Raw genomic sequence first — 70902 nt, 5'->3', positions numbered from 1 at the left:
CAGTAGTTGCAGAGGTCTGAGGTCTAGTTGCAGAGGTCTGGGGACTAGTTGCAGAAGTCAGAAAGACTAGTTGCAGAGGTCAGAGAGACTAGTTGCAGAAGTCAGAAAGACTAGTTGCAGAGGTAAGAGACACTAGTTGCAGAGGTCAGACAGACTAGTTGCAGAGGTCAGAGAGACTAGTTGCAGAAGTCAGAAAGACTAGTTGCAGAGGTAAGAGACACTAGTTGCAGAGGTCTCGGGACTAGTTGCATAGGTCAGAGAGTCGTTGCAGAGGTCTGGGGACTAGTTGCATAGGTCAGAGAGTCGTTGCAGAGGTCTGGGGACTAGTTGCAGAGGTCTGGGGATTAGTTGCATAGGTCTGGGGACTAGTTGCAGAGGTCAGAGAGACAAGTTGCAGAGGTCAGAGAGACTCGTTGCAGAGGTCTGGGGACTAGTTGCAGAGGTCTGGGGATTAGTTGCAGAGGTCTGGAAACTAGTTGCAGAGGTCAGAGACAGTAGTTGCAGAGGTCTGAGGTCTAGTTGCAGAGGTCTGGGGACTAGTTGCAGAAGTCAGAAAGACTAGTTGCAGAGGTCAGAGAGACTAGTTGCAGAAGTCAGAAAGACTAGTTGCAGAGGTAAGAGACACTAGTTGCAGAGGTCAGACAGACTAGTTGCAGAGGTCAGAGAGACTAGTTGCAGAAGTCAGAAAGACTAGTTGCAGAGGTAAGAGACACTAGTTGCAGAGGTCTCGGGACTAGTTGCATAGGTCAGAGAGTCGTTGCAGAGGTCTGGGGACTAGTTGCATAGGTCAGAGAGTCGTTGCAGAGGTCTGGGGACTAGTTGCAGAGGTCTGGGGATTAGTTGCATAGGTCTGGGGACTAGTTGCAGAGGTCAGAGAGACAAGTTGCAGAGGTCAGAGAGACTCGTTGCAGAGGTCTGGGGACTAGTTGCAGAGGTCTGGGGATTAGTTGCAGAGGTCTGGAAACTAGTTGCAGAGGTCAGAGACACAGTTGCATAGGTCTGAGGACTAGTTGCAGAGGTCTGGGGACTAGTTGCAGAGGTCAGAGAGACAAGTTGCATAGGTCAGAGAGACTCGTTGCAGAGGTCAGAGACACTAGTTGCAGAGGTCTGAGGTCTAGTTGCAGAGGTCAGAGAGACTCGTTGCAGAGGTCTGGGGACTAGTTGCAGAGGTCTGGGGATTAGTTGCAGAGGTCTGGAAACTAGTTGCAGAGGTCAGAGACACTAGTTGCATAGGTCTGAGGACTAGTTGCAGAGGTCTGGGGACTAGTTGCAGAGGTCTGGGGACTAGTTGCAGAGGTCAGAGAGACAAGTTGCATAGGTCAGAGAGACTCGTTGCATAGGTCAGAGAGACTCGTTGCAGAGGTCAGAGACACTAGTTGGAGAGGTCTGAGGTCTAGTTGCATAGGTCAGGGGACTAGTTGCAGAGGTCTGGGGACTAGTTGCAGAGGTCAGAGAGACAAGTTGCATAGGTCAGAGAGACTCGTTGCAGAGGTCAGAGACACTAGTTGCAGAGGTCTGAGGTCTAGTTGCATAGGTCAGGGACTAGTTGCAGAGGTCACGGACTTCTTGAGACTGGCTTCTGTAAATAACATCACAGAGTTCGGTCTAGACCTGCTCTTTTATGAAAAGCGCTGTGAGATAACTGTTGTTGTGATTTGGCGCTATATAAATAAAACTGAATTGAATTGAATTGAAAGGTCTGAGGTCTAGTTGCATAGGTCTGGGGATTAGTTGCAGAAGTCAGAAAGACTAGTTGCAGAGGTCTGGGGACTAGTTGCAGAGGTAAGAGAGACTAGTTGCAGAGGTCAGAGAGACTAGTTGCAGAGGTCAGAGAGACTAGTTGCAGAGGTCTGGGGACTAGTTGCATAGGTCAGAGACACTAGTTGCAGAGGTCTGAGGTCTAGTTGCACAGGTCAGGGGACTAGTTGCAGAAGTCAGAAAGACTAGTTGCAGAGGTCAGAGAGTCGTTGCAGAGGTCTGGGGACTAGTTGCAGAGGTAAGAGAGACTAGTTGCAGAGGTCTGGGGACTAGTTGCAGAGGTAAGAGAGACTAGTTGCAGAGGTCTGGGGACTAGTTGCAGAGGTAAGAGAGACTAGTTGCAGAGGTCAGAGAGACTAGTTGCAGAGGTCAGAGACACTAGTTGCAGAGGTCTGAGGTCTAGTTGCACAGGTCAGGGGACTAGTTGCAGAAGTCAGAAAGACTAGTTGCAGAGGTCAGAAAGACTAGTTGCAGAGGTCAGAGAGACTAGTTGCAGAAGTCAGACAGACTAGTTGCAGAAGTAAGAAAGACTAGTTGCAGAGGTAAGAAAGACTAGTTGCAGAGGTAAGAGACACTAGTTGCAGAGGTCTGGGGACTAGTTGCAGAGGTAAGAGAGACTAGTTGCAGAGGTCAGAGACACTAGTTGCAGAGGTCTGAGGTCTAGTTGCACAGGTCAGGGGACTAGTTGCAGAAGTCAGAGAGACTAGTTGCAGAAGTCAGACAGACTAGTTGCAGAGGTCAGAGAGACTAGTTGCAGAAGTCAGAAAGACTAGTTGCAGAGGTCAGAGACACTAGTTGCAGAGGTCTGAGGTCTAGTTGCAGAGGTCTGGGGACTAGTTGCAGAAGTCAGACAGACTAGTTGCAGAGGTCTGGGGACTAGTTGCAGAAGTCAGAAAGACTAGTTGCAGAGGTCAGAGAGACTAGTTGCAGAGGTCTGAGGTCTAGTTGCAGAGGTCAGGAGACTAGTTGCAGAGGTCTGAGGTCTAGTTGCATAGGTCTGGGGACTAGTTGCAGAAGTCAGAAAGACTAGTTGCAGAGGTCTGGGGACTAGTTGCAGAAGTCAGAAAGACTAGTTGCAGAGGTCAGAGAGACTAGTTGCAGAGGTCAGAGGTCTAGTTGCAGAGGTCAGGGGACTAGTTGCAGAGGTCTGAGGTCTAGTTGAAGAAGTCAGAAAGACTAGTTGCAGAGGTCAGAGAGACTAGTTGCAGAGGTCTGAGGTCTAGTTGCAGAGGTCAGAGAGACTAGTTGCAGAGGTCTGAGGTCTAGTTGTAGAGGTCTGGGGACTAGTTGCAGAAGTCAGAAAGACTAGTTGCAGAGGTCTGGGGACTAGTTGCAGAGGTCAGAGACACTAGTTGCAGAGGTCAGAGACAGTAGTTGCAGAGGTCTGAGGTCTAGTTGCAGAGGTCTGGGGACTAGTTGCAGAAGTCAGAAAGACTAGTTGCAGAGGTCGGAGAGACTAGTTGCAGAGGTCAGAGACACTAGTTGCATAGGTCAGAGAGACTCGTTGCATAGGTCTGGGGACTAGTTGCAGAAGTCAGAAAGACTAGTTGCAGAGGTCAGAGAGACTCGTTGCAGAGGTCTGGGGACTAGTTGCAGAAGTCAGAAAGACTAGTTGCAGAGGTCAGAGAGACTCGTTGCAGAGGTCTGGGGACTAGTTGCAGAGGTCTGGGGATTAGTTGCAGAGGTCTGGAGACTAGTTGCAGAGGTCAGAGACACTAGTTGCAGAGGTCTCGGGACTAGTTGCAGAGGTCAGAGACACTAGTTGCATAGGTCTCGGGACTAGTTGCAGAGGCCAGAGACACTAGTTGCAGAGGTCACAGACACTAGTTGCAGGGGTCTGAGGTCTAGTTGCAGAGGTCTGAGGTCTAGTTGCAGAAGTCAGAGACACTAGTTGCAGAGGTCTGGGGACTAGTTGCAGAGGTCAGAGACTAGTTGCAGAGGTCAGAGACACTAGTTGCAGAGGTCTGGGGACTAGTTGCAGAAGTCAGAAAGACTAGTTGCATAGGTCAGAGACACTAGTTGCAGAGGTCTGGGGACTAGTTGCAGAGGTCAGAGACACTAGTTGCATAGGTCTGGAGACTAGTTGCAGAGGTCAGAGACACTAGTTGCAGAGGTCTGAGGTCTAGTTGCAGAGGTCTGAGGTCTAGTTGCAGAGGTCAGGGGACTAGTTGCAGAGGTCAGAGAGACTAGTTGCAGAGGTCGGAGAGATTAGTTGCAGAGGTCTGGAGACTCGTTGCAGAGGTCTGGGGACTAGTTGCAGAGGTCAGAGAGACTAGTTGCAGAGGTCAGAGAGATCAGTTTCCGAGGTCTGGAGACTAGTTGCAGAGGTCAGAGAGACTAGTTGCAGAGGTCTGAGTACTCGTTGCAGAGGTCTGGAGACTAGTTGCAGAGGTAAGAGACACTAGTTGCATAGGTCTCGGGACTAGTTGCAGAGGTAAGAGACACTAGTTGCATAGGTCTCGGGACTAGTTGCATAGGTCAGAGAGTCGTTGCAGAGGTCTGGGGACTAGTTGCAGAGGTCTGGGGACTAGTTGCACAGGTCAGGGACTAGTTGCAGAAGTCAGAAAGACTAGTTGCAGAGGTCAGAGAGACTAGTTGCAGAAGTCAGACAGACTAGTTGCAGAGGTCTGGGGACTAGTTGCAGAGGTCACAGACAGTAGTTGCAGAGGTCAGAGACAGTAGTTGCATAGGTCTCGGGACTAGTTGCAGAGGTCTGGGGACTAGTTGCAGAGGTCTGGGGACTAGTTGCAGAGGTCTGGGGACTAGTTGCAGAGGTCTGAGGTCTAGTTACAGAGGTCTGGGGACTAGTTGCAGAGGTCTGGGGACTAGTTGCAGAGGTCTGGGGACTAGTTGCAGAGGTCAGAGACACTAGTTGCAGAGATCAGAGAGACTACTTACAGAGGTCAGAGACACTAGTTGCAGAGGTCTGGGGACTAGTTGCAGAGGTCAGAGACACTAGTTGCAGAGATCAGAGAGACTACTTGCAGAGGTCAGAGACACTAGTTGCATAGGTTTCGGGACTAGTTGCAGAGGTCAGAGACAGTAGTTGCATAGGTTTCGGGACTAGTTGCAGAGGTCAGAGACAGTAGTTGCATAGGTCTCGGGACTAGTTGCAGAGGTCAGAGACAGAAGTTGCATAGGTCTCGGGACTAGTTGCAGAGGTCTGGGGATTAGTTGCAGAGGTCTGGGGACTAGTTGCAGAGGTCTGGGGATTAGTTGCAGAGGTCTGGGGATTAGTTGCAGAGGTCTGGGGACTAGTTGCAGAGGTCTGGGGATTAGTTGCAGAGGTCTGGAGACTAGTTGCACAGGTCAGAGACACTAGTTGCATAGGTCTCGGGACTAGTTGCAGAGGTCACAGACACTACTTGCAGGGGTCTGAGGTCTAGTTGCAGAGGTCAGAGACAGTAGTTGCAGAGGTCAGAGAGACAAGTTGCATAGGTCAGAGAGACTCGTTGCAGAGGTCTGGGGACTAGTTGCAGAGGTAAGAGAGACTAGTTGCATAGGTCAGAGACACTAGTTGCAGAGGTCTGAGGTCTAGTTGCACAGGTCAGGGGACTAGTTGCAGAAGTCAGACAGACTAGTTGCAGAGGTCAGAGAGACTAGTTGCAGAAGTCAGAAAGACTAGTTGCAGAGGTAAGAGACACTAGTTGCAGAGGTCTGGGGACTAGTTGCAGAGGTAAGAGAGACTAGTTGCAGAGGTCAGAGACACTAGTTGCAGAGGTCTGAGGTCTAGTTGCAGAGGTCAGGGGACTAGTTGCAGAAGTCAGACAGACTAGTTGCAGAGGTCAGAGAGACTAGTTGCAGAAGTCAGAAAGACTAGTTGCAGAGGTCTGGGGACTAGTTGCAGAATTCAGAAAGACTAGTTGCAGAGGTCTGGGGACTAGTTGCAGAAGTCAGAAAGACTAGTTGCAGAGGTCAGAGAGACTAGTTGCAGAGGTCTGAGGTCTAGTTGCATAGGTCTGGGGACTAGTTGCAGAAGTCTGAGGTCTAGTTGCATAGGTCTGGGGACTAGTTGCAGAAGTCAGAAAGACTAGTTGCAAAGGTCTGGGACTAGTTGCAGAAGTCAGAAAGACTAGTTGCAGAGGTCAGAGAGACTAGTTGCAGAGGTCAGAGAGACTAGTTGCAGAGGTCTGAGGTCTAGTTGCAGAGGTCAGGGGACTAGTTGCAGAAGTCAGAAAGACTAGTTGCAGAGGTCGGAGAGACTAGTTGCAGAGGTCAGAGACACTCGTTGCATAGGTCAGAGAGACTCGTTGCATAGGTCAGAGAGACTAGTTGCAGAAGTCAGAAAGACTAGTTGCAGAGGTCAGAGAGACTCGTTGCAGAGGTCTGGGGACTAGTTGCAGAAGTCAGAAAGACTAGTTGCAGAGGTCAGAGAGACTCGTTGCAGAGGTCTGGGGACTAGTTGCAGAGGTCTGAGGTGTAGTTGCACAGGTCAGAGACACTAGTTGCAGAGGTCAGAGACACTAGTTGCAGAGGTCTGGGGACTAGTTGCAGAGGCCAGAGACACTAGTTGCAGAGGTCACAGACACTAGTTGCAGGGGTCTGAGGTCTAGTTGCAGAGGTCTGAGGTCTAGTTGCAGAGGTCTGAGGTCTAGTTGCAGAAGTCAGAGACAGTAGTTGCAGAGGTCAGAGACAGTAGTTGCAGAGGTCTGGGGACTAGTTGCAGAGGTCTGGGGACTAGTTGCAGAGGTCAGAGACAGTAGTTGCAGAGGTTTGGGGACTAGTTGCAGAGGTCTGGGGACTAGTTGCAGAGGTCTGGGGACTAGTTGCAGAGGTCTGAGGTCTAGTTGCAGAGGTCTGGGGACTAGTTGCAGAGGTCTGGGGACTAGTTGCAGAGGTCAGAGACAGTAGTTGCAGAGGTCAGAGACAGTAGTTGCAGAGGTCAGAGACAGTAGTTGCAGAGGTCTGGGGATTAGTTGCAGAGGTCAGAGACACTAGCTGCAGAGATCAGAGAGACTACTTGCAGAGGTCAGAGACACTAGTTGCATAGGTCTCGGGACTAGTTGCAGAGGTCAGAGACACTAGTTGCATAGGTCTCGGGACTAGTTGCAGAGGTCAGAGACAGTAGTTGCATAGGTCTCGGGACTAGTTGCAGAGGTCAAAGAGACTCGTTGCAGAGGTCTGGGGACTAGTTGCAGAGGTCAGAGAGACAAGTTGCAGAGGTCAGAGAGACTCGTTGCAGAGGTCTGGGGACTGGTTGCAGAGGTCTGGGGATTAGTTGCAGAGGTCTGGAGACTAGTTGCATAGGTCACAGACACTAGTTGCATAGGTCACAGACACTAGTTGCAGAGGTCACAGACACTAGTTGCATAGGTCAGAGACACTAGTTGCAGAGGTCAGAGACACTAGTTGCAGAGGTCACAGACACTAGTTGCAGGGGTCTGAGGTCTAGTTGCAGAGGTCTGAGGTCTAGTTGCAGAGGTCTGAGGTCTAGTTGCAGAGGTCTGGGGACTAGTTGCAGAGGTCAGAGACAGTAGTTGCAGAGGTCAGAGACAGTAGTTGCAGAGGTCAGAGACACTAGTTGCAGAGGTCAGAGACACTAGTTGCAGAGATCAGAGAGACTACTTGCAGAGGTCAGAGACACTAGTTGCATAGGTCTCGGGACTAGTTGCAGAGGTCAGAGACAGTAGTTGCATAGGTCTCGGGACTAGTTGCAGAGGTCAGAGAGACTCGTTGCAGAGGTCTGGGGACTAGTTGCAGAGGTCAGAGAGACTAGTTGCAGAGGTCAGAGAGATTAGTTGCAGAGGTCTGGAGACTAGTTGCAGAGGTCAGAGAGACTAGTTGCAGAGGTCAGAGACAGTAGTTGCAGAGGTCACAGACACTAGTTGCAGAGGTCACAGACACTAGTTGCAGAGGTCAGAGAGACTAGTTGCAGAGGTCACAGACACTAGTTGCAGAGGTCAGAGAGACTAGTTGCAGAGGTCACAGACACTAGTTGCAGAGGTCAGAGAGACTAGTTGCAGAGATCAGAGAGACTAGTTGCAGAGGTCACAGACACTAGTTGCAGAGGTCAGAGAGACTAGTTGCAGAGGTCACAGACACTAGTTGCAGAGGTCAGAGAGACTAGTTGCAGAGGTCAGAGAGACTAGTTGCAGAGGTCACGGGGACTAGTTGCAGAGGTCACGGGGACTAGTTGCAGAGGTCACGGGGACTAGTTGCAGAGGTCACAGACACTAGTTGCAGAGGTCAGAGACAGTAGTTGCATAGGTCTCGGGACTAGTTGCAGAGGTCAAAGAGACTCGTTGCAGAGGTCTGGGGACTAGTTGCAGAGGTCAGAGAGACAAGTTGCAGAGGTCAGAGAGACTCGTTGCAGAGGTCTGGGGACTGGTTGCAGAGGTCTGGGGATTAGTTGCAGAGGTCTGGAGACTAGTTGCAGAGGTCAGAGACACTAGTTGCATAGGTCACAGACACTAGTTGCAGAGGTCACAGACACTAGTTGCAGAGGTCAGAGACACTAGTTGCAGAGGTCTGGGGACTAGTTGCAGGGGTCTGAGGTCTAGTTGCAGAGGTCTGAGGTCTAGTTGCAGAGGTCTGAGGTCTAGTTGCAGAGGTCTGGGGACTAGTTGCAGAGGTCAGAGACAGTAGTTGCAGAGGTCAGAGACAGTAGTTGCAGAGGTCAGAGACACTAGTTGCAGAGGTCAGAGACACTAGTTGCATAGGTCTCGGGACTAGTTGCAGAGGTCAGAGACAGTAGTTGCATAGGTCTCGGGACTAGTTGCAGAGGTCAGAGAGACTCGTTGCAGAGGTCTGGGGACTAGTTGCAGAGGTCAGAGAGACTAGTTGCAGAAGTCAGAAAGACTAGTTGCAGAGGTCTGGGGACTAGTTGCAGAGGTCAGAGACACTAGTTGCAGAGGTCAGAGACAGTAGTTGCAGAGGTCTGAGGTCTAGTTGCAGAGGTCTGGGGACTAGTTGCAGAAGTCAGAAAGACTAGTTGCAGAGGTCGGAGAGACTAGTTGCAGAGGTCAGAGACACTAGTTGCATAGGTCAGAGAGACTCGTTGCATAGGTCTGGGGACTAGTTGCAGAAGTCAGAAAGACTAGTTGCAGAGGTCAGAGAGACTCGTTGCAGAGGTCTGGGGACTAGTTGCAGAAGTCAGAAAGACTAGTTGCAGAGGTCAGAGAGACTCGTTGCAGAGGTCTGGGGACTAGTTGCAGAGGTCTGGGGATTAGTTGCAGAGGTCTGGAGACTAGTTGCAGAGGTCAGAGACACTAGTTGCAGAGGTCTCGGGACTAGTTGCAGAGGTCAGAGACACTAGTTGCATAGGTCTCGGGACTAGTTGCAGAGGCCAGAGACACTAGTTGCAGAGGTCACAGACACTAGTTGCAGGGGTCTGAGGTCTAGTTGCAGAGGTCTGAGGTCTAGTTGCAGAAGTCAGAGACACTAGTTGCAGAGGTCTGGGGACTAGTTGCAGAGGTCAGAGACTAGTTGCAGAGGTCAGAGACACTAGTTGCAGAGGTCTGGGGACTAGTTGCAGAAGTCAGAAAGACTAGTTGCATAGGTCAGAGACACTAGTTGCAGAGGTCTGGGGACTAGTTGCAGAGGTCAGAGACACTAGTTGCATAGGTCTGGAGACTAGTTGCAGAGGTCAGAGACACTAGTTGCAGAGGTCTGAGGTCTAGTTGCAGAGGTCTGAGGTCTAGTTGCAGAGGTCAGGGGACTAGTTGCAGAGGTCAGAGAGACTAGTTGCAGAGGTCGGAGAGATTAGTTGCAGAGGTCTGGAGACTCGTTGCAGAGGTCTGGGACTAGTTGCAGAGGTCAGAGAGACTAGTTGCAGAGGTCAGAGAGATCAGTTTCCGAGGTCTGGAGACTAGTTGCAGAGGTCAGAGAGACTAGTTGCAGAGGTCTGAGTACTCGTTGCAGAGGTCTGGAGACTAGTTGCAGAGGTAAGAGACACTAGTTGCATAGGTCTCGGGACTAGTTGCAGAGGTAAGAGACACTAGTTGCATAGGTCTCGGGACTAGTTGCATAGGTCAGAGAGTCGTTGCAGAGGTCTGGGGACTAGTTGCAGAGGTCTGGGGACTAGTTGCACAGGTCAGGGGACTAGTTGCAGAAGTCAGAAAGACTAGTTGCAGAGGTCAGAGAGACTAGTTGCAGAAGTCAGACAGACTAGTTGCAGAGGTCTGGGGACTAGTTGCAGAGGTCACAGACAGTAGTTGCAGAGGTCAGAGACAGTAGTTGCATAGGTCTCGGGACTAGTTGCAGAGGTCTGGGGACTAGTTGCAGAGGTCTGGGGACTAGTTGCAGAGGTCTGGGGACTAGTTGCAGAGGTCTGAGGTCTAGTTACAGAGGTCTGGGGACTAGTTGCAGAGGTCTGGGGACTAGTTGCAGAGGTCTGGGGACTAGTTGCAGAGGTCAGAGACACTAGTTGCAGAGATCAGAGAGACTACTTACAGAGGTCAGAGACACTAGTTGCAGAGGTCTGGGGACTAGTTGCAGAGGTCAGAGACACTAGTTGCAGAGATCAGAGAGACTACTTGCAGAGGTCAGAGACACTAGTTGCATAGGTTTCGGGACTAGTTGCAGAGGTCAGAGACAGTAGTTGCATAGGTTTCGGGACTAGTTGCAGAGGTCAGAGACAGTAGTTGCATAGGTCTCGGGACTAGTTGCAGAGGTCAGAGACAGAAGTTGCATAGGTCTCGGGACTAGTTGCAGAGGTCTGGGGATTAGTTGCAGAGGTCTGGGGACTAGTTGCAGAGGTCTGGGGATTAGTTGCAGAGGTCTGGGGATTAGTTGCAGAGGTCTGGGGACTAGTTGCAGAGGTCTGGGGATTAGTTGCAGAGGTCTGGAGACTAGTTGCACAGGTCAGAGACACTAGTTGCATAGGTCTCGGGACTAGTTGCAGAGGTCACAGACACTAGTTGCATAGGTCTCGGGACTAGTTGCAGAGGTCACAGACACTACTTGCAGGGGTCTGAGGTCTAGTTGCAGAGGTCAGAGACAGTAGTTGCAGAGGTCAGAGAGACAAGTTGCATAGGTCAGAGAGACTCGTTGCAGAGGTCTGGGGACTAGTTGCAGAGGTAAGAGAGACTAGTTGCATAGGTCAGAGACACTAGTTGCAGAGGTCTGAGGTCTAGTTGCACAGGTCAGGGGACTAGTTGCAGAAGTCAGACAGACTAGTTGCAGAGGTCAGAGAGACTAGTTGCAGAAGTCAGAAAGACTAGTTGCAGAGGTAAGAGACACTAGTTGCAGAGGTCTGGGGACTAGTTGCAGAGGTAAGAGAGACTAGTTGCAGAGGTCAGAGACACTAGTTGCAGAGGTCTGAGGTCTAGTTGCAGAGGTCAGGGGACTAGTTGCAGAAGTCAGACAGACTAGTTGCAGAGGTCAGAGAGACTAGTTGCAGAAGTCAGAAAGACTAGTTGCAGAGGTCTGGGGACTAGTTGCAGAATTCAGAAAGACTAGTTGCAGAGGTCTGGGGACTAGTTGCAGAAGTCAGAAAGACTAGTTGCAGAGGTCAGAGAGACTAGTTGCAGAGGTCTGAGGTCTAGTTGCATAGGTCTGGGGACTAGTTGCAGAAGTCTGAGGTCTAGTTGCATAGGTCTGGGGACTAGTTGCAGAAGTCAGAAAGACTAGTTGCAAAGGTCTGGGGACTAGTTGCAGAAGTCAGAAAGACTAGTTGCAGAGGTCAGAGAGACTAGTTGCAGAGGTCAGAGAGACTAGTTGCAGAGGTCTGAGGTCTAGTTGCAGAGGTCAGGGGACTAGTTGCAGAAGTCAGAAAGACTAGTTGCAGAGGTCGGAGAGACTAGTTGCAGAGGTCAGAGACACTCGTTGCATAGGTCAGAGAGACTCGTTGCATAGGTCAGAGAGACTAGTTGCAGAAGTCAGAAAGACTAGTTGCAGAGGTCAGAGAGACTCGTTGCAGAGGTCTGGGGACTAGTTGCAGAAGTCAGAAAGACTAGTTGCAGAGGTCAGAGAGACTCGTTGCAGAGGTCTGGGGACTAGTTGCAGAGGTCTGAGGTGTAGTTGCACAGGTCAGAGACACTAGTTGCAGAGGTCAGAGACACTAGTTGCAGAGGTCTGGGGACTAGTTGCAGAGGCCAGAGACACTAGTTGCAGAGGTCACAGACACTAGTTGCAGGGGTCTGAGGTCTAGTTGCAGAGGTCTGAGGTCTAGTTGCAGAGGTCTGAGGTCTAGTTGCAGAAGTCAGAGACAGTAGTTGCAGAGGTCAGAGACAGTAGTTGCAGAGGTCTGGGGACTAGTTGCAGAGGTCTGGGGACTAGTTGCAGAGGTCAGAGACAGTAGTTGCAGAGGTTTGGGGACTAGTTGCAGAGGTCTGGGGACTAGTTGCAGAGGTCTGGGGACTAGTTGCAGAGGTCTGAGGTCTAGTTGCAGAGGTCTGGGGACTAGTTGCAGAGGTCTGGGGACTAGTTGCAGAGGTCAGAGACAGTAGTTGCAGAGGTCAGAGACAGTAGTTGCAGAGGTCAGAGACAGTAGTTGCAGAGGTCTGGGGATTAGTTGCAGAGGTCAGAGACACTAGCTGCAGAGATCAGAGAGACTACTTGCAGAGGTCAGAGACACTAGTTGCATAGGTCTCGGGACTAGTTGCAGAGGTCAGAGACACTAGTTGCATAGGTCTCGGGACTAGTTGCAGAGGTCAGAGACAGTAGTTGCATAGGTCTCGGGACTAGTTGCAGAGGTCAAAGAGACTCGTTGCAGAGGTCTGGGGACTAGTTGCAGAGGTCAGAGAGACAAGTTGCAGAGGTCAGAGAGACTCGTTGCAGAGGTCTGGGGACTGGTTGCAGAGGTCTGGGGATTAGTTGCAGAGGTCTGGAGACTAGTTGCATAGGTCACAGACACTAGTTGCATAGGTCACAGACACTAGTTGCAGAGGTCACAGACACTAGTTGCATAGGTCAGAGACACTAGTTGCAGAGGTCAGAGACACTAGTTGCAGAGGTCACAGACACTAGTTGCAGGGGTCTGAGGTCTAGTTGCAGAGGTCTGAGGTCTAGTTGCAGAGGTCTGAGGTCTAGTTGCAGAGGTCTGGGGACTAGTTGCAGAGGTCAGAGACAGTAGTTGCAGAGGTCAGAGACAGTAGTTGCAGAGGTCAGAGACACTAGTTGCAGAGGTCAGAGACACTAGTTGCAGAGATCAGAGAGACTACTTGCAGAGGTCAGAGACACTAGTTGCATAGGTCTCGGGACTAGTTGCAGAGGTCAGAGACAGTAGTTGCATAGGTCTCGGGACTAGTTGCAGAGGTCAGAGAGACTCGTTGCAGAGGTCTGGGGACTAGTTGCAGAGGTCAGAGAGACTAGTTGCAGAGGTCAGAGAGATTAGTTGCAGAGGTCTGGAGACTAGTTGCAGAGGTCAGAGAGACTAGTTGCAGAGGTCAGAGACAGTAGTTGCAGAGGTCACAGACACTAGTTGCAGAGGTCACAGACACTAGTTGCAGAGGTCAGAGAGACTAGTTGCAGAGGTCACAGACACTAGTTGCAGAGGTCAGAGAGACTAGTTGCAGAGGTCACAGACACTAGTTGCAGAGGTCAGAGAGACTAGTTGCAGAGATCAGAGAGACTAGTTGCAGAGGTCACAGACACTAGTTGCAGAGGTCAGAGAGACTAGTTGCAGAGGTCACAGACACTAGTTGCAGAGGTCAGAGAGACTAGTTGCAGAGGTCAGAGAGACTAGTTGCAGAGGTCACGGGGACTAGTTGCAGAGGTCACGGGGACTAGTTGCAGAGGTCACGGGGACTAGTTGCAGAGGTCACAGACACTAGTTGCAGAGGTCAGAGACAGTAGTTGCATAGGTCTCGGGACTAGTTGCAGAGGTCAAAGAGACTCGTTGCAGAGGTCTGGGGACTAGTTGCAGAGGTCAGAGAGACAAGTTGCAGAGGTCAGAGAGACTCGTTGCAGAGGTCTGGGGACTGGTTGCAGAGGTCTGGGGATTAGTTGCAGAGGTCTGGAGACTAGTTGCAGAGGTCAGAGACACTAGTTGCATAGGTCACAGACACTAGTTGCAGAGGTCACAGACACTAGTTGCAGAGGTCAGAGACACTAGTTGCAGAGGTCTGGGGACTAGTTGCAGGGGTCTGAGGTCTAGTTGCAGAGGTCTGAGGTCTAGTTGCAGAGGTCTGAGGTCTAGTTGCAGAGGTCTGGGGACTAGTTGCAGAGGTCAGAGACAGTAGTTGCAGAGGTCAGAGACAGTAGTTGCAGAGGTCAGAGACACTAGTTGCAGAGGTCAGAGACACTAGTTGCATAGGTCTCGGGACTAGTTGCAGAGGTCAGAGACAGTAGTTGCATAGGTCTCGGGACTAGTTGCAGAGGTCAGAGAGACTCGTTGCAGAGGTCTGGGGACTAGTTGCAGAGGTCAGAGAGACTAGTTGCAGAGGTCAGAGAGATTAGTTGCAGAGGTCTGGAGACTAGTTGCAGAGGTCACAGACACTAGTTGCCGAGGTCTGGAGACTAGTTGCCGAGGTCTGGGGACTAGTTGCCGAGGTCTGGGGACTAGTTGCCGAGGTCAGAGAGACTAGTTGCAGAGGTCAGAGAGATTAGTTGCCGAGGTCTGGAGACTAGTTGCAGAGGTCTGGGGACTAGTTGCCGAGGTCAGAGAGACTAGTTGCAGAGGTCAGAGAGATTAGTTGCCGAGGTCTGGAGACTAGTTGCAGAGGTCACAGACACTAGTTGCAGAGGTCACAGACACTAGTTGCAGAGGTCACAGACACTAGTTGCCGAGGTCTGGAGACTAGTTGCAGAGGTCAGAGAGATTAGTTGCAGAGGTCACAGACACTAGTTGCCGAGGTCACAGACACTAGTTGCCGAGGTCTGGAGACTAGTTGCAGAGGTCACAGACACTAGTTGCAGAGGTCAGAGAGACTAGTTGCAGAGGTCACAGACACTAGTTGCAGAGGTCAGAGAGACTAGTTGCAGAGGTCAGAGAGACTAGTTGCAGAGGTCACGGGGACTAGTTGCAGAGGTCACGGGGACTAGTTGCAGAGGTCACGGGGACTAGTTGCAGAGGTCACAGACACTAGTTGCAGAGGTCAGAGAGACTAGTTGCAGAAGTCACAGACACTAGTTGCAGAGGTCAGAGAGACTAGTTGCAGAGGTCACAGACACTAGTTGCAGAGGTCACAGACACTAGTTGCAGAGGTCACAGACACTAGTTGCAGAGGTCAGAGAGACTAGTTGCAGAGGTCACAGACACTAGTTGCAGAGGTCACAGACACTAGTTGCAGAGGTCTGGGGACTAGTTGCAGAGGTCACAGACACTAGTTGCAGAGGTCTGGGGACTAGTTGCAGTTGGTCAGAATATTTGTTTGTTTGTTGACCTTATTTGTCCAAACGCCCACAGACAGACAGATGACTCATCTTCATCGGGACGAGGAGTGGAGCAGTCAGATTTAAACAGTAAATTCCTAAACACACTACTAACGGACACAAACTCATATGAGACACAGGTACAGATATGTGGACGACACCTGGGTCAAAATTAAAAGCTTTCCCAGAACACATCAACTCTGTGGACAGTAACATCAAGTTCACACGAGAAGACGTCCACAACAACAGTTTGGCCTTCCTGGACTGCGCTGTACACATTGAAGAGGACAGGAGCCTGCAAACTGGGGTTTACAGGAAACCCACACACACAGACCAATACCTACTGTTCGATTCCCACCACCCACTGGAGCACAAGCTAGGGGTCATGAGAACACTGCACCACAGAGCGGACCACATACCAACAAGCGCCCAAGCCAGAGAGAAGGACCAGAACCACCTGAAGGGGGCACTTACAGCCTGTGGAGACCCTAAATGGACCTTTGTGAAAACAGCCACAAGATCCAAGAAGAACAAAACTACAGGGGAGGAAAAGAAGGTCAAACGCAACAACATTGTGATTCCATACGTGTCTGGAGTATCAGAGAAACTCAGGAGGATAAAGCTGCCCTGGACTTTAACCTTCTTTGCAGAATGCTCCTTTAATCCGTAACAGAGGGCAGAGATCGCCACATGAAAGTGTAACAACCTCAAAAGAAACCAGCAGAATGAGACCTCTGACATGTATAGCAATTGTAAGTCGCTTTGGATAAAAGCATCAACTAAATGAGTAAATGAAATGCAGAAAACAAACTGACACCCAGCAGATTCAGGTCTCCGATCTGAACCTGATCTCACTGATCAGGGTCATCACTAACAGCTTCATCGGCATGTGGACGTTAAAACACTGGTCGTTCAGTCTCGGCCACAGGTAGTCTTAACGACTGTAACGACTGTCGTCACAGCAACAAGGAACACTAACGAACCAGCGGTATCGATGACCCGGGCCAACGACCCCACTGAGGTTAAATAGCTGAGTTTCCCTGCCAGTCAGTCAGAACTGAAGAAGTCCTTTGGATGAGGGACGAAACGTCTTCCAGTATCTTCAACCGAGTCCAGTTGCCCTTGACTTTAACCTTCGTTGGAAGGCTAGATCCTCTTAGTCTGGATTTCTTTTGGTGTGAAAAACCTTTTGTATGTTTGTATAGCCTGGTGTATGAACTGCGCTGGACCCGGAGTGCGGGCCTGAGGAAGTGTTGGTGTTTACGCCGCGAGCACAGGAGCTTTAGGCTGCCGGGAGGAGGTTTTCAGGCTCCGACATCCCGAGCAGTCTATTTTTGACGGAAGCTGCGTCGAGAAGCACAGAGCAGATGAGCTGGGCAGGAAGTCAGACACAGAACGACAGAGAGAATTCGGTTGATTTTCAAAATAAAACCCGATTGTACATCAACAATAAACACACTTCAAACAGACAAAAAAAGAAGCAGTTTAACTACGTAACCGACTTAACCATGTTAGAAGCACAAAAATCAAGGACAACTGAACAAACCAACAAAATCTGAACAAATCAGCAAAATCAGGCGGGCAAAACAGAACAGAACTGGCTCTAAGAGAGCTCTTATTCGTAGCTGAAGCACACAACATGACAAATTAACAACATGTCAACAACGTGGGGCAGCTGAACGCTCCGCTGCTGAAACACTTCAGAGTGAGTTGACGCTGGACAAAAAGTCATCATCTCATGTTTTCCGCTCTGATTCTGACCTCCGCAAACTAAACATATTCTGACTTCGACAAAGATGTGAAACGGCTGATATCAGCAGGTTGTCATGGAAACAGAAGAGAGGAAGTGTATTAAGATATTATTTATTAAATATTCAAACAGTTAAAGTGCAGAAAGAAATAAAGCAGAAGAAGGTTGAGGGTTCTACTCCCATCCAGAAGACACGTTTACCTACATTAACACATGCTAACAAAGGCTAACTGGTGCAGAATTGGATACTTAAGTACAGAGGAGACATGTTAGCATCGTTAGCTCGTTAGAACGATGTCTCAAAGTGCTTATTAAGCTAACGCCTGCTGCAGCCGCTTCAGTCGACACCAACATGAACATTTAAAAGTGAAACTCTGATTGGCTGCTCGCTGCATGGTCCAACAGCAGACTGATGATGTCACTGGGATTGAGACAGGCGAGGACTTTGATCTGTTTTCAGCCTGGAAACACTGACCACGCCCCCTCAGTGATGTCACATCAGGTTCTGACCACACACCTTATCAGTGATGTCACAGCAGATGAAAACCTCCTGGGACTTCACTGATGGCGGCTTTGTCTCCAAAATGTCCCCAATGAAATAAAGTTAGTGGTTACTATGGTGACACAGATCACTGCCTCCTGATTGGCTGCTGTGTGAGGAGAGGGCAGAATCAGTCAGTCGCTCAGCAGCAGGTGAGGGGGCGGAGCTCCAGGAGCCACAGCAGAGGTCAGAGGTCAGAGGGCGTCCTTGAGTGGAAAGCGTCGCTGTTTCCTGAGAGGAACGCTATTGGTCAGAGTCTGAAGAGACACAGACAGAATCATGCGCTGTGATTGGCTGATGGGAAGCAGCATGACACAATAAAAATATGACAGTCGGTATCTGTTAACAGCTCATCATCAATACATGCTCAAAGTGAATCTGTCATGAATGACGCATTAAACAAGCTGTGAAATATTAATATCTATACAATAATAACTTGTCTGCACAGTTTAGAGGGGAAATGGACCAAATCCTATTAAAGCTACCTGTAGGTTCACACTTTTCTATTGTTCTGTTGGTTTCATGCTGTCTCGCCCTGAGTGGATTAAAGATGGACATTTTATAGAAAGTACTTAAGGAACGCTGCTCATTTCAGGAAACGAGGGATATAAAGGTTACGAAGCAAAGATTCCCCTGCCCTCTCTAATCCTGGCCAACGTCCAACAGCTGAGGAGGAACATGTTCCAATGCAGATTAATCTCATCTCTGCTTGTCTCAGGGACCTAGACTCAGGGAATCTCTGAGGCTCCCTTGGACAGAAATGGCTGCTTCCCTTCAGGAGAGTTTGTTCAGGTCTGTGATGAGGACCAAGAGATCCCTGCTGCCATTTCCATGTGCACCAGCAGAGAGTATTTAAAGCAACATGACATGGTTTATCCTGAAGTAGATCATCAGGAACGGACACTGACTTGTAATAGTGAGACTCGTGTCTCTGTGGTTGGAGTCACTACCACAGTGTCGTACTGTGAACTCTGGAACCCTGAGCGTAGCACTGTAAGGCAATCAAACTGTGGAAGAACTCGAGGCTGAGAAGAGGGAATCAGCAGCTTTATACATTTGATAGATACAGAACACGCTGGGGGACGGCGCCCGCTCAGCTCGCTCTCATTGGCTGCTGCAGGTTTCTGATCGGCCCCCCGATTTCATAAATATTACGAATCCAGCCGGCGACCTTCAGATTATGTCTGTAAACCCTCACACTACAGAATCGTTTAGGCCAATAATCTGTTCCAACCCGCCTCGGATCGGGACTGTTGGGATTGTGACAGCCCAGGTGACTTCCTGTTTGGGCCGTCCTTTCTGAGGCCTCACTGATTATTACCTGCTGCTCCCTCGCTGTATGAGCTGCTGGAGTTAGTCAGTTTCTCGCTCTCTCCCTGGGCACATGCTTTGTTCATTAAGCTGATGGTACACAGTGCAACTTTTAAAGCAATCGTGCAGGGCAACGTTGCCGTCAACCGTAATCCCCTTCCCCCACCTCTCCGCCACAAAAAGTTGCCCCGTGTATCATCAACTTTACACTTCACTGTACACACACAGACACTCAACACACTACTGATTTGCATCCGTTATATCTTTATGTGTTCTGTTATATTTTGTTAAATAAATCTTTAGTTACAGGTTACGTGGTTTCCTCTCCTCTTTGTCCTCCGTTTGAGCCGGGTTGAATCAGACCCAAAATCTGCCTGTGTGTCCTCCAGTGTGCGGCAGCATCAGGGCGATGAACACACTTTGAACTTAAATTCAAAACATGATCTTTGATTTTGTACATTTCTCCCTTAATCCGTGCAGAAAACTCCTTGATAATCCCTTCATATATGTGTCCATTGTTTCCATTAATTTGTCCAGATAATGGATTTTCAAATTAAACTCTACTTCCTGTGTTCATTAAGGGCTTTTTAAATTAAGGGCTGTTGAAGGGGAAAAGGACAGAGGAAGGATCTCTGCATCCAGATATTTTGAGGGGAAATTAAGAGTTAAAGGGATTTTAAGGGATTGTGGTAGATTAAGTGTTTATGCTGATGATGATGTCACTAACCAGGCGGAGGCGGTGTGCGTACAGAGGCTCTGGTTCGTCTGGTTTCTGGGTCGGCACAGTGACGTGCCAGCGCTGCAGCTCCGCCATCATTTCTGCCGGGCTGAAGAGGACTGCCGGGTCGGCACTGCAACGGTTAATCAGCGCCACCAAACGCTCCTTATAATGCAACCTGTCGGAACAGACGGGTGGAGACTGTACATCTGATATTGATACAAACACACCTGTACAGGTGAATCGGACTAGATACAGGAGTCAGACTGGAAGCTGGTACTATGGTTAGACTGGTAGCTGGGACTGGGGTCAGACTGGTAGCTGGTATTATGGTCAGACTGGTGGTTGGTACAGGGGTCAGACTGGTAGCTGGTACTGGGGTCAGACTGGAAGCTGGTACTATGGTTAGACTTGTAGCTGGTACAGGGGTCAGACTGGTAGCTGGTACTATGGTCAGACTGGTGGTTGGTACAGGGGTCAGACTGGTGGTTGGTACAGGAGTAAGACTGGTAGCTGGTACTATGGTCAGACCGGTGGTTGGTACAGGAGTAAGACTGGTGGTTGGTACAGGAGTAAGACTGGTAGCTGGTACTGGGGTCAGACTCGTAGCTGGTACTACGGTTGGACTGGTAGCTGTTACTACGTTTGGACTGGTAGCTGGTACTACAGTTGGACTGGTAGCTGGTACTATGGTAGGACTGGTAGCTGGTACAGTGGTCAGACTGGTAGCTGGGACAGGGGTCAGACTGGTAGCTGAGACAGGGGTCAGACTGGTAGCTGGGACAGGGGTCAGACTGGTAGCTGGTACTATGGTTAGACTGGTAGCTGGTACTATGGTCAGACTGGTGGTTGGTAAAGGGGTCAGACTGGTAGCTGGTACTATGGTTAGACTGGTAGCTGGTACTATGGTCAGACTGGTGGTTGGTACAGGGGTAAGACTGGTGGTTGGTAAAGGGGTCAGACTGGTAGCTGGTACTATGGTTAGACTGGTAGCTGGTACTATGGTCAGACTGGTAGCTGGTACTATGGTCAGACTGGTGGTTGGTAAAGGGGTCAGACTGGTAGCTGGTACAGTGGTCAGACTGGTAGCTGGGACAGGGGTAAGACTGGTTGTTGGTAAAGGGGTCAGACTGGTAGCTGGTACTGGGGTCAGACTGGTAGCTGGTACTATGGTCAGACTGGTGGTTGGTACAGGAGTCAGACTGGTAGCTGGTACTGGGGTCAGACTGGAAGCTGGTACTATGGTTAGACTGGTGGTTGGTACAGGAGTCAGACTGGTGATTGGTACAGGAGTCACACTGGTAGCTGGTACTGGGGTGTACTGGGGTCAGACTGGAAGCTGGTACTATGGTTAGACTGGTGGTTGGTACAGGAGTCAGACTGGTAGCTGGTACATTGGTCAGACTGGTAGCTGGTACATTGGTCAGACTGGTGGCTGGTACAGGGGTCAGACTGGTAGCTGGTACTGGGGTCAGACTGGTGGTTGGTACAGGAGTCAGACTGGAAGCTGGTACTATGGTTAGACTTGTAGCTGGGACAGGGGTCAGACTGGTAGCTGGTAAAGGGGTCAAACTGGTAGCTGGTACAGGAGTCAGACGGGTAGCTGGTACTATGGTCAGACCGGTGGTTGGTACAGGAGTAAGACTGGTGGTTGGTACAGGAGTAAGACTGGTAGCTGGTACTGGGGTCAGACTCGTAGCTGGTACTACGGTTGGACTGGTAGCTGGTACTACGGTTGGACTGGTAGCTGGTACTACGGTTGGACTGGTAGCTGGTACTACGGTAGGACTGGTAGCTGGTACAGGAGTCAGACTGGTAGCTGGTACTGGGGTCAGCCTGGTAGCTGGTACAGGAGTCAGACTGGAAGCTGGTACAGGGGTCAGACTGGTGGTTGGTAAAGGGGTCAGACTGGTAGCTGGTACTGGGATCAGACTGATGGTTGGTAAAGGGGTCAGACTGGTGGTTGGTACAGGAGTCAGACTGGTAGCTGGTACATTGGTCAGACTGGTAGCTGGGACAGGGGTCAGACTGGTAGCTGGGACAGGGGTCAGACTGGTGGTTGGTAAAGGGGTCAGACTGGTGGTTGGTAAAGGGGTCAGACTGGTAGCTGGTACTATGGTTAGACTGGTAGCTGGTACTATGGTCAGACTGGTGGTTGGTAAAGGGGTCAGACTGGTAGCTGGTACTATGGTTAGACTGGTAGCTGGTACTATGGTCAGACTGGTGGCTGGTACAGGGGTCAGACTGGTAGCTGGTACAGGGGTCAAACTGGTAGCTGGTACAGGAGTCAGACTGGTAGCTGGTACTATGGTCAGACCGGTGGTTGGTACTATGGTTAGACTTGTAGCTGGTACAGGGGTCAGACTGGTAGCTGGTACTATGGTCAGACTGGTGGTTGGTACAGGGGTCAGACTGGTGGTTGGTACAGGAGTAAGACTGGTAGCTGGTACTATGGTCAGACCGGTGGTTGGTACAGGAGTAAGACTGGTGGTTGGTACAGGAGTAAGACTGGTAGCTGGTACTGGGGTCAGACTCGTAGCTGGTACTACGGTTGGACTGGTAGCTGTTACTACGTTTGGACTGGTAGCTGGTACTACAGTTGGACTGGTAGCTGGTACTATGGTAGGACTGGTAGCTGGTACAGTGGTCAGACTGGTAGCTGGGACAGGGGTCAGACTGGTAGCTGAGACAGGGGTCAGACTGGTAGCTGGGACAGGGGTCAGACTGGTAGCTGGTACTATGGTTAGACTGGTAGCTGGTACTATGGTCAGACTGGTGGTTGGTAAAGGGGTCAGACTGGTAGCTGGTACTATGGTTAGACTGGTAGCTGGTACTATGGTCAGACTGGTGGTTGGTACAGGGGTAAGACTGGTGGTTGGTAAAGGGGTCAGACTGGTAGCTGGTACTATGGTTAGACTGGTAGCTGGTACTATGGTCAGACTGGTAGCTGGTACTATGGTCAGACTGGTGGTTGGTAAAGGGGTCAGACTGGTAGCTGGTACAGTGGTCAGACTGGTAGCTGGGACAGGGGTAAGACTGGTTGTTGGTAAAGGGGTCAGACTGGTAGCTGGTACTGGGGTCAGACTGGTAGCTGGTACTATGGTCAGACTGGTGGTTGGTACAGGAGTCAGACTGGTAGCTGGTACTGGGGTCAGACTGGAAGCTGGTACTATGGTTAGACTGGTGGTTGGTACAGGAGTCAGACTGGTGATTGGTACAGGAGTCACACTGGTAGCTGGTACTGGGGTGTACTGGGGTCAGACTGGAAGCTGGTACTATGGTTAGACTGGTGGTTGGTACATTGGTCAGACTGGTGGCTGGTACAGGGGTCAGACTGGTAGCTGGTACTGGGGTCAGACTGGTGGTTGGTACAGGAGTCAGACTGGAAGCTGGTACTATGGTTAGACTTGTAGCTGGGACAGGGGTCAGACTGGTAGCTGGTAAAGGGGTCAAACTGGTAGCTGGTACAGGAGTCAGACGGGTAGCTGGTACTATGGTCAGACCGGTGGTTGGTACAGGAGTAAGACTGGTGGTTGGTACAGGAGTAAGACTGGTAGCTGGTACTGGGGTCAGACTCGTAGCTGGTACTACGGTTGGACTGGTAGCTGGTACTACGGTTGGACTGGTAGCTGGTACTACGGTTGGACTGGTAGCTGGTACTACGGTAGGACTGGTAGCTGGTACAGGAGTCAGACTGGTAGCTGGTACTGGGGTCAGCCTGGTAGCTGGTACAGGAGTCAGACTGGAAGCTGGTACAGGGGTCAGACTGGTGGTTGGTAAAGGGGTCAGACTGGTAGCTGGTACTGGGATCAGACTGATGGTTGGTAAAGGGGTCAGACTGGTGGTTGGTACAGGAGTCAGACTGGTAGCTGGTACATTGGTCAGACTGGTAGCTGGGACAGGGGTCAGACTGGTAGCTGGGACAGGGGTCAGACTGGTGGTTGGTAAAGGGGTCAGACTGGTGGTTGGTAAAGGGGTCAGACTGGTAGCTGGTACTATGGTTAGACTGGTAGCTGGTACTATGGTCAGACTGGTGGTTGGTAAAGGGGTCAGACTGGTAGCTGGTACTATGGTTAGACTGGTAGCTGGTACTATGGTCAGACTGGTGGCTGGTACAGGGGTCAGACTGGTAGCTGGTACAGGGGTCAAACTGGTAGCTGGTACAGGAGTCAGACTGGTAGCTGGTACTATGGTCAGACCGGTGGTTGGTACAGGAGTAAGACTGGTGGTTGGTACAGGAGTAAGACTGGTAGCTGGTACTGGGGTCAGACTGGTAGCTGGTACTACGGTTGGACTGGTAGCTGGTACAGGAGTCAGACTGGTGGTTGGTACAGGGGTAAGACTGGTGGTTGGTACTGGGGTGTACTGGGGTCAGACTGGTAGCTGGTACTATGGTTAGACTGGTGGTTGGTACAGGAGTCAGACTGGTAGCTGGTACATTGGTCAGTTCAAGTTCAAGTTCATTTTTATTTATATAGCACATTTTATAGCAGCCAATGACTGACCAAAGTGCTTTACAGAACAACAAAATTAAAAGACACTAACACCATGCATAGCAGCACATCATAGAACAGTACAGCAAAGATAAGAACAGCTTAGAACGGAAGAAGCACAAGCAATCATAGAGTTATCAAAAATAAACAACAGAAAGGACATATAAACATACACACACACACATATACATATAGGTATATGTATATACAAAGATACTCATACATAAACAACCTTAATTATAGGCCAAAGAAAACAAGTGCGTTTTTAAAAGTGACTTAAAAGAGATCACAGAAGGGGCTATCCTAACGTCTAAGGGCAAATTGTTCCACAGCCGAGGCCCAACCACAGAAAAAGCTCGATCCCCTCTGCGTTTAAGTCTGCAGTGAGGGACTTGTAACAGATTTTGTTCGCCTGATCTGAGACTTCTCGATGGAGTATACGGTTGCAGCAGTTCAGTTAGGTAGCTAGGTGCTTGGTTGCATAAAGCTTTGTACACAAATAACAGGATTTTAAACTCAGTTCTGAAATTAACGGGCAACCAATGAAGAGACCGCAGAATTGGGGTGATATGATCACTTTTACGACTATTTGTGAGGAATCTTGCGGCGGCATTTTGCACCAATTGCAGACGAGCAGTTTGGGATTTCGAGATACCACAGTAAAGTGAATTGCAGTAATCTACACGTGTGGTGATAAAAGCATGACTGGTAGCTGGTACATTGGTCAGACTGGTGGCTGGTACAGGAGTCAGACTGGTGGCTGGGATGGAGGTCAGACTGGTAGCTGGTACTATGGTCGGACTGGTAGCTGGTACTATGGTCAGACCGGTGGTTGGTACAGGAGTAAGACTGGTGGTTGGTACAGGAGTAAGACTGGTAGCTGGTACTGGGGTCAGACTGGTAGCTGGTACTATGGTTAGACTGGTGGTTGGTACAGGAGTCAGACTGGTGGTTGGTACAGGGGTAAGACTGGTGGTTGGTACTGGGGTGTACTGGGGTCAGACTGGTAGCTGGTACAGGAGTCAGACTGGTAGCTGGTACAGTGGTCAGACTGGTAGCTGGGACAGGGGTCAGACTGGTAGCTGGTACTGGGGTCAGACTGGTAGCTGGGACAGGGGTCAGACTGGTAGCTGGGACAGGGGTCAGACTGGTAGCTGGGACAGGGGTCAGACTGGTAGCTGGGACAGGGGTCAGACTGGTAGCTGGGACAGGGGTCAGACTGGTAGCTGGGACAGGGGTCAGACTGGTAGCTGGTACTATGGTTAGACTGGTAGCTGGTACTATGGTCAGACTGGTGGTTGGTAAAGGGGTCAGACTGGTAGCTGGTACTATGGTTAGACTGGTAGCTGGTACTATGGTCAGACTGGTGGTTGGTAAAGGGGTCAGACTGGTAGCTGGTACTATGGTTAGACTGGTAGCTGGTACTATGGTCAGACTGGTAGCTGGTACTATGGTCAGACTGGTGGTTGGTAAAAGGGTCAGACTGGTAGCTGGTACAGTGGTCAGACTGGTAGCTGGGACAGGGGTAAGACTGGTTGTTGGTAAAGGGGTCAGACTGGTAGCTGGTACTGGGGTCAGACTGGTAGCTGGTACTATGGTCAGACTGGTGGTTGGTACAGGAGTCAGACTGGTAGCTGGTACTGGGGTCAGACTGGAAGCTGGTACTATGGTTAGACTGGTGGTTGGTACAGGAGTCAGACTGGTGATTGGTACAGGAGTCACACTGGTAGCTGGTACTGGGGTGTACTGGGGTCAGACTGGAAGCTGGTACTATGGTTAGACTGGTGGTTGGTACAGGAGTCAGACTGGTAGCTGGTACATTGGTCAGACTGGTAGCTGGTACATTGGTCAGACTGGTGGCTGGTACAGGGGTCAGACTGGTAGCTGGTACTGGGGTCAGACTGGTGGTTGGTACAGGAGTCAGACTGGAAGCTGGTACTATGGTTAGACTTGTAGCTGGGACAGGGGTCAGACTGGTAGCTGGTAAAGGGGTCAAACTGGTAGCTGGTACAGGAGTCAGACGGGTAGCTGGTACTATGGTCAGACCGGTGGTTGGTACAGGAGTAAGACTGGTGGTTGGTACAGGAGTAAGACTGGTAGCTGGTACTGGGGTCAGACTCGTAGCTGGTACTACGGTTGGACTGGTAGCTGGTACTACGGTTGGACTGGTAGCTGGTACTACGGTTGGACTGGTAGCTGGTACTACGGTAGGACTGGTAGCTGGTACAGGAGTCAGACTGGTAGCTGGTACTGGGGTCAGCCTGGTAGCTGGTACAGGAGTCAGACTGGAAGCTGGTACAGGGGTCAGACTGGTGGTTGGTAAAGGGGTCAGACTGGTAGCTGGTACTGGGATCAGACTGATGGTTGGTAAAGGGGTCAGACTGGTGGTTGGTACAGGAGTCAGACTGGTAGCTGGTACATTGGTCAGACTGGTAGCTGGTACAGGGGTCAGACTGGTAGCTGGGACAGGGGTCAGACTGGTGGTTGGTAAAGGGGTCAGACTGGTGGTTGGTAAAGGGGTCAGACTGGTGGTTGGTAAAGGGGTCAGACTGGTAGCTGGTACTATGGTTAGACTGGTAGCTGGTACTATGGTCAGACTGGTGGTTGGTAAAGGGGTCAGACTGGTAGCTGGTACTATGGTTAGACTGGTAGCTGGTACTATGGTCAGACTGGTGGCTGGTACAGGGGTCAGACTGGTAGCTGGTACAGGGGTCAAACTGGTAGCTGGTACAGGAGTCAGACTGGTAGCTGGTACTATGGTCAGACCGGTGGTTGGTACAGGAGTAAGACTGGTGGTTGGTACAGGAGTAAGACTGGTAGCTGGTACTGGGGTCAGACTGGTAGCTGGTACTACGGTTGGACTGGTAGCTGGTACAGGAGTCAGACTGGTGGTTGGTACAGGGGTAAGACTGGTGGTTGGTACTGGGGTGTACTGGGGTCAGACTGGTAGCTGGTACTATGGTTAGACTGGTGGTTGGTACAGGAGTCAGACTGGTAGCTGGTACATTGGTCAGACTGGTAGCTGGTACATTGGTCAGACTGGTAGCTGGTACAGGAGTCAGACTGGTGGCTGGGATGGAGGTCAGACTGGTAGCTGGTACTATGGTCGGACTGGTAGCTGGTACTATGGTCAGACCGGTGGTTGGTACAGGAGTAAGACTGGTAGCTGGTACAGGAGTAAGACTGGTAGCTGGTACTGGGGTCAGACTGGTAGCTGGTACTATGGTTAGACTGGTGGTTGGTACAGGAGTCAGACTGGTGGTTGGTACAGGGGTAAGACTGGTGGTTGGTACTGGGGTGTACTGGGGTCAGACTGGTAGCTGGTACAGGAGTCAGACTGGTAGTTGGTACAGTGGTCAGACTGGTAGCTGGGACAGGGGTCAGACTGGTAGCTGGTACTGGGGTCAGACTAGTAGCTGGGACAGGGGTCAGACTGGTAGCTGGGACAGGGGTCAGACTGGTAGCTGGGACAGGGGTCAGATTGGTGGTTGTTACAGGGGTCAGATTGGTGGTTGTTACAGGGGTCAGCCTGGTAGCTGGTACTGGGGTCAGCCTGGTAGCTGGTACTGGGGTCAGACTGGTAGCTGGGACAGGGGTCAGACTGGTAGCTGGGACAGGGGTCAGACTGGTAGCTGGTACAGGGGTCAGACTGGTAGCTGGTACAGGGGTCAGACTGGTACAGTGGGGGAAATAAGTATTTGACCCCTTGCTGATTTTGCAGGTTTGCCCACTTACAAAGAATGCAACAATCTACAATTTTAATCATATGTACATTCTAACAGTGAAAGACAGAATCCCAAAGAAAATTCCAGAAAATCACATCATATGAATTTATAAAAATTGATAACCATCTGATGAGGAAAAACAAGTATATGACCCCCTACCAAACAGCAAGTATTCTGGCTCCTACAAGCCAGTTAGTCTTTCTTTAAGACACAGCCCCAATCCCAACCAATTATCTACATCAAATACACCTGCCTCACCTCGTTACCTGTATAAAAGACACCTGTCAACACCCAAACAACCAGCATCCAACATCACCACCATGGGCAAGACCAAAGAGCTTTCTACGGACATCAGGGACAAGATTGTTGATCTGCACAAGGCTGGGATGGGCTACAAGAGAATCGGAAAGCAACTTGGAGAGAAAAGATCAACTGTCGGTGCAGTTATCAGGAAATGGAAGAAGCACCACACCACCGCCAACCTCCCTCGGTCTGGGCCTCCACACAAGATCTCGCCTCGTGGGGTGTCCCTGATCATGCGAACGGTGAGGAATCATCCCAAAACCACAAGGGGGGAACTGATGAATCAACTGAAGGCAGCTGGGACCACAGTTACAAAAGAAATGGTTGGTAACACACTACGCCGTCATGGATTGAAATCCTGCAGCGCACGCAAGGTCCCCCTGCTCAAGAAGAAACATGTACAGGCCCGCATGAAGTTCGCCATTCACCACCTGGACGACTCAGAAGAGGCCTGGAAGAAGGTGATGTGGTCAGATGAGACCAAAATAGAACTTTTTGGCCTCAACTCAACTCGTCGTGTTTGGAGGGCAAAGAACACCGAGTACAACCCAAAGAACACCATCCCCACCGTCAAGCATGGTGGTGGCAACATCATGCTTTGGGGGTGCTTTTCAGCCAAGGGGACGGGACAACTCCATCGTATTGAGGGGAGGATGGACGGGGCCATGTATCGTGGAATTCTGGACCAACATCTCCTTCCCTCAGTGAGAGAGCTGAAGATGGGTCGAGGATGGGTGTTTCAGCACGACAACGACCCTAAGCACACCGCCAAAGCAACAAAAGAGTGGCTGAAGAAGAAGCACATCAAGGTTCTGGAGTGGCCTAGCCAGTCTCCAGACCTGAATCCAATTGAAAATCTTTGGAGGGAGCTTAAAATTCGAGTTGCCAGGCGACAACCTCGGAACCTGAATGATTTGGAGGCTGTCTGCAGGGAGGAGTGGGCCAACATCCCTGCCGAAATGTGCACAAACCTTGTCACCAACTATAAAAACCGTTTGACATCTGTGCTGGCCAATAATGGCTTTTCTACAAAATATTAACATGCTGTTTGTCCAGGGGGTCAAATACTTGTTTTTCCTCATCAGATGGTTATCAATTTTTATAAATTCATGTTCTGTGATTTTCTGGAATTTTCTTTGGGATTCTGTCTTTCACTGTTAGAATGTACATATGATTAAAATTATAGATCGTTGCATTCTTTGTAAGTGGGCAAACCTGCAAAATCAGCAAGGGGTCAAATACTTATTTCCCCCACTGTAGCTGGTACAGGAGTCAGACTGGTAGCTGGTACTATGGTCAGACTGGTGGTTGGTACAGGAGTCAGACTGGTAGCTGGTACTATGGTCAGACTGGTGGTTGGTACAGGAGTCAGACTGGTAGCTGGTACTATGGTCAGACTGGTGGTTGGTACAGGAGTCAGACTGGTAGCTGGTACAGGGGTCAGACTGGTAGCTGGGACTGGGGTCAGACTGGTAGCTGGGACTGGGATCAGCCTGGTAGCTGGTACTATGGTTAGACTCATAGTTGGTTCAGGGAGTGATGGTCTTACTGGCAGTATCCTCTGTACTCGGGTAGAGCAGGTCGTCCACAGGGCTCCTCCCGTCTGCTGCTTTCGTCTCTCAGCTCCAAAACCAGACACACTCCTGAAAATGCACAAAAACACACATGTCAATCGAACTGGTAGAAAGATTCCATCTGATGAGCAGAAAGAGACCTCACCTGTCTGACAGGTACCAGGTGAGCTGCCATTTGTTGGTTCCAGCCAGGTAGGAGACACTCTGTAATACTGAGAAACCAGAAACTGTTAGGAGTCTGGTTTTTGTGTTCACGTCTTTCCTGTTTAAGTCTGTTTTAGGTTCTGTGTTTCTCTGTGTATTCTTGTTCAGTTAGTTCCTAGTCCTGTACATTAGTTAATATCTTTTGTGTTTGTTTACTCCTGGTCTTGTGTTCCCGGTTTTGTCTTCTGTATTCCCTTGGTCATTTACTGGTTCTGTTTAGCCCGTACTTGTGCATTCTTGGTTATTCACCCATGTCTGCTTGTCTAAGTGTTCTCTCTGTTACCCCCTGCATCTGTTTTCCTGCTTTCTCTCTGCCTCGTTAGCCCTGATCCCGCTCACCTGTGTTGCTCCCGCCCCGCTCGTTAGTCCCTGTGTACATGTATGCCTGCTTGTCTCTCCAGTCTTTGACACGTCCTTGCGTCTAAAGTTGAGTGTTCCTGCCTGTTCCTTGTCTTCCTAGTTCTGGATTATTCCCTGTGTTTTGGGTTGCCTTGTGTTCTGGACTACCTTTGTTGGACTTTGCCTCGAGCTCCTTGTAAGCCTGTTTAAGTTAGTTTTTTGAGTTAATAAACATTTTTGGACTGCAACCTCCTCGCCTTGCCATTGTCTGCATTTGGGTCCTCGCCCCAGTCTGAACTCAGCGCCCCAACTCATGACAGAAACACAGTCCAGCTCATCACCTGCACATAAGTCATCAGTACTGTCCACACATCACCTGCGTACACCTGAGCTCTCAAAGCAACAGTCTCTCAGGTGCTTCTTACCTGCAGTAGCAGGTGTAGCCTGGCCACGCTCCAGTCTCTCAGGTGGTAAAGGCAGTTTCTGGGGTGGTGGGCGTGAAGACCTTTGGTTCTACAGTCAGCAGAAAAACCGCAGGCCTAAAGACATTAAAGTTCAAATGGAACCAGGTTGTAAAGTCTTCCGTCTCAGGAGAGGTTCACATTTAAAGGTCTGGGTCTTCACTCAAACAAATGGCAATTCCCACTATCTGGAAATCTTTCACCATGATTCCAGTTCCTAGGATCAGCAAACGGAGGCAACAAAATGATTTGAGGCCCGTTGCGTTAACATCACTAATTATGAAGATATCATCTGTAGATGGAGACTTGATCCCCTGCAATTTGCCAGTTGAGCGGGGAGGAGAGTAGAGGATGCCAAGCTTTTCATACTGATTAGCCACTATAAGCAGTTAGATAAACCAAAATCCCTTGCTGGGCTTCTGTTTGCAGATACTTCTTCTGCATTTCATACAATGGAACCACATCCTTATAAGGTCCAGTGTGTAATATTTCTGAGGATCTGCTGAGATAAACAATCTAAGATCCATAACTATGTTTTCAGTGGTGTGTAAAGACCTTACATAAGGAACCACTTCTATCTACAGACACCGTGGCTCCTCTTACGTGGACCATGTTTACCATGTTGCGCCGCCATGTTTCTACATTAGCCCAAACGTACAAACAGCATGACAGAGCGTGTTTTGTCCATAGACTGTACATACAAAGGTTTCGTCACTACGTTCTTCTTCTTCTTCTGGAATTCAGGCAGTGTAGACACTCATCACTATGTTGAATACGTACGTTCGAAGAAGAATAAGAAGTAATTAAAGCTGCAAGCAGCGTTGGGCGGGCCCTCGCATGTGTAGCGCGTCGGGGTGTGAGCCAACCGCGTTGCATATTCTACGCACTTCGGCCGCTGCATGAAGGTGTTATACGTCACTTCCTGTGTCCCCTTTTTGGCGTTACATGGCACCTCGCGCTGTGAATATATATTAATATTGGCGTGTAGATGTCTCCGTGGTGGGACAGTTATCAAGCACGTAAAGTTTTGTGCAGATGTGAGCATGTATACTGAAGTTACAACAACTTCCTGTGTCATGGCGAAGAGTTGATCTTTGACGCCACGCCACGGACACGCCCATCGACGAAAACTCACAACTTTTCATCTTCAATGCCTTTAGAAGGCACAGCAGAAATTTGAAGTCGATCGGACTAAATCCCTAGGAGGAGTTCGTTAAAGTACGAAGTGTGTAAATCATCCAATAAGTGCCGTAGAATTCAAAATGGCCGACTTCCTGTTGGGTTTAGGGCATCGCTCCAAGAGGCTTTTTGGTACGTCTGGACAAGATACATGTGCCACAGAAATTTCATACATGTAGGTAAAACGTGCGGCAGGGGCTGCTTCTTTAAATGTCACTTGCTGTTGCCAGCAGGCGGTGCTATGACTGTGGGTGAATATCGGCATGTACATTCAATTCAATTTCACTTCAATTTTATTTATATAGCGCCAAATCACAACAACAGTTATCTCACAGCGCTTTTCATAAAAGAGCAGGTCTAGACCGTACTCTATGATGCTATTTACAGACGTCAAACAGTTCCCACCAAGAGCAGCACTAGGAGACAGAGGCAGAAACCTCGAGCAGAACCATGGCTCAGGGTGGGCGGCCATCTGCCTCGACCGGTTGGGGTGAAGGAGAGAGAGGGAGAGAGAGAGAGAAAGAGAGAGGGATGGAAGGAGAGAGAGAGAGGGGAGGGAGGCTGCCTACACCATATACACACAGAGGTACAGACAGTAAAGGTGATGTTGCTATAGACTAAATGAAAAATGAGACAGACATTTATAGTAGTGTTAATGATAACAATCATAGTGTTAATTATTATAATAACAATAATAACAATAGGACTAGTAACAATAGTCGTTGCAGCAGAGGGTGCCGAGCAGGAACACGGGGGCAGCAGGTGACCCGCAACCACAGATCCAGACTCCACAGCTCCAGAGCCAGAAAACCTGCAGGAAGTGACAGGAGGAGAGAGGAGAGGGACGAGAAAGCACAAGACTACCAGAAAGGGGAGAAGTTGTGTTAGTAACATGCAATAATGGGATGAGGTTGCATACAGAGGGAGAGAAAGTAGAGGAGAGAGGAGCTCAGTGCATCATGGGAAATCCCCCGGCAGTCTAGGCCTATAGCAGCATAACTAAGGGATGGTTCAGGACTCACCTGAGCCAGCCCTAACTATAAGCTTTATCAAAGAGGAAAGTCTTAAGCCTACTCTTAAATGTGGAGATGGTGTCTGCCTCCTGAACCCAAACTGGAACCTGGTTCCACAGGAGAGGAGCTTGATAGCTGAACGCTCTGGCTCCTAGTCTACTTTTGGAGACTCTAGGACCCACAGGTGCATTCTGGGAGTGCAGTGCTCTGGTGGGGTAGTGTTACTGAGGCAACTAGGTAGGGCTAGTTCATCAAGATTTTCAGCTAGTGAACAGGATGGTGTATCGGTCAGGACACAGGAATGAAGACGAGGAGATGTAATTTCTTCCTTCAACTGTATTGAGCTCCAGCAGTACTCATCAGAACATTCCAATATCCATCTTTGTCATTATAGTCTGTATGAAACCAAATAAATCACCATTAGGTACTTGAATTAATATGCAACGTGAATAATAAATCCACATACATAATGTAATTAAATCATCCAACATAAACATCTCAAAACATTGCTATTCCCCTTTAAACATAAGTTTACAATTACAGAAATGTGGATATTACTCCTTCGAAAGACATAAGGAGCTTCACGTATCTCACTGACCAGTTTACATCATAGATTGCATTGAAAGGGGGTTCACATAAGGAGCAATGGCGACACCCTCTGGCTAGCCGAGGCTACTACACAATAGCGTCTGCACGTGGTCTAATGAACACGATACGAACACTCCTTAATTCAGTGTTATAGGTGTCACTGAGTAACTTAGACATCAGAAGGCTCACACCAGTTAACTTATAATTTCCTGCAGTGTTTTACAGCATGAACATTGTGCTAACATTAGAAATCTCACTCATCACACTGGCCACATGTGAATGCATGTTAACTCTACAATACAGAAACAAACACAACAAAGTTACAGTCACTTACTTCTCGTCATTAACTCAACACACGGAATATTGGAAGCTGGATCATTCAGGAGGAAATAACCATGCCAATCGTCACAGGTACGTGGGCTAAACTATGCTCGTTGAACTTGAAAAAGTTTCCGTTCCCACTATAGCCAACACACTAGCTACACACTTCCCCTACTGTAACCACAGAAGAAGAGTCTTAAAGCGGCAGGCACCCAGAAATGTCAGAGCCTTTTATACAGGTAGTAAGGTACTATGAGCTCTTTAAGATAAGATGGTGCCTGACCATTAAGAGCTTTGTAGGTAAGAAGAATGATTTTAAATTCTATTCTGGATTTTACTGGAAGCCAATGCAAAGAAGCTAAAACAGGAGAAATATGATCTCTTTTCCTTCCTATCCTTAGATAATGCGTCACGGTGGTGCTTAGGCCCCAGAACAATAACTTCAGTTTTATCTGAGTTTAACATTAGAAAATTACAGGTCATCCAGGTTTTAACATCCTGAAGGCACATTTGAAGTTTAGCTAACTGATGAGTTTCATCTGGCTTGATCGATAGATATAACTGAGTATCATCTGCATAACAATGAAAGTTTATGGAATATTTCCTGATAATATTGCCTAAAGGAAGCATATATAAAATGAAGAGGATTGGTCCAAGGACAGATCCTTGAGGAACTCCATGACTAACTTTGGCATGCATGGAGGACTCATCGTTAACTTGTACAAACTGAAATCGATCTGATAAATAGGACTTAAACCAGCTTAGAGCGGTTCCTTTAATGCCAATGAAATGTTCCAGTCTCTGCAATAGGATCTGATAGTCAGTGGTATCAAATGCAGCACTAAGATCTAATAAAACCAGTACAGAGACAAGTCCTTTGTCTGATGCAATAAGGAGGTCATTAGTAATTTTCACCAGTGCTGTCTCTGTGCTATGATGAGCTCTAAATCCTGACTGAAAATCCTCAAATAAACTATTGCTCTGTAGAAAGTCACACAGCTGTTTTGCAACTGCTTTCTCCAGGACCTTAGAGAGAAATGGAAGGTTAGATATAGGTCTATAGTTGGCTAAAACATCCGGATCAAGTTTGGGCTTTTTCAGAAGAGGTTTAATTACAGCTACTTTAAAGTACTGTGGTACATAGCCTGTTGATAAAGATAGATTGATCACATCTAGTATAGAAGTGCTGACTGAGGGTAAACCATCTTTAAGCAGCTTAGTCGGGATGGGGTCTAAGAGGCAGGTTGATGGTTTAGACGAAGAAATTATTGAAGTTAGTTGGTAAAGATTGAGGGAAGCAAAACAGTCTAAACATGTATCTGGTTCTACAGCTGTTTCTAAGGTTCCTGAGTTAAGAGATAAGTCGGTGCCAGTTGAGGGCAGGTCTTGGTGAATTTTGTCTCTAATAGTTAGAATTTTATCATTAAAGAAGCTCATGAAGTCGTAACTACTGAGAGCTATGGGAATACTTGGCTCAATAGAGCTGTGACTCTTGGGGAAAAGAAACCTGGGGTTGTTCCTATTTTCCTCTATTAATGACGAGTAGTACGCTGCTCTGGCATTACGGAGGGCCTTCCTATAAGTTTTAAGACTATCTTGCCAGATTAAACGAGAATTTTCCACTTTGGTGGAACGCCAATTCCTCTCAAGTTTCCGTGATATTTGCTTTAATTTGCGAGTTTCAGTATTATACCATGGAGCTAACCGTCTTTGTTTTAGTATTTTCTTTTTTAGAGGGGCTACAGAGTCGAGTGTCATTCGCAGCGAGCCTGCAGCACTATCAACAAGATGATCGATTTGGGAGGGACTGAAATTAGCACAGGAGTCCTCCGTTACTTTGTGACTAGATAATGAATTTAGAGCTGATGGAATCGCATCCTTAAATTTAGCTACAGCACTATCAGACAGACATCTTGTATAGAAATTTTTGCCCAATGGCGTGTAGTTCAGCAATACAAACTCAAAAGTTATCAAACAGTGGTCGGACAAAGAGGGATTCTGTGGGAACACCACTAAATGTTCAATTTCAATACCATACACCAGAACAAGGTCGAGGGTGTGGTTAAAACAGTGAGTCGGTTCATGAACACTCTGAGAGAAGCCGATGGAATCTAACAGAGAGATAAACGCAGTACTAAAGCTGTCATTCTCAACGTCCACATGAATATTAAAATCCCCTACAATAATAACTTTGTCCGTTTTAAGGACTAAAGTTGACAAAAACTCTGCAAATTCAGATAAGAATTCAGAGTACGGGCCAGGTGCTCGGTACACTATAACGAAGAGAATTGGTTGCAGTGATTTCCAACTTGGGTGCGAAAGACTAAGAACAAGACTTTCAAATGAGTTATAGTTTAGTTTAGGTTTAGAGCTGATTAGTAGGCTAGAGTCGAAGATAGCTGCAACTCCACCTCCTCGGCCTGTGCCTCGAGGAATGTGAGTATTAATATGACTGGGAGGTGTGGATTCATTTAGGCTAACATATTCTCCATCACCCAGCCAGGTTTCAGTAAGACAAAATAAATCAATATCATAATCTGATATTAGTTCATTTACTAGTACACCTTTAGAAGAGAGAGATCTGATGTTTAAGAGTCCACATTTAATTTTCCTATTAGTTTGCACTATTGCTCTTGTGGTTTTAATTTTTATGAGGTTTTTATGTACAGCTCCTCTTCTGTTTACCTTTTTAAATAATTTCGATGGTCGGGGGGCAGACACCGTCACTATAGGGTTTTCACTAAGTAACTCCTGAAATGGAGGAGCAGAGAAGTGTGTTAGACTGCGACTCTGCGTAGGGTTTTGGGTGGGTAACTGCTGAATTAGAAGGGCAGAGAAGTGTGTTAGACTGAAGAAAAGATTAACTCTTCGCCATGACACATGAAGTTGTTGTAACTTTAGTGTACATGCTCACATCTGAACAAAACATTACGTGCTTGATAACTCTCCCACCCCGAAAACATCTACACACCAATATTCATTTATATTCATAGCGCCAAGTACTATGTAGCACCACAAAGGGGACACAGGAAGTGAGGTTTAACACCTTCATGCAGCGTCCAAACCGCATAGCAAATTCCAGAATATGCAACGCGGCCGCTTCACACCCCAACACGCTACACGTGCAAGGGCCCACCCAACGCTGCTTGTAGCTTTCATTTTTTTTCTTTTTTCTGCAAAGTAACCATAATTTTGAGGGCCTAAACATACTTGAAAACTCACCAAACTTTGTACATAATTCAGATGCAGCGAAAAATTTCTTATTTTATGTGTTTCATGCATGGGTGTAGAAAAATGGCTCGCTAGCCTCTTGGAGCCATTGCCTAAACCCAACAGGAAGTCGGCCATTTTGGATTTAATGGTCATTTTTGGCGATTTACACACTTTGTACTTTAACACACTGCTCCTAGGGAATTAGTCCGATCACTTCAAATTTTTGCTGTGCAGTTTAAACCCACTGACAAATAAAAGTTGTGCAAACGGTTATTACAAGTTGACCAGTTTTCCCGTGGTGATCTGTCAAAAATCGACGATTCACCATGAAACAGGAAGTTGTTATAACTGAACTGAAGAAGTTCTTTGGATGAGGGACGAAACGTCTTCCAGTATCTTCAACCAAGTCCAGTTGCCCTTGATTTTAACCTTCGTTGGATAAGTTGTTATAACTTCAGTTTACATGCTCACATATGCACCAAATTTGGAATACATTATAAGAGTCCCGCCCTGAACACATCCATATGCCAATATTCACTCAAAGTCATAGCGCCACCTGCTGGCAACAGGAAATGACACGTTTTACGCTGTAAAGTACTACTCCAAGCAGGTGGGACATATCAACTTCAAAACTGTCCCAGGAAACCCTTAACTGATTAGGCCATGCTGTAAAACTTGTGAATTTTCAGTTAACGGCTTGGCAGGGGTGTGGCCGACGAAGTGCCATGCTTCACCATGACACAGGAAGTTGTTGTAACTGTACATGCTCAGATTTGTATACACATTTAATAAAAGTCCCGCCCTGAACACATGTACATGCCAACATTCACCCATGGTCATAGCGCCACCTAGTGGCAACAGGAAATGACCTTCAACGAAGCAGCCCCCATGGCACGTTTCACCTACATGTATGAAATTTCTGTGGCACATGTATCATGTCCAGACTTACCAAAAAGCCTCTTGGAGCAATGCCCTAAACCCAAAAGGAAGTCACCATTTCTAATTTTCTGGTAATTTTTGGATGATTTACACACTCCGTACTTTAACGAACTCCTCCTAGGGATTAAGTCAGACCGACTTCGGATTTGTGCTGTGCGGTCTAAAGCCATTGATGATTAAAAGTTGTACAAACTGAGTTTTCGTGGAACGGCGTGTCCATGGCATGGCGTCCAAAATTGATGATTCGTCAGAAAACAGGAATTTGTTGTAACCTCAGTCTACATGCTCACATCTGTACCAAATGTGGGATGTAGTATAAAAGTCACAGCGCCACCTGCTGGCAACAGGAAATTACATGTTTTGTGCTGTAATGTACTACTCCTAGCAGGTTGGACATATCAACTTCAAAACTGTCCCAGAAAACCCATACCGCATTATGAAGCCATGTTGTAAAACTCATGACATTGCAGTTAACGGTGTGGCGGTGGCGTGGCGGCAAAGTTAAACTCTTCGCCATGATGCAGGAAGTTGTTGTAACTTGACTGTACATTCTAACATCTGTCCCAGAGTTTACATGTTTGATAACAGTCCTGCCCTTAACACATGTACAAGACAACATTCACCCATAGTCATAGCGCCACCTACTGGCAATAGGAAATGACCGATGCAGCCCCTGCGGCACGTTTTAAGTACAAAAATTTCTGTGGCACTCGTATCTTGTCCAGATGTAAAACAAAAAAGCGATGCCCTAAACACAACAGGAAGTCAACCATTTTGAATTTTATGGTTATTTTTGGATTTTTTACACACTCAATACTTTAACAAACTCCTCCTAGAGAATTAGTACGACCAACTTCAGATTTTCCCTGTCTACTCTAAAGCCATTGACGATTAAAAGTTGTACGAACGGTGGGCTTTCATGAAACGACGTGCCCGTGGCGTTGTTTAAACTTGAGTGTACATGCTCACATTCTCATCAAACTTTACGTGCTTGATAACAGTCCTGCCCCGAACACATCTACATGTTCAGTTATAGTCGTAGTGCAAAGTGCTATGTAGCGCCACAAAAGGGACACAGGAAGTGATGATTAACATTTTTGTGCAACGTACAAAGAACGTGGCAAATTCACAGCCACACTGGCAGAGCTCCTGAATCTGCAATGCGGCCGCCTCACACCTCGACGCGAAACACGTGCGAGGGCCCGCCCAATGCTGCTTGCAGCTTTAATTACTTACTGTTACCTTACTGCTGCCATGACAAAATGTATGATAAAAAGTAGTCAACATGAGTAGAAACTCACAGAGCCGGGAGTGAAGGGTTGACTGCAGCCTCCACAGAACTGATGCTGACACTGACTGCAGGTGAAGTGAAGACAACCTCCTCTACACAGACTGAAGACACACTGACAGTTTGGACACTCTGAGGAGAAGCACAGCAGAATCTAATTAGAACACATTAAAGACGACTGGCCTCTCCCCTACTGTCTCTCTCTCCATCGAGTTCTGTCTCACTTCACACAGGATTTGGGTAATCAGAACTACAGATCAACAGGATCCCGAAATAACTACGCTACATCCTGACGCTGAATTAACAACCACTTTGATGCTGAAATAATGACATGCTGACCCTGAAATAACTACATCATAACTACATCATGAAGCTGAAAAATCTATATCACGATGCTGAAATAACTACATCCTGATGCTGAAATAACTACATCCTGAGGCCGAAATAACTACATCATAACTACATCATGAAGCTGAAAAACCTACATCACGATGCTGAAGTAACTACATCCTGACCCTGAAATAACTACATCATAACTGAAAGTTGAAAAACCTACATCATGATGCTGAAATAACTACATCCTGATGCTGATATAAATATATCATATCTACATCATGAAGCTGAAAAACCTACATCACAATGCTGAAATAACTACATCATAACTGAAAGTTGAAAAACCTACATCTCGATGCTGAAATAACTACATCATGAAGCTGAAAAACCTACATCACGATGCTGAAATAACTACATCCTGACCCAGAAATAACTACATCATAACTACATCATGAAGCTAAAATACCTACATCACGATGCTGAAATAACTACATCCTGACGCAGAAATAACTACATCATAACTACATCATGAAGCTGAAAAACCTACATCACAATGCTGAAATAACTACATCCTGACACAGAAATAACTACATCATAACTACATCATAACTATAATAATAATAATAATTCTTATTTGTAGAGCACTTTTCAAAAACAAGTTACAAAGTGCTTTAACAAGTGTAAAGAATAATACAAAAAAAAACAAGATAAGAGCATGAAAAATTAATATAAAATTAGTAAAATACAATAAAATAAAAGGGATAAAATAAAGTCAAATAAGATCGGGAAAGGCTCTCCTATAAAAGTATGTTTTAAGAAGGGACTTAAAAGAGTTCACTGACTCAGCCGACCTGATTTCCTCGGGCAGGCTGTTCCAGAGCCTCGGGGCCCTGACAGCAAACGCTCTGTCCCCTTTAGTTTTCAGTCGAGACTCTGGAACAGACAACAGACCTCTGCCCGAGGATCTCAAGGTACGTGCTGGTGCGTAACTACATCATGAAGCTGAAATACCTACATCACAATGCTGAAATAACTACATCCTGACCCAGAAATAACTACATCATGAAGCTGAAAAACCTACATCACGATGCTGAAATAACTACATCCTGACCCAGAAATAACTACATCATGAAGCTGAAAAACCTACATCACGATGCTGAAATAACTACATCCTGACCCTGAAATAACTACATCATGAAGCTGAAATACCTACATCATAATGCTGAAATAACTACATCCTGACCCAGAAATAACTACATCATGAAGCTGAAATACCTACATCACAATGCTGAAATAACTACATCCTGACCCAGAAATAACTACATCATGAAGCTGAAATACCTACATCACAATGCTGAAATAACTACATCCTAACGCAGAAATAACTGCATCATAGCTACATCATGAAGCTGAAAAACCTACATCACGATGCTGAAATAACTAAATCCCGACACTGAAATAACTACATCCTGATGATGACATAACTACATCCTGATGCTGAAATAACTACATCACGATGCTGAAATAACTACATCCTGACGCAGAAATAACTACATCATAACTACATCATGAAGCTGAAAAACCTACATCACGATGCTGAAATAACTACATCCTGACCCTGAAATAACTACATCATAAAGCTGAAATACCTACATCATGATGCTGAAATAACTACATCCTGACACAGAAATAACTACATCATGAAGCTGAAATACCTACATCCTGACGCAGAAATAACTACATCCTGACGCAGAAATAACTACATCATAACTACATCATGAAGCTGAAATACCTACATCACGATGCTGAAATAACTACATCCTGACGCAGAAATAACTACATCATAACTACATCATGAAGCTGAAAAACCTACATCACAATGCTGAAATAACTACATCCTGACACAGAAATAACTACATCATAACTACATCATAACTATAATAATAATAATAATTCTTATTTGTAGAGCACTTTTCAAAAACAAGTTACAAAGTGCTTTAACAAGTGTAAAGAATAATACAAAAAAAAACAACATAAGAGCATGAAAAATTAATATAAAATTAGTAAAATACAATAAAATAAAAGGGATAAAATAAAGTCAAATAAGATCGGGAAAGGCTCTCCTATAAAAGTATGTTTTAAGAAGGGACTTAAAAGAGTTCACTGACTCAGCCGACCTGATTTCCTCGGGCAGGCTGTTCCAGAGCCTCGGGGCCCTGACAGCAAACGCTCTGTCCCCTTTAGTTTTCAGTCGAGACTCTGGAACAGACAACAGACCTCTGCCCGAGGATCTCAAGGTACGTGCTGGTGCGTAACTACATCATGAAGCTGAAATACCTACATCACAATGCTGAAATAACTACATCCTGACCCAGAAATAACTACATCATGAAGCTGAAAAACCTACATCACGATGCTGAAATAACTACATCCTGACCCAGAAATAACTACATCATGAAGCTGAAATACCTACATCACAATGCTGAAATAACTACATCCTAACGCAGAAATAACTGCATCATAGCTACATCATGAAGCTGAAAAACCTACATCACGATGCTGAAATAACTAAATCCCGACACTGAAATAACTACATCCTGATGATGACATAACTACATCCTGATGCTGAAATAACTACATCACGATGCTGAAATAACTACATCCTGACGCAGAAATAACTACATCATAACTACATCATGAAGCTGAAAAACCTACATCACGATGCTGAAATAACTACATCCTGACCCTGAAATAACTACATCATGAAGCTGAAATACCTACATCATGATGCTGAAATAACTACATCCTGACACAGAAATAACTACATCATGAAGCTGAAATACCTACATCCTGACGCAGAAATAACTACATCCTGACGCAGAAATAACTACATCATAACTACATCATGAAGCTGAAATACCTACATCACGATGCTGAAGTAACTACATCCTGACCCTGAAATAACTACATCATAACTGAAAGTTGAAAAACCTACATCCTGATGCTGAAATAACTACATCCTGACGCTGAAATAACTACATCCTGACGCCGATATAAATATATCATAACTACATCATGAAGCTGAAAAACCTATATCACAATGCTGAAATAACTACATCATAACTGAAAGTTGAAAAACCTACATCACGATGCTGAAATAACTACATCATGAAGCTGAAATACCTACATCACGATGCTGAAATAACTACATCCTGACGCAGAAATAACTACATCATAACTACATCATGAAGCTAAAATACCTACATCACAATGCTGAAATAACTACATCCTGACGCAGAAATAACTACATCATAACTACATCATGAAGCTGAAAAACGTACATCACGATGCTGAAATAACTACATCCTGACGCAGAAATAACTACATCATGAAGCTGAAAAACCTACATCACGATGCTGAAATAACTACATTACGGAACTGAAATAATTACATCACGACGCTGAAATAACCCCCCTTCTCCCCCATCTACTGTTAGTATTGTGTAAATTCATAGTAATCTTTCAGTTTTTTCAGACAAAGTTTAGTTTGCTTTGGGTTACTCTGAAGTGTTCCTCACATACTGCACAGGAAGTAGCTCAGCAACCTGTAGTAAAATGACTGCACAGTGGCCAGCAGAGGGCGGTGCCTCCCTGCTAATGGATGAACAGGGTGAACAAGAGTATCTTTATGCTATTAATTTTATGATCCCATGCAGTGGCTCACTACTTCAGTGAGTCCAGCACACATACAGCCCTCACTAAACACACACCAGCTAACAGTGACTACAGGCAGCAGAGGCCCTTTCCCACCCTGTTCCAGGTCCTGGTGTTAGGAGGACCCCCTTTCAGGTCCTGGTGGTGTGTTCGTACCGATGCTGTTGTAGCTGAGCAGGGAGGTGTTGTGGTGGTCTGGCTGGTTCTGCTGCTGCCAGACTCTGAACTGGTCACAGGAGAGTCCCTGATGTTGGGGAGACCACTGCAGGAACAAACAGGCGGTTCTCAGGTTCATGTTACTGACAGTGTGACTGTGCGTAGAACCCGGTTCAGTCGGGTCCAGGAGACTCATGTAGTGTGTGTGTGTCTTACAGGTGATCTGCACTGACAGCAGGTACTCTTCTTACAGCTGGGGCAGTCCATCCTCAACCTGTCGGCTTCATGAAGCATGCCGAACGAACACTGAAACACAGGTGGAGACAAGTGGAGACAGGTTAGGGTCAGACAGGTGTGCTGAGCAGCAGAATCACTGCGGGGGGCCCGGTTCACACCTGGTATCAACATGCGATCTGTATCCAGTCAGTGGGTCTCTGCACTCACACCTGGTGTGAAAACTGAGCAGGTCTCAGGTGAAGCAGACCAACAGATGTGATGCTCTTCTTGAGGTGACGCTGTACAGGTGTCATTTACAACTGCTGAGATCTGATCACGTTACCAAGACCACCTCCAAATGGGGACTGACTGAACCCATTCTGGTCCCAATGTCTTCTGCTGCATTTACGCCTCCATTAACATGTTGTCCCTGATCCAGATCACATGTTAATACCAGGCTTCTGAGGTCCTGATCCAGTCTCTTACATGAGCACACCAGCTGAAGTTGGGCATCTCCTGCAGAGCCCGGTCTCTGAGTTTCCTCTGGAAGAGTTCGTGGATCTGAGGAGGCAGGAAGTGACGGATCTGCACGCAAACAACAGATTCTCTGAGCCAAAGATACAGAACCAGGACACAAAGACATGACGGTATTTCTTCAGCCATGGTCGCCAGCTAGCAGTCGCTGCAGCAGCCCCCCGTTAAACAGGCTGCAGTGACTGACTCGTCCTCACGCAGAGATTAGTAATAGCCACTAGCTGTTAACATGCTAACTGCAGGAGGAGCTAGAGCTCCTTAGCTAAATGACAGCTAACGTTAGCATGCTAATATCTGAAGAGTGAAGGTGGTCACACGGAGCGCGCTCCACACTCTGCCCTGAAACTTGAAGCTGTTTAATAAATTATAATTATTTTATTTTGGTGGAATAAAATTTAACAGCTCAAACTACAAAACAAGAAAATGAAACTGTCAGTTTATCAAATATTTACCCGCTCACATGAACACAGACCTATAAGTGAACGCAGATAAAACAGTGAACTTTAATAAACAGTGAAGCTCTTATTGTGAAAGTTACATTACAGCTCGTGACTTCCTGTTAGTCACTTGCTCTTCATTGGAGGGTTAAGTTTAGGGCGCCGCAGATTTACACGTTACTTCAGTCTGTAATGGCTGAGAGGATAGAGTTACTGAAAACTTTTGAAGAGCTGGTTCAACCCAGAGTCCTGATCCTGGATCAGTCAAACTGATCTGGGTCACATGTTACAGTGTGTCTGATATTTTAATTTGTTATTAGATTAGATATTAGATTTGTTTCTTCTGGCTGTGAGACACCCAAAGGTTTTAGGATTTCTGTGTTTATGGTTCAGGACGGTCCATATCAGGTTCAGAGATTATTGTGGGTAACAGCTCAGTTCTGGTCCAGTGAGAACTCGACCCTGCAGGAGAAAAAACATCCATTCATTTGTTTTATTTCAGGATCACTTTCACCACAATCCAAAAAATTCAGACACTTTGGAATTGTGTGGTTGAAAGCTGTTTGCCTTTCCGCCCCCGTGAGCAGCTGCTCACCTGCTCACCTGCCCTGAGTCAACGGCCACGCCACCTCTCACTTCACACAACCAGACCCCTGATCACATGGTTCAGCACAATCATTAATAAATAAATACAGCAAATCTGCATTATGGCTTCAACACTGGTTTCAAAATGTTTTCACTGCCATCTTTTATTTATTCGCAGCATTTACAGTAAGTGACTTCTGACGTCCTCACCTGTGTGTCCAGCAGGTTGAAGTAGTCCATGGACTCCTCCATCCCTCCCTGACCTCTGACCTCAGGTCGGCCACACTGAGGACAAACCAGTTGATCGATACTTTTCTCTTTAATGGCTGACGAGAAAAACGTCTTAAAACACGTCTGACACAGAAAACAGGAGCAGTGAGTCATGGTGATGATCTACAGGAAATGCAGACAGAGAAGAAGAAGAAACAGGAGCAGTGAGTCATGAGGTGCGTTTGACTTCATGCAGCGCTGCGCAGCGCTGACTAAACATGATGCCTGCTGGACTTAAAATAAGGCATGCTGGTTAGAAATCGTGCCCAACTTTTGCCAGCGCTGCAAAACATCACCATGTCACATGAGGGCGATCGCAGCTACTTTTCTCCGGCTGCACAAAGATGGAACCACCATTTGCCTGATCTCGAGGTCAGTCGTTGTTCTCAGCTCACAGTGAGCTCACACAGGTAGAATGTGTCTGACTTTACGGCGCCATTTTTATACCCCGCCCCTGCAGTCGCCCTCAGCTCATGTTAGACCATCAAGTCGGTGAAAGTCAGCCGCAGTCAACTCCAACACACCTAGTGAGTCATGGTGATGATCTACAGGAAATACAGACCGAGAAGAAGAAACAGGCTGCCTGGTCTCTGATTGGTCACATGATGCATCTTTCACCTTGCTGAAGGACACCTGCTCTTGACAGATGGGGCAGCTGTAAGTCAGAAACTTGAGGGCTGATGGGAAATCTCTGTTGAGTTGGACAGCCTCCATCACATCAGTGGGGCTGAAGCTCCTCCCCTCCATGGTCATCAGAGACAGGAATATAGCGGCCTGGTTTGGAGGAAGACGAGCCGCCATCTGAAGGAGGAAGAGAGAGTTGATGGTTATGATACCAGCCCAGCGTGTCAGGAACTCAAGACAGCTGGTATCAAACACACGGGTTTGGACGCAGCTGTCTTGTCGTGGAAACAAGATCAAGACTGACTGGGGGTCAGGTCTCGGCCGGGTCTGAACAAGGCAAAACTGAGACCTGCCGAGACCCACTGAGACCCTGTTGTCCACCTCACCTTCATATGGTCCACTCCAGCTGCCGGTTGTGACGGAAGTCTCTGTGTACTGAGGCCCTGTTGCAGTCCAGCTGCTGGCCCAGATCCCGGAATCAGAACCACACATCCTGCCATATGTTTGCCTTTGGCAGCTTCTGATTGGACCGTACGCACAGGTGAGTCAGCCCGCTGGTCTCTGCTGGACTCCCTGTCGAGCCTCAGAGTTCCCATCATCCTGCTAAGAGGGTCTGTAGGGGGGACACCTGCAAAGACAAGACTATTAACAGTGTAAGAGACCAGAGGACCAACACTGGATTTCTGTGTTTGTACACAGTTAGTGTTTGTGTGAACATGGCGGCCTGGTTGGAGTCAAGTTCAGGGCCATAATTATTGTGCCAGTCTGCCCCTGGCTGAGGGAGTTTACATGGCTTACATTTAGCACAGACACCATGAACAGGATCTGCTGAACTAGATCCACAACATGCAGGTAATACATTACTGAGTCAGCTGGAACCGAACAGTTTAGATACGACAGCTGGAACCGAACAGTTTAAAGACAACAGCTGGAACTGAAAAGTTTAAACACGACAGCTGGAACCAAAAAGTTTAAATAGGACAGCTGGAACTGAACAAACACAACAGCTGGAACCGAAAAGTTAAAACACGACAGCTGGAACCGAACAGTTTAAACACGACAGCTGGAACAGTTCAAACGTGACAGCTGGAACCGAAAAGTTAAAACACGACAGCTGGAACCGAACAGTTTAAACACGACAGCTGGAACAGTTCAAACGTGACAGCTGGAACCGAAAAGTTAAAACGCGAAAGCTGGAACAGTTTAAAGACAACAGCTGGAACCGAACAGTTTAAACGTGACAGCTGGAACCGAACAGTTTAAACACGACAGCTGGAACAGTTCAAACGTGACAGCTGGAACCGAAAAGTTAAAACGCGAAAGCTGGAACAGTTTAAAGACAACAGCTGGAACCGAACAGTTTAAATATGACAGCTGGAACCGAACAGTTTAAACACGACAGCTGGAACAGTTCAAACGTGACAGCTGGAACCGAAAAGTTAAAACGCGAAAGCTGGAACAGTTCAAACGTGACAGCTGGAACCGAAAAGTTAAAACGCGAAAGCTGGAACAGTTTAAAGACAACAGCTGGAACCGAACAGTTTAAACGTGACAGCTGGAACCGAACAGTTTAAACACGACAGCTGGAACAGTTCAAACGTGACAGCTGGAACCGAAAAGTTAAAACACGACAGCTGGAACCGAACAGTTTAAACACGACAGCTGGAACAGTTCAAACGTGACAGCTGGAACCGAAAAGTTAAAACGCGAAAGCTGGAACAGTTTAAAGACAACAGCTGGAACCGAACAGTTTAAACGTGACAGCTGGAACCGAACAGTTTAAACACGACAGCTGGAACAGTTCAAACGTGACAGCTGGAACCGAAAAGTTAAAACACGACAGCTGGAACCGAACAGTTTAAACACGACAGCTGGAACAGTTCAAACGTGACAGCTGGAACCGAAAAGTTAAAACAGTTTAAATATGACAGATGGAACTGAAGAGTTTAAACACGACAGCTGGGAACCGAACAGTTTAAATATGACAGATGGAACTGAAGAGTTTATATGCACCAGCTCGAACCGAACAGTTTAAACGTGACAGCTGGAACCGAACAGTTTAAATACGACAGCTGGAACAGTTTAAACGTGACAGCTGGAACCGAACAGTTTAAATATGACAGATGGAACTGAAGAGTTTATATGCACCAGCTCGAACTGAACAGTTTAAATACGACAGCTGGAACAGTTTAAACGTGACAGCTGGACCGAACAGTTTAAACGTGACAGCTGGAACCGAACAGTTTAAACACGACAGCTGGGAACCGAACAGTTTAAACACGACAGCTGGGAACCGAACAGTTTAAACACGACAGCTGGGAACCGAACAGTTTAAATATGACAGATGGAACTGAAGAGTTTATATGCACCAGCTGGAACCGAACAGTTTAAACACGACAGCTGGAACAGTTCAAACGTGACAGCTGGAACCGAACAGTTTAAACACGACAGCTGGGAACCGAACAGTTTAAATATGACAGATGGAACTGAAGAGTTTATATGCACCAGCTCGAACTGAACAGTTTAAATACGACAGCTGGAACAGTTTAAACGTGACAGCTGGAACCGAACAGTTTAAACGTGACAGCTGGAACCGAACAGTTTAAACACGACAGCTGGGAACCGAACAGTTTAAACACGACAGCTGGGAACCGAACAGTTTAAACACGACAGCTGGGAACCGAACAGTTTAAATATGACAGATGGAACTGAAGAGTTTATATGCACCAGCTGGAACCGAACAGTTTAAACACGACAGCTGGAACAGTTCAAACGTGACAGCTGGAACCGAACAGTTTAAACACGACAGCTGGGAACCGAACAGTTTAAATATGACAGATGGAACTGAAGAGTTTATATGCACCAGCTGGAACCGAACAGTTTAAACACGACAGCTGGAACAGTTTAAACGTGACAGCTGGAACCGAACAGTTTAAACACGACAGCTGGGAACTGAACAGTTTAAATATGTCAGATGGAACTGAAGAGTTTATATGCACCAGCTGGAACTGAACAGTTTAAACACGACAGCTGGAACAGTTCAAACGTGACAGCTGGAACCGAACAGTTAAAACGCGAGAGCTGGAACAGTTTAGACACGACAGCTGGAACAGTTTAAACATAACAGCTGGAACTGAACAGTTTAAACAAAACAGATGGAACCGAACTGTTTAAACACGACAGCTGGGAACTGAACAGTTTAAATATGACAGATGGAACTGAAGAGTTTAAACACGACAGCTGGAACAGTTCAAACGTGACAGCTGGAACCGAACAGTTAAAACGCGAGAGCTGGAACAGTTTAGACACGACAGCTGGAACAGTTTAAACATAACAGCTGGAACTGAACAGTTTAAACAAAACAGATGGAACCGAACTGTTTAAACGCGAGAGCTGGAACAGTTTAAGCACAACAGCTAGAACTGAAGATGTTTAAACGTGACAGCTGGAATTGAACAGTCTCTCTCCCTCCCTTTTACCTCCCCAGGTGACGGAGCGAACATGCACAGTGTCGTGTGACCTGTGGCAGCACAGGTGCTTCCTGGTCTCACCTGAGGAGGAGGAGCAGCTCAGAAAGGGGTTGCTGTGGTTATTGGAGGAGGAAGATGAAGGAGGAGGAGCACTGAAGTCGATCCCCAGCAACTCCTCGGTATACGACCTCCTCACCCTCACCTCCCTGCTCTGCTCCCACTGGATGGCTGCAACAAAGGGGGAGGGGCTTCATCAGCTGACGTCATGCTAAAACACTAACAAAAGCACAACACGTAGCTGTGGAAGGAGTTTACCTTTTGGTCCAGACGGGTGAGAACAAGTGAGGGGGAGACGCTGGCTGAGCGGAGAGGAGGAGGTGCTACAAGAGGAGAAAACTTTTCATGTGTTCACTGAGATCAGGAGGTCAGACATCAGCTCACTTATCGATTATTACCTTCCAGCTGACTGTGACACCTGCACACCTGCAGGGGGCGGGGTTTGTACGGGACACCTGGCATAAAGGGGCGTATCCTTCTGGAAGGCCCGCCTCATCTCTGACACAAGCAGCAACAGGTTGGACCCACCCTGACAGGAAGTGACATAGACACCATGATCAACATTATTCTCATCCAGGAGGTCTGGATCCAGCTAACTACCCCTCCTTAAACTGCCTCCTGGTCCAGGAGGTCTGGATCCAGCTAACTACCCCTCCTTAAACTGCCTCCTGGTCCAGGAGGTCTAGATCCATCTAACTACCCTTCCAGAAGCTGCCTCCTGGTCCAGGAGGTCTGGAACCAGGTAAGTTACCCTTCCAGAAGCTGCCTCATGGTCCAGGAGGTCCGGATCCATCTAACTACCCTTCCAGAAGCTGCCTCATGGTCCAGGAGGTCCGGATCCATCTAACTACCCTTCCAGAAGCTGCCTCCTGGTCCAGGAGGTCTGGAACCAGGTAAGTTACCCTTCCAGAAGCTGCCTCATGGTCCAGGAGGTCCGGATCCATCTAACTACCCTTCCAGAAGCTGCCTCATGGTCCAGGAGGTCCGGATCCATCTAACTACCCTTCCAGAAGCTGCCTCCTGGTCCAGGAGGTCTGGAACCAGGTAAGTTACCCTTCCAGAAGCTGCCTCCTGGTCCAAGAAGTCCGGATCCATCTAACTACCCCTCCAGAAACTGCCTCCTGGTCCAGGAGGTCCGGATCCATCTAACTACCCCTCCAGATACTGCTTCCATGTCCAGGACCAGGTGTGGTCACAGATGCAAGAACTCAGGTGTGGGAGGAGTTCAGAGAGGTCAGGTGAGTGTGGAAGCGGGAGACTATAGACCAGGGGTCGGCAAATAAGTCCGGCATCGGGCCAAATTTTTTTCAAGCCATTATATGGCGGGCCAGAACAAAGTCAAATTATTTCAAATCCTTGTATACTCATGTGCATGTTTAGCTCAGTAGGTAGGCTACTGTGCAGGACTCCCGTTAGGAAGATTGGAAGATCAATTCCAATTCACTGCGTATATTTTTTCCCCCTTTTTACTTGATTATAAAGGACACTTTTGCACATGCTCACAATAAGGCATGTGCTGCAGTGTGTGTGCGCCCGGCGTTTGATCCGCATTTGTGGACGCTTATTTTCATTTCCCTGAGGAAATTCTGGTTGCAAACTACGGGGGAGCCAGACATCAGCTCCCCTAAAAACATGATTTGTGATGTTTTGGGCATGCTTTATTGACATTAATCTTATCATAGATCATGTGGAGCGTCAGACTTAATCCTGCCAAAGGAAACTGACCGACCGCAGCGGGCCAGTCGCTCTGCGATCTCCTGTCCCTGGTCCGCCCCACTCCCTTTCCGGTCCCGACAAGCTGTGAACGGTTCGTGACCGTTGGCTGGATGAATATTATGCATGATCCATGCACTACTGCAACTGGGGGCTCTCCGCAGCGCCACGCTACTTTCTACATTCTTCCCAGAGGTGTGTGAAGCACGCCAGAGACGCTTTTGAATGTCCTTCAGAAGCTTTCAATAAACTCAACATAAAGCATTGCTCCAATAAACGTTCTCGTGCTTTTTTTTGCCACAATCACTTAAGAGGAAGTGATTGTGTGAGTAACTGTATCTGTCATGACTGAGATCTATTTCAGCACCAGGTATCAATTTATTTATTTTTTATTTTTCTGCCATCAAAGCAATCTGGCCACGGGCCGCCTATTGTCGACCACTGCTATATACCCTGTCGTACGGTGGAGGAAGCCCTGAACCCAGCAACTGAGACCTCCTTAGAGGCAGAGCTGGACGGTTCAGGAGAAGACCAACCAGGAAAGTCCACTGAGCCCAGCTGCACGGTTTTGGTTCGTCCTCTGACACTTTTAGGTCGCTACTGGGACACTACTGGGACTTCAGGACTGAGTGGAATTCACGATCCTGCAGTTGAGGGAGATCACAGCTCTGCAGAGTCACCAGGTGAGGATGAGGTTCATCCCGAGAGTCTGACAGTCGGGGAATTATCTGCGTCTCCCTGTTTACATGAGCGGGCTTCATGCCCCGCCCTTTAACCACAGCTGCCTATAATCAGGACACGCCCGAATCAATATCATGGAGACAGCACATTCTCCCGTCACGCCTGTTTTTATAATATCATGTATTATTAGTTTTCTAAAGAGGCCCCAGGACCTCATGGGGCTGCTGTCTGACTCTTCAGGATCTTATGCAGGTGGGGGCCAGTTCCTGTGGACTGATGGACCCAGGTGGTGGTTAAGCTGCTGAAGGGAGAGACCGGCTGACTGTTGGACCACAGACTCAGGAGGACTGATGTGGATTCTCTCCTGGTCCCCGACCAGCTGTTTACTCCGGTTCTGAGGTCCCCATGCTGACATCCCCTAACCAGACTGAGCGCTCTCATTGGATCTTACCTGAGTCCAGTTCGCCAGTCCGTCCAGGCTGATGTTACCGGAGGCGTCCACGCATGGGCAGGAGGGGTTTATCACCATGGAGCCAGAAGGACAGACGTAACAGCGAGGCCGGGACACAGGGTGGGTCTCATGGAGCCAGATACACACTGGGATATTATACTCACTTCCTGTAGAGACAAACATGACATCACAGTCACCGAAACCAGATCAGACCAGCAGGGCGCTTCACCCCTGACTGGGTCAGTCGGTTAGCTCGGTTCCTATGGGCTGTCGAACTCTGTGTTGACCCAACGACTGAACCGGGTCGGTCTCGTGGTCTTAATCCGCCTGTGATGTGAAGCCAGCTGATAACTGACTAACTCTGTTAGCATTAGGGGGAGAACGCCTGACCGATCCGATCGAGGACGATGTCTGGAGCTCCGTTGCAGTTTAGAGATGTTATGAAGATTAAGTAAACACTATAAAGCTTGACGGTTCCTTTTACTCCCCTTGACTTAATGCGGCTGAGGAGGTGTGCATAAGTTATTTGTATGGTTTTATGTTCTTTTTATATTACTGGATAGGCTAACTACAGCTACTAGCCGAGTTTCACGTAATTATTTGAAAATTCAACTTGAGGGAAAAATGCACCAGATTCTGGTCTTAACTGAGCCATTTATTGGAGAATGGAGCTCAGACATAATTTATTTTATTACATTAACTTTTTAATTTTATTGTTTGGAATTAAAACGCGTGTTTACCTTCAATCGCGGTTCTCTGTCGGACAGAACACTGGATTCCAGCTCGTACTTTACTGTGAAAGAAGTAAGCATAGCATAGCATAGCATAGCATAGCATAGCATAGCATAGCATAGCGCTGCTCGAGCCAGCTGTAGTGAACCAGATTAAAGACTGTGGGTTCGTGCAGCTGTAGTGAACCAGATTAAAGACTGTGGGTTCGTGCAGCTGTAGTGAACCAGATTAAAGACTGTGGGTTCGTGCAGCTGTAGTGAACCGGATTAAAGACACTGGGTTCGTGCAGCTGTAGTGAACCGGATTAAAGACACTGGGTTCGTGCAGCTGTAGTGAACCGGATTAAAGACTGTGGTATCGTGCAGCTGTAGTGAACCGGATTAAAGACACTGGGTTCGTGCAGCTGTAGTGAACCGGATTAAAGACACTGGGTTCGTGCAGCTGTAGTGAACCGGATTAAAGACTGTGGGTTCGTGCAGCTGTAGTGAACCGGATTAAAGACACTGGGTTCGTGCAGCTGTAGTGAACCGGATTAAAGACACTGGGTTCGTGCAGCTGTAGTGAACCGGATTAAAGACACTGGGTTCGTGCAGCTGTAGTGAACCGGATTAAAGACTGTGGGTTCGTGCAGCTGTAGTGAACCGGATTAAAGACTGTGGGTTCGTGCAGCTGTAGTGAACCGGATTAAAGACTGTGGGTTCGTGCAGCTGTAGTGAACCGGATTAAAGACTGTGGGTTCGTGCAGCTGTAGTGAACCGGATTAAAGACTGTGGGTTCGTGCAGCTGTAGTGAACCGGATTAAAGACACTGGGTTCGTGCAGCTGTAGTGAACCAGATTAAAGACTGTGGTATCGTGCAGCTGTAGTGAACCGGATTAAAGACTGTGGGTTCGTGCAGCTGTAGTGAACCGGCTTAAAGACACTGGGTTCGTGCAGCTGTAGTGAACCGGATTAAAGACACTGGGTTCGTGCAGCTGTAGTGAACCGGATTAAAGACACTGGGTTCGTGCAGCTGTAGTGAACCGGATTAAAGACTGTGGGTTCGTGCAGCTGTAGTGAACCGGATTAAAGACTGTGGGTTCGTGCAGCTGTAGTGAACCGGATTAAAGACTGTGGGTTCGTGCAGCTGTAGTGAACCGGATTAAAGACTGTGGGTTCGTGCAGCTGTAGTGAACCGGATTAAAGACTGTGGTATCGTGCAGCTGTAGTGAACCGGATTAAAGACTGTGGGTTCGTGCAGCTGTAGTGAACCGGCTTAAAGACACTGGGTTCGTGCAGCTGTAGTGAACCGGATTAAAGACACTGGGTTCGTGCAGCTGTAGTGAACCGGATTAAAGACACTGGGTTCGTGCAGCTGTAGTGAACCGGATTAAAGACTGTGGGTTCGTGCAGCTGTAGTGAACCGGATTAAAGACTGTGGGTTCGTGCAGCTGTAGTGAACCGGATTAAAGACTGTGGGTTCGTGCAGCTGTAGTGAACCGGATTAAAGACTGTGGTTCGTGCAGCTGTAGTGAACCGGATTAAAGACTGTGGTATCGTGCAGCTGTAGTGAACCGGATTAAAGACTGTGGGTTCGTGCAGCTGTAGTGAACCGGATTAAAGACACTGGGTTCGTGCAGCTGTAGTGAACCAGATTGAAAGTGGGTAACAAACTGAGGATGAAGCAGATGAAGTGGTGGATCAGCTGGTTCCTTTTCAGGGTCTCTCACCTTCATAGTGAACAGGTACGGTCCCGGCCAGGTAAACCAGCTTCTTCTTCTCTTTGTTTGGAAAACCTGCCGCAGGAGACAACACCACACCCTCAGCTTTATTGATCACTGATCATCAATAACGTACCAGTGATGTTTAGGGTTAACATGTCTAACCTGCAAAGTCTTACATGAGATGCTTTTATTGTGAAAGACAGACAGGAAGTGCTGAACTCACAGTAAAAATCCACATGGAGGCGCAGATCAGAGAAGGAGGAGCGTAGCCTCTTCACATCACTCAGGACCTCCACAGGGTAACTGTACTGACACTGGGGGGGAGGAAGGTAGAAGGAGCAGAGGAGCAGGAGGAGAGGGGGAAAGAAGGGGGAGAGGGGGAGGATGACGAGGAGAGGAGGAAAGAAGGGGAGAGGGGGAGGATGACGCGGAGGGAGAGGAAGGTAGAAGGAGCAGAGGGGGAGGATGACGAGGAGGGGAGGAAGTTAGAAGGAGCAGAGGAGCAGGAGGAGGGGAGAAAAGTAGGGGGAGAGGGGGAGGATGACGAGGAGGGAGAAGAAGGTAGAAGGAGCAGAGGAGCAGGAGGAGAGGGGGAAAGAAGGGGGAGAGGGGGAGGATGATGAGGAGGGGAGGAAAGAAGGGGCAGAGGGGGAGGATGACAAGGAGAGGAGGAAAGAAGGGGGAGAGGGGGAGGATGACGAAGAGGGGAGGAAAGAAGGGGGAGAGGGGGAGGATGACGATGAGGGGAGGAAAGTAGGGGGAGAGGGGGAGGATGACGCGGAGGGAGAAGAAGGTAGAAGGAGCAGAGGAGCAGGAGGAGGGGAGAAAAGTAGGGGGAGAGGGGGAGGATGACGAGGAGGGAGAAGAAGGTAGAAGGAGCAGAGGAGCAGGAGGAGAGGGGGAAAGAAGGGGGAGAGGGGGAGGATGAGAGGAGGGGGGAGGAAAGAAGGGGCAGAGGGGGAGGATGACAAGGAGAGGAGGAAAGAAGGGGGAGAGGGGGAGGATGACAAGGAGGGAGAGGAAGGTAGAAGGAGCAGAGGAGCAGGAGGAGGGGAGAAAAGTAGGGGGAGAGGGGGAGGATGACGAGGAGGGAGAAGAAGGTAGAAGGAGCAGAGGAGCAGGAGGAGAGGGGGAAAGAAGGGGGAGAGGGGGAGGAGGGGAGGAGGGGAGGAAAGAAGGGGCAGAGGGGAAGGATGACGAAGAGGGGAGGAAAGAAGGGGGAGAGGGGGAGGATGAGAGGGAGAGGAGGAAAGAAGGGGGAGAGGGGGAGGATGACGATGAGGGGAGGAAAGTAGGGGGAGAGGGGGAGGATGACGCGGAGGGAGAGGAAGGTAGAAGGAGCAGAGGGGGAGGATGACGAGGAGGGGAGGAAAGAAGGGGCAGAGGGGGAGGATGAGAGGGAGAGGAGGAAAGAAGGGGGAGAGGGGGAGGATGACAAGGAGGGGAGGAAAGAAGGGGCAGAGGGGGAGGATGAGAGGGAGAGGAGGAAAGAAGGGGGAGAGGGGGAGGATGACAAGGAGGGGAGGAAAGAAGGGGCAGAGGGGGAGGATGAGAGGGAGAGGAGGAAAGAAGGGGGAGAGGGGGAGGATGACGAGGAGGGGAGGAAGTTAGAAGGAGCAGAGGAGCAGGAGGAGGGGAGGAAAGTAGGGGGAGAGGGGGAGGATGACGAGGAGGGAGAAGAAGGTAGAAGGAGCAGAGGAGCAGGAGGAGGGGAGGAAAGAAGGAGAGAGGGGGAGGATGACGAGGAGGGGAGGAAGGTAGAAGGAGCAGAGGAGCAGGAGGAGGGGAGGAAAGTAGGGGGAGAGGGGGAGGATGACGAGGAGGGGAGGAAGGTAGAAGGAGCAGAGGAGCAGGAGGAGGGGAGGAAAGTAGGGGGAGAGGGGGAGGATGACGAGGAGGGAGAAGAAGGTAGAAGGAGCAGAGGAGCAGGAGGAGGGGAGGGAAAGAAGGAGAGAGGGGGAGGATGACGAGGAGGGGAGGAAGGTAGAAGGAGCAGAGGAGCAGGAGGAGGGGAGGAAAGAAGGAGAGAGGGGGAGGATGACGAGGAGGGGAGGAAGGTAGAAGGAGCAGAGGAGCAGGAGGAGGGGAGGAAAGTAGGGGGAGAGGGGGAGGATGACGAGGAGGGAGAAGAAGGTAGAAGGAGCAGAGGAGCAGGAGGAGGGGAGGAAAGAAGGAGAGAGGGGGAGGATGACGAGGAGGGGAGGAAGGTAGAAGGAGCAGAGGAGCAGGGGAGGGGAGAAAAGTAGGGGGAGAGGGGGAGGATGACGAGGAGGGAGAAGAAGGTAGAAGGAGCAGAGGAGCAGGAGGAGGGAGGAAAGAAGGAGAGAGGGGAGGATGACGAGGAGGGGAGGAAGGTAGAAGGAGCAGAGGAGCAGGAGGAGGGGAGAAAAGTAGGGGGAGAGGGGGAGGATGACGAGGAGGGAGAAGAAGGTAGAAGGAGCAGAGGAGCAGGAGGAGGGGAGGAAAGAAGGAGAGAGGGGGAGGATGACGAGGAGGGGAGGAAGGTAGAAGGAGCAGAGGAGCAGGAGGAGGGGAGGAAAGAAGGAGAGAGGGGGAGGATGACGAGGAGGGGAGGAAGGTAGAAGGAGCAGAGGAGCAGGAGGAGGGGAGGAAGTAGGGGGAGAGGGGGAGGATGACGAGGAGGGGAGGAAGGTAGAAGGAGCAGAGGAGCAGGAGGAGGGGAGGAAAGTAGGGGGAGAGGGGGAGGATGACGAGGAGGGAGAAGAAGGTAGAAGGAGCAGAGGAGCAGGAGGAGGGGAGGAAAGAAGGAGAGAGGGGGAGGATGCGAGGAGGGGAGGAAGGTAGAAGGAGCAGAGGAGCAGGAGGAGGGGAGAAAAGTAGGGGGAGAGGGGGAGGATGACGAGGAGGGAGAAGAAGGTAGAAGGAGCAGAGGAGCAGGAGGAGGGGAGGAAAGAAGGAGAGAGGGGGAGGATGACGAGGAGGGGAGGAAGGTAGAAGGAGCAGAGGAGCAGGAGGAGGGGAGGAAAGTAGGGGGAGAGGGGGAGGATGACGAGGAGGGGAGGAAGGTAGAAGGAGCAGAGGAGCAGGAGGAGGGAGGAAAGTAGGGGGAGAGGGGGAGGATGACGAGGAGGGAGAAGAAGGTAGAAGGAGCAGAGGAGCAGGAGGAGGGGAGGAAAGAAGGAGAGAGGGGGAGGATGACGAGGAGGGGAGGAAGGTAGAAGGAGCAGAGGAGCAGGAGGAGGGGAGGAAAGAAGGAGAGAGGGGGAGGATGACGAGGAGGGAGAAGAAGGTAGAAGGAGCAGAGGAGCAGGAGGAGGGGAGGAAAGAAGGAGAGAGGGGAGGACGGGAGGGGGAGCAGGAGGAGGGGAGGAAAGAAGGAGAGAGGGGGAGGATGACGAGGAGGGAGAAGAAGGTAGAAGGAGCAGAGGAGCAGGAGGAGGGGAGGAAAGAAGGAGAGAGGGGAGGACGGGAGGGGGAGCAGGAGGAGGGGAGGAAAGAAGGAGAGAGGGGGAGGATGACGAGGAGGGAGAAGAAGGTAGAAGGAGCAGAGGAGCAGGAGGAGGGGAGGAAAGAAGGAGAGAGGGGAGGACGGGAGGGGGAGCAGGAGGAGGGGAGGAAAGAAGGAGAGAGGGGGAGGATGACGAGGAGGGAGAAGAAGGTAGAAGGAGCAGAGGAGCAGGAGGAGGGGAGGAAAGAAGGAGAGAGGGGAGGACGGGAGGGGGAGCAGGAGATGAGTAATGGGAGGAGATGATTACTTGTTGTTGTTAGCATGTAGCTTCCTAAGCTAACACTTCTGAACGTAGCCGTTAGCTTCGCGCTAGCCGCTCGGCAGCGCGTGAGCCGCTAACTAGTTTTAAACTAATAAAGTTTGATGTTGAATGGAAGTGGAAGGTTCTGATTGGTCCGCACCTCCGTCAGAGTCCGCAGCTCCTCCTCAGCTCCGACTCTCGGCATTTTATCAGGAACTCATCAGCTGCCGGCAGCTAGCAGCTAGCAGCTAGCAGGCTAACAGCTTCAGGTCAACATGACACACCCTCTTCCGCGTCTAGGTTTTCAGATTAAAAGCACAGATACGAAAGGCTACATTTTAATTAGCGCAGAAAAACAGCTGTTTCCGGTCATTCTCAGAGAATCGAACTGGTTTTGACAAGCGAAGAAGAAGTTTAGTATCTACAGCGGTTTCTCTGGAACTGATCCTTTCACAAACTAACTTCTTCAGGTGAAACCAGACCACGGACTGGTCCTGGACTGCAGACGGATCCTTTCCTACCTTTTCTGTCAAGGTGGACTCACGAGGACTCGGAGGACTCTAACAAAACTTTATTTAGAAACCCTGGAAAATAAATACAGAGAACGTCCAACACACAGTTCATCAGGAAATAAATCAATAAAAACAGAAATGTTGAAATTAATGATATAACTGGCAAAAAACAGACATTACAGAGTTCAGCCATTTAAATAATGATCCAATAAAAATAAGGAACTGAGCTCGAGACACAGGGCCTAGCATTAGCTTAGCATTAGCCTTTGGAAATTTGATTCAATGCCAAAACCAACACAGATATTTCAGGATTATATATCATTTTATTTATATGTATATTTATGTAAGTGTCACTGATCACATGTGGCTGCAAAGGGAAGGAACCATGTGACCTCCTGCAGCAGGCGAGCAGGAAGTGCCTCCGATGTTTTAACGCTCAGCAGATTTTATTTCACCAACATTTAACTCAAACTCCCAGCAGCCCCCGCTGTCTCAGATGGGCGTGGCCCTCCACTCTTTGCCCTCGGTCAGGGCTCTGGGTTGGTGGATGAACACGCTGTATTGGACGCCCTGATTGGCCGCCGCCCTGATGAACCGGCTGTTCGCGGTCATGGTCACGGCTCTCAGCGAGTCTCCGGTACCGAAGATCATGAGCGAGCGGCGGTTGACTTTGGCGCTTGGCGTGAGGTGCAGCGTGCGCTCCGAAGGCTGGTCGTCCACCACGCGGAGGCGGGCGAGCAGCTTCTGAGCGCGCTCCTTCTCGCCCGGCCCCCCCAGCGTGTCCAGAATCACCTGGAAGTCGTGGACGGCGGCGCGGCAGGCGAACAGCTCCTTCCCCTGCATGAAGGCGTCGAGCTGCGGGAGCACCTGCAGCCGGCGCTCCTGGGCCGCCTGCTCCGTCAGCACCGGCTCCCTGAAGGTGAGGTGACAGCGCCCGTGACTCAGCGATGACACGTACGTGATGAGCGTGGTGATGTCGAGGTTAACCCGCCGACACTCCTCCACCTGCACCTGAGCAGGGAACGCCAGGCTGGCCACCACCGTGCCGCGGTCCACCCGGGTCACCTCCTCCTCGTTATCTTCGACCGGCTCCTCCTCGTCGTCCTCCTCCTGCTCCTCCTCCTCTTCTGCTCCCTCCTCCGTCTCCATGGCGTTGACGGCGACGATGTCCCCGCGGACGGAGACGCCCATGTCCCTCAGGCGGTCGGCCATGGGGCAGGAGACGCCGTTGTAGAAGGCGAAGACGATGTGGGGGTGTCGGTACTGGACCAGGTGCTGGCGGCCGGCCTGCAGGAAGTCTTCGGCCTGCCTGATGATGCTCTTGTCTCCGTACTGGCCCCGCCCCTGCCAGATGTTGTGCAGAGCCTCCGCCTTCCTGCCCACCGCCTTCACCCAGGTGTGTCCCCCATTGGCCACCACGTCCACCACCAGCGTCTGCCGGCCTCCGGCGGCGTCCTGGTAGGTGAAGACGTGCAGCAGAGCGACCACGCCCTCCAGGCTCTGGGCCGACTCCACGATGGCCGTCAGGTGAGTCAGGTTGGTGCTGTGCAGGTGAGACTCTTTGACCTGCAGCTCTCCGGCCTCCACCCGCCGCAGGAAGCGCAGCTCCGCTCGCAGTTTCCCACAGAGCTTCTGGTGACCCTCCACGCCGGGACAGAGCGTCTCCGCCCGCTGCAGCAACATCTGGGCGGAGACGATTCTCTGCTGCAACGTCACCTGCAGAGACATGTCGCTACATCCCACCTGAGGAGGACAGACAGAGAGAGAGAGAGAGACAGTGATGAGCAGGTCCTCGTCCTTACAGGACTCTGCAGAGACCTGAATGAAACATCTGGTCCTGAACCAATCGTTGCTCACAGAAACCACCAACAGTTGGGAGCCGCTACAGCTGTGTTGTTGAGGAAAAGCTCTGAAGGGAACCACACCGACAGAGAGGTCCGGAGCTGCTCGAGTGTGGAACCACCAGAAAGGAACGTAGAACCATGTCCAACGGGTACATAAAGGCAGAGCCTCCATTTTAATGGGGCGGAGCTAGAAAGGCCCGTGATAGGCTCTAAAACGCAGGAGGTGACACGTTACTTTAGAACTTTTTATTCTTCGTTCAGCAGCCTGGCGTTTCCTTACCGAACTCATTTTAAACAGGAAGGCTGTATTTAATGAGCCGGAACCCAGATCAAATATAAGACCCGGTCCGGCCCAGCAGGTCGGCCTGGTCCTTTAGTTTCCAGCAGTGGAAGACGTGGCTGCAGGTTCAAACCCGCTCTAAAGTCTGAGTTACATCTTTAATTAAATACGGATCGCTGATCAGTTTCTACAGACTGAACAGGAAGCTCACACTGAGTGTTTCAGTGCAGCGGTCGCTAGTTAAAGGTAGAGAGATCTGATTCTGGCCACACATCGACGGCAGACTGATCATGAAGCCTCAGGCTCCGCAGGAGGACTTTATCTGATCTCGCTCTCTGAAACAGAAACCCAGACGTTCCCTCGTCTCAGGCTCAACATACTCAGAGTTTCAGTGTCCCACTTTCTGAAACGGGGCCCTGAACAGAGACTGAATTTCTCTCTGCTGTCAGAGACACCGAGTGGGGCAGCTTCTTACCAGGTTCAGACTCCGAGACCCTGAAACAGGAGACGGATCCTGGTTAACTGAACAAGGTCTGTGAGACCTGTGCCTGCAGTGCAGGTGGACCTGGAGCCCTGTAGTAGTTTTAGGAGAACAATCTGGACTTTCACTCACTTGGATCACTACTTGACTATTTCTTTCTTTATTTCCGGCAGTCAGGCCTCCACATGACTCAGAGCAGGATGACTCTGCAGGACGGCAGCTAACAGCGGAGACTACAGATCAGAATCTGGAGCAGACTTCCTGAAAGTGTGAGAGTCAGAGTCTTTACTCAGTTCTGGTCCTAACAGACCGGAGTATTACTGCAGTATTCTGGGAGCCCGCCTGATGGGTACTGATGGGTACTGATGGGTACTCCCTGGGAATACTGTCCAGGTGTCCATGTGGCAGGATCAGGATCCAGGTGTGTTCTTTGCCTGAGGACTTCCTCTCTGCTCAGCTCAGATACTGAGTTTGATGAACACTTAATTTTACTTGGAGTACCGGAACTTTTACTGCACTAGTTTTCTGTCCTAACCGTCGTTATGTTTGATGCGGTCCCCTCCCTAAGTCTTGGAACGGTGAGGCCACTTCCTGTTGTTGTTTGGGTTTAAGATCAAAAGATGAGACCAGAGTTCAGAATGTCGGCTTTTATTTCCTGGTGTTGACGTCTAGACGTGTTAAAGAGCTCAGGACAGAGTGTCCTCTGTATCTGAGGTCCGCAGCACTGCTGGAACATGTGAGTGACAGCTGTTTCATGACTGTCCCAACATTTAAGAGCTCTGCATGGTTCAAACCATTAAAGACTGCATTTCCTGTTAAAGAGGATAAACCAGCATGAAGACCAGAGAGCCGTCTGTGGGAGAAAACCAGGAAAATGGAGCAGAGCCGTCGGACAAACACTGAACAGAGCAAGCACAACAATGTGGAACGTCCTGAAAAAGAAAGACACTGCAGGTGTACTGAGCAACAGACGTCCAACAGGTCGGCCAAGGAAAACAACAGCAGCTGATGACGGAAATATGGTGAGAGCTGTGAAGAAAACCTCCAGAAATCTAGAGGCCGCCCAACAAGATGCAAACCACTCATCAGCAGGAAGAATCGCAAGGCCAGACTGAAATTTACAAAGAAGTACAAAAGTCCTGATGGACCATCAGATCGCACAGAAGTCCATCAGGACTGATGAGCCCAAGATTAATCTCTAGCAAAGTGATGGAAAGACCAAAGTGTGGAGAAAGAAAGGAAGTGCCGATGATCGGAAGCGTACGAGCTCATCTGTGAAGCCTGCTGGAGGTGAAGTCACGGCGGCTCCTGGATCAGGCGCAGTAATATTTACTGATGAATGAATTCAGAAGAGGACAGAAACATTTACAGAGAAATGCACTGAAACTAATGGGCAGGAAGTTTAGACCCAAAGCACACTGCCAACAAAACAAAGGACTGTGGAAGGTTTCAGACTGGCCAAGTCCATCAGCTGACCTTAACCCAGCATGCATTTCACCTCCGTAAGAGGAGACTGAAGGGAGGAACAGCCCGAAACAAACAGGAAGTGACAGAAGCTGCGGTAAAAGCCTGGAACAGCATCACAGATGAAGAACGCAGCAGTTTGGTGATGTGGATGGTCGCAGACTTCAGGCAGAACCAAATCTTAAATGTTGCTTATTTGTTCCAGCAGTGCTGCGGACCTCAGATACAGAGGACGCTCTGTCCTGAGCTCTTTAACACGTCTAGACGTCAACACCAGGAAATAAAAGCCGACATTCTGAACTCTTAAACCCAAACAACAACAGGAAGTGGCCTCACCGTTCCAAGACTTAGGGAGGGGACCGCAGGTTTAAGAGCAGCCTGAGGACAGACAGACAGGACCAGGACCTGGACCTGGACCTGGCAGAGCAGCCTGAGGACAGACAGACAGACAGACAGGACCTGGACCTGGACCTGGACCTGGCAGAGCAGCCTGAGGACAGACAGACAGACAGACAGGACCTGGACCTGGCAGAGCAGCCTGAGGACAGACAGACAGACAGGACCTGGACCTGGACCTGGACCTGGACCTGGACCTGGCAGAGCAGCCTGCGGACAGACAGACAGACAGACAGGACCTGGACCTGGCAGAGCAGCCTGAGGACAGACAGACAGACAGACAGGACCTGGACCTGGCAGAGCAGCCTGCGGACAGACAGACAGACAGACAGGACCTGGACCTGGCAGAGCAGCCTGAGGACAGACAGACAGACAGGACCTGGACCTGGACCTGGCAGAGCAGCCTGAGGACAGACAGACAGACAGGACCTGGACCTGGCAGAGCAGCCTGACGACAGACAGACAGACAGGACCTGGACCTGGACCTGGCAGAGCAGCCTGAGGACAGACAGACAGACAGGACCTGGACCTGGACCTGGCAGAGCAGCCTGACGACAGACAGACAGACAGGACCTGGACCTGGACCTGGCAGAGCAGCCTGAGGACAGACAGACAGACAGGACCTGGACCTGGCAGAGCAGCCTGACGACAGACAGACAGACAGGACCTGGACCTGGACCTGGCAGAGCAGCCTGAGGACAGACAGACAGGACCAGGACCTGGACCTGGACCTGGCAGAGCAGCCTGACGACAGACAGACAGACAGGACCTGGACCTGGACCTGGCAGAGCAGCCTGACGACAGACAGACAGACAGGACCTGGACCTGGCAGAGCAGCCTGACGACAGACAGACAGACAGGACCTGGACCTGGCAGAGCAGCCTGACGACAGACAGACAGACAGGACCTGGACCTGGCAGAGCAGCCTGACGACAGACAGACAGACAGGACCTGGACCTGGACCTGGCAGAGCAGCCTGACGACAGACAGACAGACAGGACCTGGACCTGGCAGAGCAGCCTGACGACAGACAGACAGACAGGACCTGGACCTGGCAGAGCAGCCTGAGGACAGACAGACAGACAGGACCTGGACCTGGACCTGGCAGAGCAGCCTGACGACAGACAGACAGACAGGACCTGGACCTGGACCTGGCAGAGCAGCCTGAGGACAGACAGACAGACAGGACCTGGACCTGGCAGAGCAGCCTGAGGACAGACAGACAGGACCAGGACCTGGACCTGGACCTGGCAGAGCAGCTTGACGACAGACAGACAGACAGACAGGACCTGGACCTGGACCTGGCAGAGCAGCCTGACGACAGACAGACAGACAGGACCTGGACCTGGACCTGGCAGAGCAGCCTGACGACAGACAGACAGACAGACAGGACCTGGACCTGGCAGAGCAGCCTGAGGACAGACAGACAGACAGGACCTGGACCTGGACCTGGCAGAGCAGCCTGACGACAGACAGACAGACAGACAGGACCTGGACCTGGACCTGGCAGAGCAGCCTGAGGACAGACAGACAGACAGGACCTGGACCTGGACCTGGCAGAGCAGCCTGACGACAGACAGACAGACAGGACCTGGACCTGGACCTGGCAGAGCAGCCTGAGGACAGACGGACAGACAGGACCTGGACCTGGACCAGGACCTGGCGTCAGTTTTTTTAATGGAGGCTGGTGGGACTTCAGTGAAAGTCTCGTGTCTCCGGTCCCCTCTATGACCCTGTCCATTAAACCTGCAGCTCGTTAGCTAGGATGCTAACTCTGATGCTAACTGTTTTCACTGTGGAACGTGACGTCAGCCAGCCAACAGTTAGCTTAGCCAGTTACAAGTTTATCGTGTCGTACTTCCGGTCTGTTTAAACAGATGAAACACTTTCAAACTTCCAGAAAACAAACATGACGTTGACTTACGGCAGCAGTGACGTGTGAACTTTACAAACCAGCTAACGCTAATGCTAATGCTAATGCTAACGCTGACGACCGTCGTCTTCTTCTTCTTCTTCTGCTCTGCTGGCAGGAGACCGCCGCCGGCTCCTCCTCCTCCTTCTTCTTCTATTCCGGATTTACGGCAGCTGGCCTTCCGGTTCATCTTCCCTCAGCTGCGTTTTTTTAAATCTTTACTACATCTCGCGACTACAGAAAGATATTCTTTAAACCAAATAAAGTTTTGATGTAATGTTTAAAAAATAAAGAGGTTCAAAATATATCTTCTTTTACAATCAATAAAAAAATATAATGTCTCTTTTCTGCAAAGTAAGAGTCGAACCAAAATCCACTGGTACAAACACAATCAGAAAACAAATGACAGCTTTTCCACAGCGTCTTTCATGAACCGTGAGATCAGCTGGTTCACAGGTTAAATCAAATGTAGAATTTTCTAGTGTTGTGATGACACAATATTGCTTGTTGATATTTCAAACAGACTTCCATTTAATATTTTCTATTCTGGAATTCCAGAAAAGCTTGGCAGGAGGAGTCTCCTTAGAAAATCATTGGAGCGTTTTTTATCTGTGAAGCAGACACCGTTTAACATAAGTTAAAGTACTGCATCGAAAACAACAGCGAATTCTTTAGGTTTAACTGGAATTCCGTAGAAGAGAACAAGAGTCCATTTTCATTTAGCAATTGTGTCACTGATGTTATATCATTTTTAACCCAGCTATTAAAAAATGAAGTTTTATTTTTAAATCTTTATTATTCCAAATTAAACATTTATGGGGTGAAAAGTTATGTTTGTAAATAATTAACCAGGACAAAAATGCTTGTTTATGATATTTGGATAGAGCAACAGGAATCTTATTTATGTCAAAATTGAATTGCAGGAGGAATTTCAAATATTCAATAAACTCTGGAATAAAGTACCATAGTTTATCCTTTCCTTGGATGTAATTTTTAATCCACTTGACCTTGAATATAGTGTTGGATGTATAAATATCTAATACATTTAGACCCCCTTCGCAATTTGTGTTACATAAAATCTTCTTTTTTAAATAATAGGGTTTATTTCTCCAGACAAAATTGAAAAGCAACGTGTCTATCTGTTGGACTAGTATCGGTGGGACATCTAGGACCAGCCTTGATAGTGCTTCACTTTTAGAGAACAATACACGTCCATTTAATGACAGATCTCTCAACAACCAACTATCCAATTTTTATTTTACTTTTTCAATCAGTGGATTGAAATTCAAATCCACCCTTCTGTCTTGACATATTTTAATACCCGGTTATGATACGATATCTTTTATAGGGATACCACATATGTCAACCAAGTAATTTCCCTTATTTTTTAAGGCAAAAAGCTCACATTTCTTTATATTTAAAGTTTGACCTGATACCGAAGAGAAAACATTAACACATTCATTAGCCTTTCTACTTCTTCTTCATTCTGTAAATAAATAGTTGTGTCATCTGTGATTGACTGCATTTTAATTCTTTTTTGGCTATTTGTAAACCTTTGAAATGATCTTTTTTAGTGTGAAGTGCCATTGTTTGCATGACTAGCAAAAATAAGAAGGGAGCCAATATTAAATCTAGGAGTGGTGCCAAATGGTAGTTTAACAGAACTATTACAACCTTTATAAATCGTCTGGATCGGACGTTTAAAATAACTTCCAAAGCCAAAAAAGTCTAAAGTATTAAATAAAAAACTATGCTTCACAGTCGAAGGCCTGATAAAAGTCTAAAAACAAAATATAACTATTTTCATTAATAAACTGGTTGTAATCAACTAAGTCTAAAATTAGACGAATATTATTACTTATATGCCTTCCACACATAAAACCAGATTGACAAACATCAACGACTGTATTGAGGCGTAAACGCAATCTCTGAGCAAATATTAGAGCAAGTCATTTGGCATCATTGTTTATTAAGGTTACAGGCCTCCAGTTTTCAATCATCAATAAGTCTTTATCTGGCTTAGGTATTAAGGAAACTAGCCCTTGAGACAAGGTTGGCGGTAGCTTCCCAACTTCAATTGCTTCCTTAAATACAAATAAAATAAATTCTGCAAGGTTATCTTGAAAAACCTTATAGAACTCACTTGTTAGTCCATCATTTCCAGGGGATTTATTATCTTTTCACTTAACGATAGTACTTTTTATTTCTTCTAAAGTTACATTCTGGTCACACATCTTCTTGGATTCCTCGTCAATCGATTTTGCACTATCCCTTACGGAAGAGAAGAAAGACGTATCGTTGTTATTACTCCCTTCAGTATATCATCTTTTATAAAAGGTTGTAACAAAATCAGAGATTTTCTTTGCATTTTCTGACACTTGTCCATTAATATTAAGTTTATTCAAAGAGGAAAGACCTGCATTTCTTTTTTTGCAAGTTGAAAAAATGTTTTGGATGTTTTTCTCCTTCTTCCAAACAATTCCTTCTAGATCTTACAAATGCTCGTAAATTTGGTCTAAATCGAAGTATCCTTATCTCTTTTCCATTTCTTTGGTTGGGAAATCTTCTTTTATACGTTTGGCCTGTGCTATGTCCTTTCCTCTCAGGATAGCCAGTCTTCTAATTTTATATTTCATATATTCCCAGTGGGTGCCATAGGATTTCAGTGTTTTAGCCTTAATCCAACATTCATTAATAATTAATTTAGCAGCGTCCATAAACTGTTTCTCTCTTTTAAAATGTTAGTGTTTGATTTCCAATAACTGACATTAGGTTTCTTTCCTTCGGTTGTGTTATTAAGACTTATAAATTTGTGGTCAGTGAGAACAGAGGGCTCAATATAAACATCCATAATCTGTTTTTCTAATTCTCTAGATATTAACCAGAAATCTATTCCAGACTGTTTAGTCATATCTTTGGTGTGCCACAGAAAATATACACTGCTCAAAAAAATAAAGGGAACACTTAAACAACACAATGTAACTCCAAGTCAATCCTGTGAAATCAAGCTGTCCACTTAGGAAGCAACACTGACTGACAATCACTTTCACACGCTGTTGTGCAAATGGAAAAGACAACAGGTGGAAATTATAGGCAATTAGCAAGACCCCCCCAATAAAGGAGAGGCTCTGCAGGTGGTGACCACAGACCACTTCTCAGTTCCTATGCTTCCTGGCTGATGTTTTGGCGGTGCTTTCACTCTAGTGGTAGCATGAGACGGAGTCTACAACCCACACAAGTGGCTCAGGTAGTGCAGCTCATCCAGGATGGCACATCAATGCGAGCTGTGGCAAGAAGGTTTGCTGTGTCTGTCAGCGTAGCGTCCAGAGCACGGAGGCGCTACCAGGAGACAGGCCAGAACATCAGGAGACGTGGAGAACGTTCTGCTGCCTGCAAGATCCTCCAGCATGACCGGTTTGGCGGTGGGTCAGTGATGGTGTGGGGTGGCATTTCTTTGGGGGGCCGCACAGCCCTCCATGTGCTCGCCAGAGGTAGCCTGACTGCCATTAGGTACCGAGATGAGATCCTCAGACCCCTTGTGAGACCATATGCAGGTGTGGTCGGCCCTGGGTTCCTCCTAATGCAAGACAATGCTAGACCTCATGGGGCTGGAGTTTGTCTATGGACCGGCCCGCCAGTTCCCCAGACCTGAATCCAACTGAGCACATCTGGGACATCATGTCTCGCTCCATCCACCAACGCCATGTTGCACCACAGACTGTCCAGGAGTTGGCGGATGCTTTAGTCCAGGTCTGGGAGGAGATCCCTCAGGAGACCATCCGCCACCTCATCAGGAGCCCAGGCGTTGTAGGGAGGTCATACAGGCACGTGGAGGCCACACACACTACTGAGCCTCATTCTGACTTGTTTTAAGGACATTACAGTGCCTTGCGAAAGTATTTGGTCCCCTTGAACTTTTCGACCTTTTGCCACATTTCAGGCTTCAAACATAAAGATAGAAAACTGTAATTTTTTGTGAAGAATCAACAACAAGTGGGACACAATTATGAAGTGGAACGAAATTTATTGGATATTTCAAACCTTTTTAACAAATAAAAAACTGAAAAATTGGGCGTGCAAAATTATTCAGCCCCTTTACTTTCAGTGCAGCAAACTCTCTCCAGAAGTTCAGTGAGGATCTCTGAATGATCCAATGTTGACCTAAATGACTAATGATGATAAATAGAATCCACCTGTGTCAAATCAAGTCTCCGTATAAATGCACCTGCTCTGTGATCGTCTGAGGTCCGTTTAAAGCGCAGAGAGCATCATGAAGAACAAGGAACACGCCAGGCAGGTCCGAGATACTGTTGTGGAGAAGTTTAAAGCCGGATTTGGATACAAAAAGATTTCCCAAGCTTTAAACATCCCAAGGAGCACTGTGCAAGTGATAATATTGAAATGGAAGGAGTATCAGACCACTGCAAGTCTACGAAGACCCGGCTGTCCCTCTAAACTTTCAGCTCATACAAGGAGAAGACTGATCAGAGATGCAGCCAAGAGGCCCATGATCACTCTGGATGAACTGCAGAGATCTACAGCTGAGGTGGGAGACTCAACAATCAGTCGTATACTGCACAAATCTGGCCTTTATGGAAGAGTGGCAAGAAGAAATCCATTTCTTAAAGATATCCATAAAAAGTCTCGTTTAAAGTTTGCCACAAGCCTCCTGGGAGACACACCAAACATGTGGAAGAAGGTGCTCTGGTCAGATGAAACCAAAATCGAACATTTTGGCAACAATGCAAAACGTTATGTTTGGCGTAAAAGCAACACAGCTCATCACCCTGAACACACCATCCCCACTGTCAAACATGGCGGTGGCAGCATCACGGTCTGGGCCTGCTTTTCTTCAGCAGGGACAGGGAAGATGGTTAAAATTGATGGGAAGATGGATGGAGCCAAATACAGGTCCATTCTGGAAGAAAACCTGATGGAGTCTGCAAAAGACCTGAGACTGGGACGGAGATTTGTCTTCCAACAAGACAATGATCCAAAACATAAAGCAAAATCTACACTGGAATGGTTCACAAATAAACATCTCCAGGTGTTAGAACGGCCAAGTCAAAGTCCAGACCTGAATCCAATCCAGAATCTGTGGACAGAACTGAAAACTGCTGTTCACAAACACAAAAGTTTGAAATATCCAATAAATTTCGTTCCACTTCATAATTGTGTCCCACTTGTTGATTCTTCACAAAAAATTACAGTTTTCTATCTTTATGTTTGAAGCCTGCAATGTGGCAAAAGGTCGAAAAGTTCAAGGGGGCCGAATACTTTCGCAAGGTGCTGTACATCAAAGTTGGATCGGCCTGTAGTCTGGTTTTCTACTTTGATTTTGAGTGTGACTCCAAATCCAGACCTCCATGGGTTGATACATTTGATTTCCATTGATCATTTTTGTGTGATTTTGTTGTCAGCACATTCAACTACGTAAAGAAGGAGTATTTAATGAGATTATTTCATTCAGATCTAGGATGTGTTATTTTAGTGTTCTTTTTCTGAGCAGTGTATTTTGTCAGGGTTCCTATACCTCCATATATCAAAACAATTTAGACTTGAGCACAAGTGGTCAAACGCTGCAGTGTTATTCACTCTTGTTGGTTGTGGAGGACGACACTCCAATAGTGGGTCTTTAATGGAAATCCAATCTCCTC

General features: G+C 48.3%; 2 protein-coding genes across 3 annotated transcripts; both read right to left on the bottom strand.

Moving 5' to 3' along the window:
* Positions 1-16858: 16858 nt before the first annotated feature.
* On the bottom strand, positions 16859-58666 carry si:dkey-181m9.8 (E3 ubiquitin-protein ligase RNF31). Its single transcript, XM_038719107.1, has 19 exons — positions 58517-58666; positions 54870-54960; positions 54653-54718; positions 52213-52379; positions 49766-49896; positions 49626-49690; positions 49392-49538; positions 46227-46468; positions 45835-46017; positions 45157-45339; positions 43877-43975; positions 43391-43480; positions 43175-43280; positions 38986-39104; positions 30396-30509; positions 29573-29639; positions 29403-29496; positions 19342-19510; positions 16859-17560 (listed from the first exon to the last, which is right to left on the bottom strand). The coding sequence occupies exons 1-19, from the start codon at positions 58559-58561 to the stop codon at positions 17498-17500; spliced, it is 2241 nt and encodes a 746-aa protein (XP_038575035.1). The 5' UTR covers positions 58562-58666; the 3' UTR covers positions 16859-17497.
* A 245-nt stretch (positions 58667-58911) lies between these two features.
* Positions 58912-65413, bottom strand: cunh7orf25 (chromosome unknown C7orf25 homolog). Of its 2 annotated transcripts, none has more exons than XM_038719108.1 (2): positions 65258-65413; positions 58912-60611 (listed from the first exon to the last, which is right to left on the bottom strand). In XM_038719108.1, the coding sequence occupies exon 2, from the start codon at positions 60594-60596 to the stop codon at positions 59361-59363; it is 1236 nt and encodes a 411-aa protein (XP_038575036.1). In that variant the 5' UTR covers positions 60597-60611; positions 65258-65413; the 3' UTR covers positions 58912-59360. The 2 variants fall into 2 exon arrangements, with proteins under 2 accessions (XP_038575036.1, XP_038575037.1); XM_038719109.1 differs by lacking the exon at positions 65258-65413 and adding an exon at positions 61606-61735 and having other exon boundaries at positions 58913-60611.
* Positions 65414-70902: the final 5489 nt, after the last annotated feature.

This window comes from Micropterus salmoides, unplaced genomic scaffold (genome assembly GCF_014851395.1).
Source record: "Micropterus salmoides isolate LMB-PRFRI ecotype aquatic unplaced genomic scaffold, ASM1485139v1 Ms_hic_scaffold_14, whole genome shotgun sequence".
Lineage (NCBI taxonomy): Eukaryota > Metazoa > Chordata > Actinopteri > Centrarchiformes > Centrarchidae > Micropterus > Micropterus salmoides.
This window is presented reverse-complemented; position numbering and strand designations above follow the sequence as displayed.

Coding starts and splice junctions, on each gene's coding strand:
- si:dkey-181m9.8 (XM_038719107.1), bottom strand. CDS start 58,561: ATGCCGAGAGTCGGAGCTGAGGAGGAGCTGCGGACTCTGACGGAG. Junction 45,340..45,834: donor AGCAGGTGTCCTTCAGCAAG/GTGAAAGATGCA, acceptor CATTTCCTGTAG/ATCATCACCATGACTCACTG. Junction 29,497..29,572: donor ACCTGGTACCTGTCAGACAG/GTGAGGTCTCTT, acceptor GTGCATTTTCAG/GAGTGTGTCTGGTTTTGGAG.
- cunh7orf25 (XM_038719108.1), bottom strand. CDS start 60,596: ATGTCTCTGCAGGTGACGTTGCAGCAGAGAATCGTCTCCGCCCAGATG.